A 72,089-nucleotide genomic window follows, 5' to 3' on the forward strand; every position below is an offset into this window, starting at 1 on the left:
CACACCAGTGTGAAAGACCCTCTGGATTTCCTCACACCCCAGTAAGTGTTCCCTGGCGTGGAGTGTGGCTGCTTTTGCCCCGAGAGCGTGCTTTGTGGGGGCAGACAGAGTACTCTCGGACCCCCGGCTGTCCTCCGTGAGTCGGAGAGGCTGTGTGTCCCAGGTGGGGCTTGGCTGTGTGTGTTCCCTCGGGCAGAGGTGATGCTAGAGCTGCTCCTTGGAGGAGCACGTGGCGAGAAGCAGGGAGGCAGGCTGGATTCCCGTCCCCGCAAGGGGCACCTTTGAGGAGCACTTCGGCCTGGGTGCGTGCTCGTTGAGCGTCCCGCACTGGGCTTGCTCTTCACGGTATCCCCCTACACGGCAGCGATATCTTGTGCACGTTCGATGTAGACCACGCCTACCCGATTTCACCTCTGTACACGTGGATTTGCCAGTGACCCTTTGGGGAACTAGAGAGTCAGGATCCGAGAGTCTGCTGTCTAGTGACCCCAGTCGGACCCATCTCACCCATTTTCAAACATTGAAGAGAAGGGAATAGCAGTTGCACTCTAGGCGAGAGCAGTGGAATTTGAGCAGCAATTTCATTCGCCCGTACGTGTTCACGACAAGGTGTGACATGTCCGTGGTAACCTGACTCTCCTGTGGATCGCCCGCCTCACCAAGCACCATGGGTGAGATGGGAAGGCTCCTCAGATGGTTCCTCGATCGCGGAGTCCACGGGGCATTGAGACAGACTGAGGACGCAGGCAGGTTACTTCTCCGTGAGGTGGCTTTCTGAGAATCTGGGGAAGTCAAGGTTTGGCTCATGCCCTCTGCTCCAGATGGTGGGCCGATGTTCTCGAGCCAGATAAACTGGTTTCCCGCACGTCATCCCCAACCGTTCAGAAACCCCCTTGGGCACCCCCTGTCATATTGCCTTGTATGACTCGGTTCTCCTGGAGTTAAATGGTGTGTTCCCGTGCTATTTCGAACATGTCCCAAGGTTTCCTGTTTCCTGATAGTATTATACACGAGGCGTGAGGGCAGTACTTTCCTGAAACCTTGGTGCTCAGGGTAAGCCGTGGTGTGCAAGTGGAAGTGCAGCATCGGTGCCCCAGGATCCTGTGAGAGTTTCTGAGGAGGTATCCTGCGCATGTTGGGTGAGATTGCGCTCGACTCCGAGGTGGCTACCTCTTGCTGATCCGAGACCACGTGCGTTGAGAACACCTCCTGTGCTCCAGAGTGAAGGTCTACATTTGCCAGAGGATAAAGTTGCTGTTTCTCTGATCAGAGGGTAATGAGAAAGTGTATTGAAAGAAACAAAATGGTCAGATTTTCCTGTGGCTTTACAGATGTGTGTGTGTGGGTGTGTGTGTGTACCCTCTGGGAATATGCGTCGGGAAGGGTTTCTGTTAATGTGACTCCTCTTTGGAGGGAGGATATTTTCGAGAGTACCCACAGTGTTTTCCTCACCCTCCGTTGAATATCGGACCTTGAATCAGAGCTTTGTATAAACAAGTCGGGAAGACAACTACCTGTTACATTCCTGGAGTTCTAGTACGGTTGTTGTTTTGTTTTTTTGTTGTATAATTTCAGTTGCGATGCCTGAGGAAGGTGTGAAGATCACAGCCATCGAGCAATCGAGAAGAAGCCGGCAAGACTGGCGTGCTGCAGTCCGGGGAGGGTCTGACAGACTGAGACACGGCTGGGCGACTGTCCTTCCGAAGAAGTATAGAAGCTGCTGAGCAGAGAGAAGTGACTGTCTCCAGAGCCCAGATAAAGACTTTGAAGGCTTCGCACTGCACTCGGGCATGCCGGAGCCCAAGGGTGGCTGGGAGTCGCGATGTGGAGAGAGTGTGCACCTGTTGGGCATCCTGGCCAATGCGCGTCTGGGCAGCTCTGCCTCTTCTCTGGGGCCAGCCTGAGCCACGGCAGTATGCAGCCACTACTGTTCCGTGTCAGGTGGAGGTATGTCTCTTTTGCTGTCGGGAAGACGGTGACCTCACCGAGCGTGCCAGCCATGAAGAGTGTGGCGAGAGCAGCTGCGGAAAGGGACGACACGCCGCGCAATGTTGGCAGGGTGTTGAAGTCGGCAAGCGGGAGCTCCGCTGCCTCATGGCAGAGGTTGACCCCAGACTCCCTCCTGCTCTAAAGCCAGGTGCTCCTTTCTGTTGCCTAGGACCAGCCTGTGAAGTGTTCTTAGGTTTTGGAGATGGCTTGTTGCGGGCAGCCGTTTTCTGCCGTGTTCTGCAGCGCCTGGGAGGTGAAGACAGCCTGCCTCTTCCGGGCTGCAAGTGCAGGACAAGAGGCTTCGGAAAGCTTGTGCGAAAGAGGCCGGCTCGGCCGTCCCCTCTCTGCAGGCAGACTTGAGTGGCCTTGGGAACTTCGGAGGCCGCGAGTCTCCGCCAGGTCTCTCACTGGTGCCAGGACCCCTGGTCACCTGTGGACTCCATTCGCCCTGGGGATGGTCCTTCCTTCAGAGTTTCTCTCTGAGAAAATGTGACTTGCAGAGCTCAGGGACAGAGGATCCTGGTGCGCCAGAGCCCTAGGTTATTGCAAGGCGTCAGAGACGACTTGGCAGCTAAGCAACCGGCGCCAAGCCTTGTTTTCTTTGGCAACCTGGCTCAATGATTAGAGCCCCTGAATCCCACAGGCAGTGCGGGAAACGTCTTCCAAGAGGACCCGGGGAGTGTCCTTTCAGCCTGTGCGGACACGTCGCTCTTGGAGAAGGATGACTAGTCCGAAGGCTTCTTTGCAATGCTGGCCTCGTGCGTGGCACTTGCGAGCCAGCTGTTTTTCAGTTTCTCGGTCGTGTCCGACTCTCTGCATCCCGGCTCCTGTGTCCGTGGGACTTTGCTGGCAGCAGTCGTGGAGTGGGTTGCCATTTCTTTCTCCAGGGGATCTTTCCCAACCCAGGGATGCAACCTGTGTCTCCCGCATTGCTGGAGGATTCTTTCCCGTCTAGTCGCAAGGGTCCTTCAGGAAGCTTTTCTCTGAGAAAGCAGAAAGCAGAGGCGGCCACCCCAGAGGCAGCTGAAGGAGGCCCCGGGCTCGGCCGTGTCTGGCCGCCCAGGCGAGGCTCACCGAGTGCTTTGAGAGAGTGCTGTTGGCCTCTCGAGGGTCTGAGAAGACACACCAGTGTGAAAGACCCTCTGGATTTCCTCACACCCCAGTAAGTGTTCCCTGGCGTGGAGTGTGGCTGCTTTTGCCCCGAGAGCGTGCTTTGTGGGGGCAGACAGAGGACTCTGGGACCCCCGGCTGTCCTCCCTCAGTCGGAGAGGCTGTGTGTCCCAGGTGGGGCTTGGCTGTGTGTGTTCCCTCGGGCAGAGGTGATGCTAGAGCTGCTCCTTGGAGGAGCACGTGGCGAGAAGCAGGGAGGCAGGCTGGATTCCCGTCCCCGCAAGGGTCACCTTTGAGGAGCACTTCGGCCTGGGTGCGTGCTCGTTGAGCGTCCCGCACTGGGCTTGCTCTTCACGGTATCCCCCTACACGGCAGCGATATCTTGTGCACGTTCGATGTAGACCACGCCTACCCGATTTCACCTCTGTACACGTGGATTTGCCAGTGACCCTTTGGGGAACTAGAGAGTCAGGATCCGAGAGTCTGCTGTCTAGTGACCCCAGTCGGACCCATCTCACCCATTGTCAAACATTGAAGAGAAGGGAATAGCAGTTGCACTCTAGGCGAGAGCAGTGGAATTTGGGGAGCAATTTCATTCGCCCGTACGTGTTGACGACAAGGTGTGACATGTCCGTGGTAACCTGACTCTCCTGTGGATCGCCCGCCTCACCAAGCACCATGGGTGAGATGGGAAGGCTCCTCAGATGGTTCCTCGATCGTCCAGTCCACGGGGCATTGAGACAGACTGAGGACGCAGGCAGGTTACTTCTCCGTGAGGTGGCTTTCTCAGAATCTGGGGAAGTCAAGGTTTGGCTCATGCCCTCTGCTCCAGATGGTGGGACGATGTTCTCGAGCCAGATCCGCTGGTTTCCCGCACGTCATCCCCAACCGTTCAGAAACCCCCTTGGGCTCCCCCTGTCATATTGCCTTGTATGACTCGGTTCTCCTGGAGTTAAATGGTGTGTTCCCGTGCTATTTCGAACATGTCCCAACGTTTCCTGTTTCCTGATAGTATTATACACGAGGCGTGAGGGCAGTACTTTCCTGAAACCTTGGTGCTCAGGGTAAGCCATGGAGTGCAAGTGGAAGTGCAGCATGGGTGCCCCAGGATCCTGTGAGAGTTTCTGAGGAGGTAGCCTGCGCATGTTGGGTGAGATTGCGCTCGACTCCGAGGTGGCTGCCTCTTGCTGATCGGAGACCACGTGCGTTGAGAACACCTCCTCTGCTCCAGAGTGAAGGTCTACATTTGCCAGAGGATAAAGTTGCTGTTTCTCTTATCAGAGGGTAATGAGAAAGTGTATTGAAAGAAACAAAATGGTCAGCTTTTCCTGTGGCTTTACAGATGTTTATGTGTGTGTGTGTGTGTGTGTGTACCCTCTGGGAATATGCGTTGGGAAGGGTTTCTGTTAATGTGACTCCTCTTTGGAGGGAGGATATTTTCGAGAGTACCCACAGTGTTTTCCTCACCCTCCGTTGAATATCGGACCTTGAATCCGAGCTTTGTATAAACTAGTCGTGAAGACAACTACCTGTTACATTCCAGGAGTTCTAGTACGTTTGTTGTTTTGTTTTTTTGTTGTATAATTTCAGTTGCGATGCCTGAGGAAGGTGTGAAAATAACAGCCATCGAGCAATCGAGAAGAAGCCAGCAAGACTGGCGTGCTGCAGTCCGGGGAGGGTCTCACAGAGTGGGCCACGGCTGGGCGACTGTCCGTCCGAAGAAGTATAGAAGCTGCTGAGCAGAGAGAAGTGACTGTCTCCAGAGCCCAGATAAAGACTTTGAAGGCTTCGCACTGCACTCGGGCATGCCGGAGCCCAAGGGTGGCTGGGAGTCGCGATGTGGAGAGAGTGTGCACCTGTTGGGCATCCTGGCCAATGCGCGTCTGGGCAGCTCTGCCTCTTCTCTGGGGCCAGCCTGAGCCACGGCAGTATGCAGCCACTACTGCTCCGTGTCAGGTGGAGGTATGTCTCTTTTGCTGTCGGGAAGACGGTGACCTCACCGAGCGTGCCAGCCATGAAGAGTGTGGCGAGAGCAGCTGCCGAAAGGGACGACACGCTGCGCAATGTTGGCAGGGTGTTGAAGACGGCAAGCGGGAGCTCCGCTGCCTCATGGCAGAGGTGGACCCCAGACTCCCTCCTGCTCTAAAGCCAGGTGCTCCTTTCTGTTGCCTAGGACCAGCCTGTGAAGGGTTCTTAGGTTTTGGAGATGGCTTGTTGCGGGCAGCCGTGTTCTGCCGTGTTCTGCAGCGCCTGGGAGGTGGAGACAGCCTGCCTCTTCCGGGCTGCAAGTGCAGGACAAGAGGCTTCGGAAAGCTTGTGCGAAAGAGGCCGGCTCGGCCGTCCCCTCTCTGCAGACAGACTTGAGTGGCCTTGGGAACTTCGGAGGCCGCGAGACTCCGCCAGGTCTCTCACTGGTGCCAGGACCCCTGGTCACCTGTGGGCTCCATTCGCCCTGGGGATGGTCCTTCCTTCAGAGTTTCTCTCTGAGAAAATGTGACTTGCAGAGCTCAGGGACAGAGGATCCTGGTGCGCCAGAGCCCTAGGTTATTGCAAGGCGTCAGAGACGACTTGGCAGCTAAGCAACCGGCGCCAAGCCTTGTTTTCTTTGGCAACCTGGCTCAATGATTAGAGCCCCTGAAACCCCCGGGCAGTGCGGGAAACGTCTTCCAAGAGGACCCGGGGAGTGTCCTTTCAGCCTGTGCGGACACGTCGCTCTTGGAGAAGGATGACTAGTCCGAAGGCTTCTTTGCAATGCTGGCCTCGTGCGTGGCACTTGCGAGCCAGCTGTTTTTCAGTTTCTCGGTCGTGTCCGACTCTCTGCATCCCGGCTCCTGTGTCTGTGGGACTTTGCTGGCAGCAGTCGTGGAGTGGGTTGCCATTTCTTTCTCCAGGGGATCTTTCCCAACCCAGGGATGCAACCTGTGTCTCCCGCATTGCTGGAGGATTCTTTCCCGTCTAGTCGCAAGGGTCCTTCAGGAAGCTTTTCTCTGAGAAAGCAGAAAGCAGAGGCGGCCACCCCGGAGGCAGCTGAAGGAGGCCCCGGGCTCGGCTGTGTCTGGCCGCCCAGGCGAGGCTCACCGAGTGCTTTGAGAGAGTGCTGTCGGCTGCTCGAGGGTCTGAGAAGACACACCAGTGTGAAAGACCCTCTGGATTTCCTCACACCCCAGTAAGTGTTCCCTGGCGTGGAGTGTGGCTGCTTTTGCCCCGAGAGCGTGCTTTGTGGGGGCAGACAGAGGACTCTGGGACCCCGGGCTGTCCTCCCTGAGTCGGAGAGGCTGTGTGTCCCAGGTGGGGCTTGGCTGTGTGTGTTCCCTCGGGCAGAGGTGATGCTAGAGCTGCTCCTTGGAGGAGCACGTGGCGAGAAGCAGGGAGGCAGGCTGGATTCCCGTCCCTGCAAGGGGCACCTTTGAGGAGCACTTTGGCCTGGGTGCGTGCTCGTTGAGCGTCCCGCACTGGGCTTGCTCTTCACGGTATCCCCCTACACGGCAGCGATATCTTGTGCACGTTCGATGTAGACCACGCCTATCCGATTTCACCTCTGTACACGTGGATTTGCCAGTGACCCTTTGGGGAACTAGAGAGTCAGGATCCGAGAGTCTGCTGTCTAGTGACCCCAGTTGGACCCATCTCACCCATTTTCAAACATTGAAGAGAAGGGAATAGCAGTTGCACTCTAGGCGAGAGCAGTGGAATTTGGAGAGCAATTTCATTCGCCCGTACGTGTTGACGACAAGGTGTGACATGTCCGTGGTAACCTGACTCTCCTGTGGATCGCCCGCCTCACCAAGCACCATGGGTGAGATGGGAAGGCTCCTCAGATGGTTCCTCGATCGTCCAGTCCACGGGGCATTGAGACAGACTGAGGACGCAGGCAGGTTACTTCTCCGTGAGATGGCTTTCTGAGAATCTGGGGAAGTCAAGGTTTGGCTCATGCCCTCTGCTCAAGATGGTTGGACGATGTTCTCGAGCCAGATCCGCTGGTTTCCCGCACGTCATCCCCAACCGTTCAGAAACCCCCTTGGGCTCCCCCTGTCATATTTCCTTGTATGACTCGGTTCTCCTGCAGTTAAATGGTGTGTTCCCGTGCTATTTCGAACATGTCCCAAGGTTTCCTGTTTCCTGATAGTATTATACACGAGGCGTGAGGGCAGTATTTTCCTGAAACCTTGGTGCTCAGGGTAAGCCGTGGTGTGCAAGTGGAAGTGCAGCATGGGTGCCCCAGGATCCTGTGAGAGTTTCTGAGGAGGTAGCCTGCGCATGTTGGGTGAGATTGCGCTCGACTCCGAGGTGGCTGCCTCTTGCTAATCGGAGACCACGTGCGTTGAGAACACCTCCTCTGCTCCAGAGTGAAGGTCTACATTTGCCAGAGGATAAAGTTGCTGTTTCTCTGATCAGAGGGTAATGAGAAAGTGTATTGAAAGAAACAAAATGGTCAGCTTTTCCTGTGGCTTTACAGATGTTTATGTGTGTGTGTGTGTGTGTGTGTGTACCCTCTGGGAATATGCGTTGGGAAGGGTTTCTGTTAATGTGACTCCTCTTTGAAGGGAGGATATTTTCGAGAGTACCCACAGTGTTTTCCTCACGCTCCGTTGAATATCGGACCTTGAATCCGAGCTTTGTATAAACTAGTCGTAAAGACAACTACCTGTTACATTCCAGGAGTTCCAGTACGGTTGTTGTTTTGTTTTTTTGTTGTATAATTTCAGTTGCGATGCCTGAGGAAGGTGTGAAAATCACAGCCATCGAGCAATCGAGAAGAAGCCAGCAAGACTAGCGTGCTGCAGTCCGGGGAGGGTCTCACAGAGTGGGCCACGGCTGGGCGACTGTCCGTCCGAAGAAGTATAGAAGCTGCTGAGCAGAGAGAAGTGACTGTCTCCAGAGCCCAGATAAAGACTTTGAAGGCTTCGCACTGCACTCGGGCATGCCGGAGCCCAAGGGTGGCTGGGAGTCGCGATGTGGAGAGAGTGTGCACCTGTTGGGCATCCTGGCCAATGCGCGTCTGGGCAGCTCTGCCTCTTCTCTGGGGCCAGCCTGAGCCACGGCAGTATGCAGCCACTACTGTTCCGTGTCAGGTGGAGGTATGTCTCTTTTGCTGTCGGGAAGACGGTGACCTCACCGAGCGTGCCAGCCATGAAGAGTGTGGCGAGAGCAGCTGCGGAAAAGGACGACACGCCGCGCAATGTTGGCAGGGTGTTGAAGACGGCAAGCGGGAGCTCCGCTGCCTCATGGCAGAGGTGGACCCCAGACTCCCTCCTGCTCTAAAGCCAGGTGCTCCTTTCTGTTGCCTAGGACCAGCCTGTGAAGGATTCTTAGGTTTTGGAGATGGCTTGTTGCGGGCAGCTGTGTTCTGCCGTGTTCTGCAGCGCCTGGGAGGTGGAGACAGCCTGCCTCTTCCGGGCTGCAAGTGCAGGACAAGAGGCTTCGGAAAGCTTGTGCGAAAGAGGCCGGCTCGGCCGTCCCCTCTCTGCAGACAGACTTGAGTGGCCTTGGGAACTTCGGAGGCCGCGAGACTCCGCCAGGTCTCTCACTGGTGCCAGGACCCCTGGTCACCTGTGGGCTCCATTCGCCCTGGGGATGGTCCTTCCTTCAGAGTTTCTCTCTGAGAAAATGTGACTTGCAGAGCTCAGGGACAGAGGATCCTGGTGCGCCAGAGCCCTAGGTTATTGCAAGGCGTCAGAGACGACTTGGCAGCTAAGCAACTGGCGCCAAGCCTTGTTTTCTTTGGCAACCTGGCTCAATGATTAGAGCCCCTGAAACCCCCGGGCAGTGCGGGAAACGTCTTCCAAGAGGACCCGGGGAGTGTCCTTTCAGCCTGTGCGGACACGTCGCTCTTGGAGAAGGATGACTAGTCCGAAGGCTTCTTTGCAATGCTGGCCTCATGCGTGGCACTTGCGAGCCAGCTGTTTTTCAGTTTCTCGGTCGTGTCCGACTCTCTGCATCCCGGCTCCTGTGTCTCTGGGACTTTGCTGGCAGGAGTCGTGGAGTGGGTTGCCATTTCTTTCTCCAGGGGATCTTTCCCAACCCAGGGATGCAACCTGTGTCTCCCGCATTGCTGGAGGATTCTTTCCCGTCTAGTCGCAAGGGTCCTTCAGGAAGCTTTTCTCTGAGAAAGCAGAAAGCAGAGGCGGCCACCCCAGAGGCAGCTGAAGGAGGCCCCGGGCTCGGCTGTGTCTGGCCACCCAGGCGAGGCTCACCGAGTGCTTTGAGAGAGTGCTGTCGGCTGCTCGAGGGTCTGAGAAGACACACCAGTGTGAAAGACCTCTGGATTTCCTCACACCCCAGTAAGTGTTCCCTGGCGTGGAGTGTGGCTGCTTTTGCCCCGAGAGCATGCTTTGTGGGGGCAGACAGAGGACTCTGGGACCCGGCTGTCCTCCCTGAGTCGGAGAGGCCGTGTGTCCCAGGTGGGGCTTGGCTGTGTGTGTTCCCTCGGGCAGTGGTGATGCTAGAGCTGCTCCTTGGAGGAGCACGTGGCGAGAAGCAGGGAGGCAGGCTGGATTCCCGTCCCCGCAAGGGGCACCTTTGAGGAGCACTTCGGCCTGGGTGCGTGCTCGTTGAGCGTCCCGCACTGGGCTTGCTCTTCACGGTATCCCCCTACACGGCAGCGATATCTTGTGCACGTTCGATGTAGACCACGCCTACCCGATTTCACCTCTGTACACGTGGATTTGCCAGTGACCCTTTGGGGAACTAGAGAGTCAGGATCCGAGAGTCTGCTGTCTAGTGACCCCAGTCGGACCCATCTCACCCATTTTCAAACATTGAAGAGAAGGGAATAGCAGTTGCACTCTAGGCGAGAGCAGTGGAATTTGGGCAGCAATTTCATTCGCCCGTACGTGTTGACGACAAGGTGTGACATGTCCGTCGTAACCTGACTCTCCTGTGGATCGCCCGCCTCACCAAGCACCATGGGTGAGATGGGAAGGCTCCTCAGATGGTTCCTCGATCGTCCAGTCCACGGGGCATTGAGACAGACTGAGGACGCAGGCAGGTTACTTCTCCGTGAGGTGGCTTTCTGAGAATCTGGGGAAGTCAAGGTTTGGCTCATGCCCTCTGCTCAAGATGGTGGGACGATGTTCTCGAGCCAGATCCGCTTGTTTCCCGCACGTCATCCCCAACCGTTCAGAAACCCCCTTGGGCTCCCCCTGTCATATTGCCTTGTATGACTCGGTTCTCCTGGAGTTAAATGGTGTGTTCCCGTGCTATTTCGAACATGTCCCAAGGTTTCCTGTTTCCTGATAGTATTATACACGAGGCGTGAGGGTAGTACTTTCCTGAAACCTTGGTGCTCAGGGTAAGCCGTGGTGTGCAAGTGGAAGTGCAGCATGGGTGCCCCAGGATCCTGTGAGAGTTTCTGAGGAGGTAGCCTGCGCATGTTGGGTGAGATTGCGCTCGACTCCGAGGTGGCTGCCTCTTGTTGATCGGAGACCACGTGCGTTGAGAACACCTCCTCTGCTCCAGAGTGAAGGTCTACATTTGCCAGAGGATAAAGTTGCTGTTTCTCTGATCAGAGGGTAATGAGAAAGTGTATTGAAAGAAACAAAATGGTCAGCTTTTCCTGTGGCTTTACAGATGTGTGTGTGTGTGTGTGTTTGTGTGTGTGTGTGTACCCTTGGGAATATGCGTTGGGAAGGGTTTCTGTTAATGTGACTCCTCTTTGGAGGGAGGATATTTTCGAGAGTACCCACAGTGTTTTCCTCACCCTCTGTTGAATATCGGACCTAGAATCGGAGCTTTGTATAAACAAGTCGTGAAGACAACTACCTGTTACATTCCAGGAGTTCTAGTACGTTTGTTGTTTTGTTTTTTTGTTGTATAATTTCAGTTGCGATGCCTGAGGAAGGTGTGAAAATCACAGCCATCGAGCAATCGAGAAGAAACCGGCAAGACTGGCGTGCTGCAGTCCGGGGAGGGTCTCACAGAGTGGGCCACGGCTGGGCGACTGTCCGTCCGAAGAAGTATAGAAGCTGCTGAGCAGAGAGAAGTGACTGTCTCCAGAGCCCAGATAAAGACTTTGAAGGCTTCGCACTGCACTCGGGCATGCCGGAGCCCAAGGGTGGCTGGGAGTCGCGATGTGGAGAGAGTGTCCACCTGTTGGGCATCCTGGCCAGTGCGCGTCTGGGCAGCTCTGCCTCTTCTCTGGGGCCAGCCTGAGCCACGGCAGTATGCAGCCACTACTGCTCCATGTCAGGTGGAGGTATGTCTCTTTTGCTGTCGGGAAGACGGAGACCTCACCGAGCGTGCCAGCCATGAAGAGTGTGGCGAGAGCAGCTGCGGAAAGGGACGACACGCCGCGCAATGTTGGCAGGGTGTTGAAGACGGCAAGCGGGAGCTCCGCTGCCTCATGGCAGAGGTGGACCCCAGACTCCCTCCTGCTCTAAAGCCAGGTGCTCCTTTCTGTTGCCTAGGACCAGCCTGTGAAGGATTCTTAGGTTTTGGAGATGGCTTGTTGCGGGCAGCCGTGTTCTGCCGTGTTCTGCAGCGCCTGGGAGGTGGAGACAGCCTGCCTCTTCCGGGCTGCAAGTGCAGGACAAGAGGCTTCGGAAAGCTTGTGCGAAAGAGGCCGGCTCGGCCGTCCCCTCTCTGCAGACAGACTTGAGTGGCCTTGGGAACTTCGGAGGCCGCGAGACTCCGCCAGGTCTCTCAGTGGTGCCAGGACCCCTGGTCACTTGTGGGCTCCATTCGCCCTGGGGATGGTCCTTCCTTCAGAGTTTCTCTCTGAGAAAATGTGACTTGCAGAGCTCAGGGACAGAGGATCCTGGTGCGCCAGAGCCCTAGGTTATTGCAAGGCGTCAGAGACGACTTGGCAGCTAAGCAACCGGCACCAAGCCTTGTTTTCTTTGGCAACCTGGCTCAATGATTAGAGCCCCTGAAACCCCCGGGCAGTGCGGGAAACGTCTTCCAAGAGGACCTGGGGAGTGTCCTTTCAGCCTGTGCGGACACGTCGCTCTTGGAGAAGGATGACTAGTCCGAAGGCTTCTTTGCAATGCTGGCCTCGTGCGTGGCACTTGCGAGCCAGCTCTTTTTCAGTTTCTCAGTTGTGTCTGACTCTCTGCATCCCGGCTCCTGTGTCCGTGGGACTTTGCTGGCAGCAGTCGTGGAGTGGGTTGCCATTTCTTTCTCCAGGGGATCTTTCCCAACCCAGGGATGCAACCTGTGTCTCCCGCATTGCTGGAGGATTCTTTCCCGTCTAGTCGCAAGGGTCCTTCAGGAAGCTTTTCTCTGAGAAAGCAGAAAGCAGAGGCGGCCACCCCGGAGGCAGCTGAAGGAGGCCCCGGGCTCGGCCGTGTCTGGCCGCCCAGGCGAGGCTCACCGAGTGCTTTGAGAGAGTGCTGTCGGCTGCTCGAGGGTCTGAGAAGACACACCAGTGTGAAAGACCCTCTGGATTTCCTCACACCCCAGTAAGTGTTCCCTGGCGTGGAGTGTGGCTGCTTTTGCCCCGAGAGCGTGCTTTGTGGGGGCAGACAGAGGACTCTGGGACCCCGGGCTGTCCTCCCTGAGTCGGAGAGGCTGTGTGTCCCAGGTGGGGCTTGGCTGTGTGTGTTCCCTCGGGCAGAGGTGATGCTAGAGCTGCTCCTTGGAGGAGCACGTGGCGAGAAGCAGGGAGGCAGGCTGGATTTCCGCCCCCGAAAGGGTCACATTTGAGGAGCACTTCGGCCTGGATGCGCGCTCGTTCAGCGTCCCGCCCTGGGCTTGCTCTTCTCGGTATCCCCCTACATGGCAGCGATATCTTGTGCACGTTCGATGTAGACCACGCCTACCCGATTTCACCTCTGTACACGTGGATTTGCCAGTGACCCTTTGGGGAACTAGAGAGTCAGGATCCGAGAGTCTGCTGTCTAGTGACCCCAGTCGGACCCATCTCACCCATTTTCAAACATTGAAGAGAAGGGAATAGCAGTTGCACTCCAGGCGAGAGCAGTGGAATTTGGGGAGCAATTTCATTCGCCCGTACGTGTTGACGACAAGGTGTGACATGTCCGTGGTAACCTGACTCTCCTGTGGATCGCCCGCCTCACCAAGCACCATGGGTGAGATGGGAAGGCTCCTCAGATGGTTCCTCGATCGTCCAGTCCACGGGGCATTGAGACAGACTGAGGACGCAGGCAGGTTACTTCTCCGTGAGGTGGCTTTCTGAGAATCTGGGGAAGTCAAGGTTTGGCTCATGCCCTCTGCTCAAGATGGTGGGACGATGTTCTCGAGCCAGATCCGCTGGTTTCCCGCACGTCATCCCCAACCGTTCAGAAACCCCCTTGGGCTCCCCCTGTCATATTGCCTTGTATGACTCGGTTCTCCTGGAGTTAAATGGTGTGTTCCCGTGCTATTTCGAACATGTCCCAAGGTTTCCTGTTTCCTGATAATATTATACACGAGGCGTGACGGTAGTACTTTCCTGAAACCTTGGTGCTCAGGGTAAGCCGTGGTGTGCAAGTGGAAGTGCAGCATGGGTGCCCCAGGATCCTGTGAGAGTTTCTGAGGAGGTAGCCTGCGCATGTTGGGTGAGATTGCGCTCGACTCCGAGGTGGCTGCCTCTTGTTGATCGGAGACCACGTGCGTTGAGAACACCTCCTCTGCTCCAGAGTGAAGGTCTACATTTGCCAGAGGATAAAGTTGCTGTTTCTCTGATCAGAGGGTAATGAGAAAGTGTATTGAAAGAAACAAAATGGTCAGCTTTTCCTGTGGCTTTACAGATGTGTGTGTGTGTGTGTGTTTGTGTGTGTGTGTGTACCCTTGGGAATATGTGTTGGGAAGGGTTTCTGTTAATGTGACTCCTCTTTGGAGGGAGGATATTTTCGAGAGTACCCACAGTGTTTTCCTCACCCTCCGTTGAATATCGGACCTAGAATCGGAGCTTTGTATAAACAAGTCGTGAAGACAACTACCTGTTACATTCCAGGAGTTCTAGTACGTTTGTTGTTTTGTTTTTTTTGTTGTATAATTTCAGTTGCGATGCCTGAGGAAGGTGTGAAAATCACAGCCATCGAGCAATCGAGAAGAAACCGGCAAGACTGGCGTGCTGCAGTCCGGCAGGGTCTCACAGAGTGGGCCACGGCTGGGCGACTGTCCGTCCGAAGAAGTATAGAAGCTGCTGAGCAGAGAGAAGTGACTGTCTCCAGAGCCCAGATAAAGACTTTGAAGGCTTCGCACTGCACTCGGGCATGCCGGAGCCCAAGGGTGGCTGGGAGTCGCGATGTGGAGAGAGTGTGCACCTGTTGGGCATCCTGGCCACTGCGCGTCTGGGCAGCTCTGCCTCTTCTCTGGGGCCAGGCTGAGCCACGGCAGTATGCAGCCACTACTGCTCCGTGTCAGGTGGAGGTATGTCTCTTTTGCTGTCGGGAAGACGGTGACCTCACCGAGCATGCCAGCAATGAAGAGTGTGGCGAGAGCAGCTGCGGAAAGGGACGACACGCCGCGCAATGTTGGCAGGGTGTTGAAGACAGCAAGCGGGAGCTCCGCTGCCTCATGGCAGAGGTGGACCCCAGACTCCCTCCTGCTCTAAAGCCAGGTGCTCCTTTCTGTTGCCTAGGACCAGCATGTGAAGGGTTCTTAGGTTGTGGAGATGGCTTGTTGCGGGCAGCCGTGTTCTGCCGTGTTCTGCAGCGCCTGGGAGGTGGAGACAGCCTGCCTCTTCCGGGCTGCAAGTGCAGGACAAGAGGCTTCGGAAAGCTTGTGCGAAAGAGGCCGGCTCGGCCGTCCCCTCGCTGCAGACCGACTTGAGTGGCCTTGGGAACTTCGGAGGCCGCGAGACTCCGCCAGGTCTCTCACTGGTGCCAGGACCCCTGGTCTCCTGTGGCCTCCATTCGCCCTGGGGATGGTCCTTCCTTCAGAGTTTCTCTCTGAGAAAATGTGACTTGCAGAGCTCAGGGACAGAGGATCCTGGTGTGCCAGAGCCCTAGGTTATTGCAAGGCGTCAGAGACGACTTGACAGCTAAGCAACCGGCGCCAAGCCTTGTTTTCTTTGGCAACCTGGCTCAATGATTAGAGCCCCTGAAACCCCCGGGCAGTGCGGGAAACGTCTTCCAAGAGGACCCGGGGAGTGTCCTTTCAGCCTGTGCGGACACGTCGCTCTTGGAGAAGGATGACTAGTCCGAAGGCTTCTTTGCAATGCTGGCCTCGTGCGTGGCACTTGCGAGCCAGCTGTTTTTCAGTTTCTCGGTCGTGTCCGACTCTCTGCATCCCGGCTCCTGTGTCCGTGGGACTTTGCTGGCAGGAGTCGTGGAGTGGGTTGCCATTTCTTTCTCCAGGGGATCTTTCCCAACCCAGGGATGCAACCTGTGTCTCCCGCATTGCTGGAGGATTCTTTCCCGTCTAGTCGCAAGGGTCCTTCAGGAAGCTTTTCTCTGAGAAAGCAGAAAGCAGAGGCGGCCACCCCGGAGGCAGCTGAAGGAGGCCCCGGGCTCGGCCGTGTCTGGCCGCCCAGGCGAGGCTCACCGAGTGCTTTGAGAGAGTGCTGTCGGCTGCTCGAGGGTCTGAGAAGACACACCAGTGTGAAAGACCCTCTGGATTTCCTCACACCCCAGTAAGTGTTCCCTGGCGTGGAGTGTGGCTGCTTTTGCCCCGAGAGCGTGCTTTGTGGGGGCAGACAGAGGACTCTGGGACCCCCGGCTGTCCTCCGTGAGTCGGAGAGGCTGTGTGTCCCAGGTGGGGCTTGGCTGTGTGTGTTCCCTCGGGCAGAGGTGATGCTAGAGCTGCTCCTTGGAGGAGCACGTGGCGAGAAGCAGGGAGGCAGGCTGGATTCCCGTCCCCGCAAGGGGCACCTTTGAGGAGCACTTCGGCCTGGGAGCGCGCTCGTTCAGCGTCCCGCACTGGGCTTGCTCTTCACGGTATCCCCCTACACGGCAGCGATATCTTATGCACGTTCGATGTAGACCACGCCTACCCGATTTCACCTCTGTACACGTGGATTTGCCAGTGACCCTTTGGGGAACTAGAGAGTCAGGATCCGAGAGTCTGCTGTCTAGTGACCCCAGTCGGACCCATCTCACCCATTTTCAAATATTGAAGAGAAGGGAATAGCAGTTGCACTCTAGGCGAGAGCAGTGGAATTTGGACAGCAATTTCATTCGCCCGTACGTGTTGATGACAAGGTGTGACATGTCCGTGGTAACCTGACTCTCCTGTGGATCGCCCGCCTCACCAAGCACCATGGGTGAGATGGGAAGGCTCCTCAGATGGTTCCTCGATCGTCCAGTCCACGGGGCATTGAGACAGACTGAGGACGCAGGCAGGTTACTTCTCCGTGAGGTGGCTTTCTGAGAATCTGGGGAAGTCAAGGTTTGGCTCATGCCCTCTGCTCAAGATGGTGGGCCGATGTTCTCGAGCCAGATCCACTGGTTTCCCGCACGTCATCCCCAACCGTTCAGAAACCCCCTTGGGCTCCCCCTGTCATATTGCCTTGTATGACTCGGTTCTCCTGGAGTTAAATGGTGTGTTCCCGTGCTATTTCGAACATGTCCCAAGGTTTCCTGTTTCCTGATAATATTACACACGAGGCGTGAGGGCAGTACTTTCCTGAAACCTTGGTGCTCAGGGTAAGCCGTGGTGTGCAAGTGGAAGTGCAGCATGGGTACCCCAGGATCCTCTGAGAGTTTCTGAGGAGGTAGCCGGCGCATGTTGGGTGAGATTGCGCTCGACTCCGAGGTGGCTACCTCTTCCTGATCGGAGACCACGTGCGTTGAGAAGACCTCCTGTGCTCCAGAGTGAAGGTCTACATTTGCCAGAGGATAAAGTTGCTGTTTCTCTGATCAGAGGGTAATGAGAAAGTGTATTGAAAGAAACAAAATGGTCAGCTTTTCCTGTGGCTTTAAAGATGTGTGTGTGTGTTTGTGTTTGTGTGTGTGTGTACTCTCTGGTAATATGCGTCGGGAAGGGTTTCTGTTAATGTGACTCCTCTTTGGAGGGAGGATATTTTCGAGAGTACCCATAGTGTTTTCCTCACCCTCCGTTGAATATCGGACCTTGAATCAGAGCTTTGTATAAACAAGTCGTGAAGACAACTACCTGTTACATTCCAGGAGTTCTAGTACGGTTGTTGTTTTGGTTTTTTGTTGTACAATTTCAGTTGTGATGCCTGAGGAAGGTGTGAAAATCACAGCCATCGAGCAATCGAGAAGAAGCCGGCAAGACTGGCGTGCTACAGTCCGGGGAGGGTCTCACAGAGTGGGACACGGCTGGGCGACTGTCCGTCCAAAGAGGTATAGAAGCTGCTGAGCAGAGAGAAGTGACTGTCTCCGGAGCCCAGATAAAGACTTTGAAGGCTTTGCACTGCACTCGGGCAGCCGGAGCCCAAGGGTGGCTGGGAGTCACAATGTGGAGAGAGTGTGCACCTGTCGGGCATCCTGGCCAATGCGCGTCTGGGCAGCTCTGCCTCTTCTCTGGGGCCAGCCTGAGCCACGGCAGTATGCAGCCACTACTGCTCCGTGTCACGTGGAGGTATGTCTCCTTTGCTCTCGGGAAGACGGTGACCTCACCGAGCGTGCCATCCATGAAGAGTGTGGCGAGAGCAGCTGCCGAAAGGGACAACACGCCACGCAATGTTGGCAGGGTGTTGAAGACGGCAAGCGGGAGCTCCGCTGCCTCATGGCAGAGGTGGACCCCAGACTCCCTCCTGCTCTAAAGCCAGGTGCTCCTTTCTGTTGCCTAGGACCAGCCTGTGAAGGGTTCTTAGGTTTTGGAGATGGCTTGTTGCGGGCAGCCGTGTTCTGCCGTGTTCTGCAGCGCCTGGGAGGTGGAGACAGCCTGCCTCTTCCGGGCTGCAAGTGCAGGACAAGAGGCTTCGGAAAGCTTGTGCGAAAGAGGCCGGCTCGGCCGTCCCCTCTCTGCAGACAGACGTGAGTGGCCTTGGGAACTTCGGAGGCCGCGAGACTCCGCCAGGTCTCTCACTGGTGCCAGGACCCCTGGTCACCTGTGGGCTCCATTCGCCCTGGGGATGGTCCTTCCTTCAGAGTTTCTCTCTGAGAAAATGTGACTTGCAGAGCTCAGGGACAGAGGATCCTGGTGCGCCAGAGCCCTAGGTTATTGCAAGGCGTCAGACGACTTGGCAGCTAAGCAACCGGCGCCAAGCCTTGTTTTCTTTGGCAACCTGGCTCAATGATTAGAGCCCCTGAAACCCCCGGGCAGTGCGGGAAACGTCTTCCAAGAGGACCCGGGGAGTGTCCTTTCAGCCTGTGCGGACACGTCGCTCTTGGAGAAGGATGACTAGTCCGAAGGCTTCTTTGCAATGCTGGCCTCGTGCGTGGCACTTGCGAGCCAGCTGTTTTTCAGTTTCTCGGTCGTGTCCGACTCTCTGCATCCTGGCTCCTGTGTCCGTGGGACTTTGCTGGCAGCAGTCGTGGAGTGGGTTGCCATTTCTTTCTCCAGGGGATCTTTCCCAACCCAGGGATGCAACCTGTGTCTCCCGCATTGCTGGAGGATTCTTTCCCGTCTAGTCGCAAGGGTCCTTCAGGAAGCTTTTCTCTGAGAAAGCAGAAAGCAGAGGCGGCCACCCCGGAGGCAGCTGAAGGAGGCCCCGGGCTCGGCCGTGTCTGGCCGCCCAGGCGAGGCTCACCGAGTGCTTTGAGAGAGTGCTGTCGGCTGCTCGAGGGTCTGAGAAGACACACCAGTGTGAAAGACCCTCTGGATTTCCTCACACCCCAGTAAGTGTTCCCTGGCGTGGAGTGTGGCTGCTTTTGCCCCGAGAGCGTGCTTTGTGGGGGCAGACAGAGTACTCTCGGACCCCCGGCTGTCCTCCCTGAGTCGGAGAGGCTGTGTGTCCCAGGTGGGGCTTGGCTGTGTGTGTTCCCTCGGGCAGAGGTGATGCTAGAGCTGCTCCTTGGAGGAGCACGTGGCGAGAAGCAGGGAGGCAGGCTGGATTCCCGTCCCCGCAAGGGGCACCTTTGAGGAGCACTTCGGCCTGGGTGCGCGCTCGTTCAGCGTCCCGCACTGGGCTTGCTTTTCACGGTATCCGCCTACATAGCAGCGATATCTTGTGCACGTTCGATGTAGACCACGCCTACCCGATTTCACCTATGTACACGTGGATTTGCCAGTGACCCTTTGGGGAACTAGAGAGTCAGGATCCGAGTGTCTGCTGTCTAGTGACCCCAGTCGGACCCATCTCACCCATTTTCAAACATTGAAGAGAAGGGAATAGCAGTTGCACTCTAGGCGAGAGCAGTGGAATTTGGGCAGCAATTTCATTCGCCCGTACGTGTTGACGACAAGGTGTGACATGTCCGTGGTAACCTGACTCTCCTGTGGATCGCCCGCCTCACCAAGCACCATGGGTGAGATGGGAAGGCTCCTCAGATGGTTCCTCGATCGTCCAGTCCACGGGACATTGAGACAGACTGAGGACGCAGGCAGGTTACTTCTCCGTGAGGTGGCTTTCTGAGAATCGGGAAGTCAAGGTTTGGCTCATGCCCTCTGCTCAAGATGGTGGGACGATGTTCTCGAGCCAGATCCGCTGGTTTCCCGCACGTCATCCCCAACCGTTCAGAAACCCCCTTGGGCTCCCCCTGTCATATTGCCTTGTATGACTTGGTTCTCCTGGAGTTAATTGGTGTGTTCCCGTGCTATTTCGAACATGTCCCAAGGTTTCCTGTTTCCTGATAGTATTATACACGAGGCTTGAGGGCAGTACTTTCCTGAAACCTTGGTGCTCAGGGTAAGCCGTGGTGTGCCGGTTGAAGTGCAGCATGGATGCCCCAGGATCCTCTGAGAGTTTCTGAGGTGGTAGCCTGCGCATCTTGGGTGAGATTGCGCTCGACTCGGAGGTGGCTGCCTCTTGCTGATCGGAGACCACGTGCGTTGAGAACACCTCCTCTGCTCCAGAGTGAAGGTCTACATTTGCCAGAGGATAAAGTTGCTGTTTCTCTGATCAGATGGTAATGAGAAAGTGTATTGAAAGAAACAAAATGGTCAGCTTTTCCTGTGGCTTTACAGATGTGTGTGTGTGTGTGTGTGTGTGTACCCTCTGGGAATATGCGTCGGGAAGGGTTTCTGTTAATGTGACTCCTGTTTGGGGGGAGGATATTTTCGAGAGTACTCACAGTGTTTTCCTCACCCTCCGTTGAATATCGGACCTTGAATCTGAGCTTTGTATAAACAAGTCGTGAAGACAACTACCTGTTACATTCCAGGAGTTCTAGTACGTTTGTTGTTTTGTTTTTTTGTTGTATAATTTCAGTTGTGATGCCTGAGGAAGGTGTGAAAATCACAGCCATCGAGCAATCGAGAAGAAGCCGGCAAGACTGGCGTGCTACAGTCCGGGGAGGGTCTCACAGAGTGGGACACGGCTGGGCGACTGTCCGTCCGAAGAAGTATAGAAGCTGCTGAGCAGAGAGAAGTGACTGTCTCCAGAGCCCAGATAAAGACTTTGAAGGCTTCGCACTGCACTCGGGCATGCCAGAGCCCAAGGGTGGCTGGGAGTCGCGATGTGGAGAGAGTGTGCACCTGTTGGGCATCCTGGCCAATGCGTGTCTGGGCAGCTCTGCCTCTTTTCTGGGGCCAGCCTGAGCCACGGCAGTATGCAGCCACTACTGCTCCGTGTCACGTGGAGGTATGTCTCTTTTGCTCTCGGGAAGACGGTGACCTCACCGAGCATGCCAGCAATGAAGAGTGTGGTGAGAGCAGCTGCCGAAAGGGACGACACGCCGCGCATTGTTGGCAGGGTGTTGAAGACGGCAAGCGGGAGCTCCGCTGCCTCATGGCAGAGGTGGACCCCAGACTCCCTCCTGCTCTAAAGCCAGGTGCTCCTTTCTGTTGCCTAGGACCAGCCTGTGAAGGGTTCTTAGGTTGTGGAGATGGCTTGTTGCGGGCAGCCGTGTTCTGCCGTGTTCTGCAGCGCCTGGGAGGTGGAGACAGCCTGCCTCTTCCGGGCTGCAAGTGCAGGACAAGAGGCTTCAGAAAGCTTGTGCGAAAGAGGCCGGCTCGGCCGTCCCCTCACTGCAGACAGAGTTGAGTGGCCTTGGGAACTTCGGAGGCCGCGAGACTCTGCCAGGTCTCTCACTGGTGCCAGGACCCCTGGTCACCTGTGGGCTCCATTCGCCCTGGGGATGGTCCTTCCTTCAGAGTTTCTCTCTGAGAAAATGTGACTTGCAGAGCTCAGGGACAGAGGATCCTGGTGCGCCAGAGCCCTAGGTTATTGCAAGGCGTCAGAGACGACTTGGCAGCTAAGCAACCGGCGCCAAGCCTTGTTTTCTTTGGCAACCTGGCTCAATGATTAGAGCCCCTGAAACCCCCGGGCAGTGCGGGAAACGTCTTCCAAGAGGACCCGGGGAGTGTCCTTTCAGCCTGTGCGGACACGTCGCTCTTGGAGAAGGATGACTAGTCCGAAGGCTTCTTTGCAATGCTGGCCTCGTGCGTGGCACTTGCGAGCCAGCTGTTTTTCAGTTTCTCGGTCGTGTCCGACTCTCTGCATCCTGGCTCCTGTGTCCGTGGGACTTTGCTGGCAGCAGTCGTGGAGTGGGTTGCCCTTTCTTTCTCCAGGGGATCTTTCCCTACCCAGGGATGCAACCTGTGTCTCCCGCATTGCTGGAGATTTCTTTCCTGTCTAGTCGCAAGGGTCCTTCAGGAAGCTTTTCTCTGAGAAAGCAGAAAGCAGAGGCGGCCACCCCGGAGGCAGGTGAAGGAGGCCCCGGGCTCGGCCGTGTCTGGCCGCCCAGGCGAGGCTCACCGAGTGCTTTGAGAGAGTGCTGTCGGCTGCTCGAGGGTCTGAGAAGACACACCAGTGTGAAAGACCCTCTGGATTTCCTCACACCCCAGTAAGTGTTCCCTGGCGTGGAGTGTGGCTGCTTTTGCCCCGAGAGCGTGCTTTGTGGGGGCAGACAGAGGACTCTGGGACCCCCGGCTGTCCTCCCTGTTTCGGATATGCCGTGTTTCCTAAGTCAGGCTTGGTTTTGTGTGTTCCCTCCGGCACAGGTGATTGTAGACCTGCTCCTTGGAGGAGCACTTGGTGAGAAGCATGGAGGCAGAGTGAATTTTTTCCCCTAAAGGGCCATCTTTGAGTTGCTCTTCTGCCTGCTGGTTTGTTCTTTGAGCTAAGTCGCCTGCCCTTGAGTTTTCAACGTATTATTGTGCACCTCACCCTTATCTTTTGCTTGGTCAATGTCGACAATTCTTAAGGAAAGCTTCTTTGTGATACTAGAGCGTCAAAAACTGTGTTTTTGCTGTCTAGTTACCCCAGGATTCCTCATCTCACCCATTTTCAAACAGTGCCTGAATTAGCCTGAATTCTTAAAGTGAAGAATAGTTTTTTAACATCAATGTAGTTCATAGGTCCATAGTGACTACTGTATGTGTCATGTCTGTAGCTGTCTGCTTACTTTTGTTGACAGCCTACCTTACCATACAGTTTTCATGAGATGAAATGGCTCACATATTTGTTCCCACATCATACAGGCCAGTGTCCAGTGAAAAAGACCGAGGGTGCATTGCAGGATATTTTTCTGTGAATTTTGTTTCTGAAAATCTTGAAAGTTATGTTTCACTCCTGCCTTCTGCTCAAGATAGATGGATAATATTCTTGAGTCACGATCCCCTGGTTTACCACAGATCACCCCCCAAAATTTAAAATCCCCTTTGTTCTGGCTATTTCACCTTGAAATGAGTCTGTTCACCTGCAGTAACCGACATGTTAGCATTTTGTTCATAAATTGTCCCAAGATTTCTTATTTTCTGATAGTATTACAGACAGAGTGTCAATGAATTACTTTCCTCAAACCTTGGCACTCATGGGAAGCCCTGATGTGCTTGTGGCAGTGTAGCATATGTGCCCCATGTCCCCCTTAGTGTTTCTGAGGAGGTAGCCTGTGTCATATGGGTGAGAATGTGCATGACTACATGGTGCCCAGCTCTTGCTCAGGAGTATAGCATGCACTTTGAAACCAGCTGCTCTGCTGTAGTAGTCAAGATCTCCATTTCTAGTGAAAGCATTGCTTTTCTTGTAAATGGAGAGGAGAAAGCAGTTTTTTTACATAAAAATAAAAAATATGATAGGATGTTTAGCTTACTGTGTCCTTGCAGATTAGCCTGTGTCTTATGCTGTGGTCCACAAGTTATCCTCAGACTTTTGTTTCTCATTGTATTTCAGTTTGGCTGCATGAGGAATGTGTTAAAGCATGCCCTGTCGTATAGGACAGAAGTTGAAGACTGGACAGAAATCAGTTGGCTCAGGCTTCTGGAGAAAAGATGGGAGAGTTCCTCTGGGTACATGAAAAATGCAGGAGCCAAATTTTGGGCTTAATTTCACAGTAGGGAGTAGTCTTCCACCTGTTGGAAGTCCTGGCCTGTGGCCATCGGGGCAGTCATTGTGTTCGTGGCCAACATGGGCTGCAGTAGTATGCAGGCAGAGTCGCTCCCTGGCATTTCCGGTGTGTCTCCTTGCCTCTGGTGGAAGATGGTGAATACACCGAGTGTGCCCACAGGAAAAAATGTATGGCAAGTGAAGGCGCCATGTGTGAGACACACCACAAATACCTGCGTGGCTTTGAGCACTGATAGCAACACCTCTGCTGGCTCACATCAGGCCAGACCCCAGACTCCATCCTGTTCTAAAGCCAAGTGCTCCTTTCTCTTTCTGAGGCCTGCCTGCAAAGGGTTCTTAGAATTTGACAATGGCTTGTTCAAGGCTGCCATGTTTTCTGGCCACATGGGCTGGGGAGATAGTCTGCTTTTTCCTTGTTTCAAGCCCAGTTCTCGAAGCTTCAGATAGTTTGCCCCAAAAAGGCCAGTTGAGGAATCGTCTCACTGCAGACATGGTGAATGACCTTGGGCACTTGGAGACCAAGAACCTCCCCCAGGACGTTCACTCATCCAGGATCCCTGCTCCCTTGTGAACTCTACCTTCCCCCGGGGCAATAATCCTTTTTTCAAAGTTTCTCTCAGAGAATAATAATTAAGAGTTGGCAAAGTCAGAGAGCCTGCAATGATGTTGCTTCTTGGCCGTTTCTGCCTGCGCCACTGGAGCTTCGTAGTGTTCTGGGAAGAAGCGGTGTTGCCTATTCTAAAGAACATAGCCTGCTACAGCCAGAGGAGAGCCCATGGATTCCAGAGAAAACAGTGAGTCTGTCTCATGTGGAGTCTTGTTGCTCGTCCTCTGGTGACATGCTTCATGCTGTGAAAGAGCATTGCTCTGCCCTCTTGTTCTCACACATTAAATGTGTTAGTAGTTGCATCCTTTGTGCTGGTAATTTTAAAGGGGTGGCTTGAGTGACAGATTTCAATAATCCGTGATGCCACATTTTAGTCTACCATTTTTATGGATTATACATGTGCATAAAGGAAGAGAGATAAATCAAAACACTGATGTATTAAGACATGGGCCATTGCTTAATTTCAGAAATGTCAGATTAGTGGAAATGTTGCTATATATATATCATCTTTACATTTTTTAACCTTTTTTATATAATTTTTATTCCAACTCTGAAAAATGGAATTTTAGTTTAATTTTTAAAGCTGTAAATTTTTATTTAAATGTATATCCACCTAAAGTTAAATTTGTAGTTTGATAAAGAAAATCTCATAGTATCACAAACCTTACAATATTCTGTCATAGAGAAAATATTAAAGTTTTAGGATTTTTTTAAGAAGAGGTGATTTACCTGCTTTCATTAAATAGCCCATGAAAGGTATATTCCAAAATTTTCGTAAGATAAATATATTTGTCTTTTTCAGATGTCTGCCTCAGTTGTAGGTTTAGTGCCTATATAGTGTATTTGTTTAAATTGCAAATGAAATTATGATAGTATAACAGGATATCAGTTGAATAAAAATTACTACATTTGGTTAACCATAGGCTTACAAAACTGTCAGAAATAGTTTTTTTTATTGTTAAAATTGACTCATCCATATGTAAAATGTTCAAATATTTGTCATGGTGAATTGCATTTTTAAAAAATGTTTAATATTTATAAAATGGTTTTCTTTCCCAGACTGTCATATTGGATATTAACAAAGTATTATGCCCGTTTAGGTATGTCTTTTATTTGGGGAATTACTATGTAAAAAATTGATAGTTTGTCATAGTGGCCATTTAGTGAATTACTCACTTGAAAAATTAAATTGAAGAACCTTTCCTTCAAGTAAGTTGAGCTAAAGATGGACTCTAGTGGACATCATTAGCTTTACTTGCACAGAAAATTACCAGTGGGTTGAAAGATCATGTTTCAGGTTTACTTTGGGCAAGTGTACTTCATAAAATCCCCATTTAGGAGATTTAAGAAGAACCAGTGTCATCAGTGGTGCTGTGGAAACCAAAGTGATCCAAACTGGGCCCTGTTCCACTGTCCGCTGGATTGACGTTAGATACCCTGATACTTGACTTAGCACACATGCACATTCTCTGATACTACATAAACATATGTTTGTCAGAATTTGGCATCACAGCTTAATGTATATTGTAGAATTATGTCATCTGAATCTGCTACTCTCCTTCTTTCTGGAGTGTTGACTCCTAAGTCCTGTCAGATCTGTGGAAATTCCAGTGCTCTCCTTCAAGATGAAGGCCTGTTGAATCAGGAGCATGGAATCCAGCCTCCTTCAGCAAACCTTTCTTCAGGATTTAGGCAATAGCCAGAGGGATTTCAGTGAGGGTAACTTCACTTCAAACTGGTTATTCTTATATAATTAGAGTTGGGGATCATTTAACACTGTTCAGTGGTAAAAAAAAAAAAAAAAAAGCCACCTGCGATGCAGGAGACACGGGTTCAGTCCCTGGGCTGGGAAGATCCCCTGGAGAAGGAAATGGCAACCCACTCCAGTATTCTTGCTTGGAGAATTCCCATGGACAGAGGAGCCTGGTGGGCTAGAGTCCGTGGGATCCCAAAGAGTCAGACATGACTTGGTGACTAAACGACAACTAGACCTTGTTTTCTTTGGAATCCTAAGTCTATAATTACAGCCACTTAAATCCCCTCTGCAATTCAGTAGTCTCAGGTCCAATCCCTGGGTGGAGAACATCTCCTGGACAAGGAAATGGAGACCCACTTTCATATTCTTGCCTGGGAAATGCCATGGACAGAGGAGCCTGGTGAAATACAGTCCATGAGGTCGCAAGGAGTCCGAGATGACTTAGCAACTAATCAACAAAAACATATCATTTCCTCATCATACTGTCTGGGATCCACTAGACTACCCTCAGGTTCCATGTTTCTTTAGAAGGACCCAAAACTCAGAAAAAGCTGTTAAAGCCTTGCTTCTGGTTTATGGCAGCGCATGAAGACTCTTTAAAAGGAGCAGTGTGAAATGGGGTGGAAGGAGGAATCCAGGAGCAACTGGGTGCAACCCTGCCATCGTCCTGTTCACTGGCATCCCATTCACCGAACTCAACTCTCCCAACACTGACCTTTGACCATGTGTGGCCAACCAGGTAAGATCTCCCTAATTTTGTTCCATTAATCTGGAGAATCCCTATGACGGATTTGATTAGCTCCTCTTTCTCCAGCACCAGTGTGATGAAGGTCAAACTGATTCAGGTCAAAGTCTCAGGTCTAAACCAACAGACACGCCCCCTAGTTACAATGATAGTATCAACTATGTGGTGTGACCCAAACCTTCAAGTTTACAAAGATTCCTATCCTTTTGGACTTCTAAGGGCTCAGTGGAGCAGATCCATCCTCATTACTGGAGACCTCTGCCAGATACAGGTTTTCAGCCACTCAGGCTCACCAATATATAATTTTTACAGCAGAGTTTATAAATTCATATTCTTATATATGGTACTTTTTATCATATGTAGTTTATATTTTTGAAATAAATGGTTGTATAACTATTGATAGTTTCTTTTTTTATTCTGCTGCTGCTGCTAAGTCGCTTCAGTCGTGTCCGACTCTGTGCGACCCCATAGACGGCAGCCCACCAGGGTCCCCCATCCCTGGGATTCTCCAGGCAAGAACACTGGAGTGGGTTGCCATTTCCTTCTCCAATGCATGAAAGTGAAAAATGAAAGTGAAGTCGCTGAGTTGTGCTCTTAGCGACCCCATGGACTGCAGCCTACCAGGCTCCTCTGTCCATGGGATTTTCCAGGCGAGAGTACTGGAGTGGGGTGCCATTGCCTTCTTTTTTTTTTTTAATTCTAAGAATATTTATTATTATAATGATACTAAAACCTAGCAACAGAATACAAATAGAATTTAATATCTTATAATAATTTCCTTTGTCCTGGAGTGACATTCATTCTAACAATGTACTTTTCATATTCATTTCTTTTTTCTTGCTTTTTTTTAATATTTCAATTAAAATATTTATTTTATTTTTCATTTATTTTAATTGGAGGCTAATTACTTTTCAATATTGTAGTGGTTTTGCCATACATTGACATGAATCAGCCATGGGTGTACATGTGTTCCCCATCCTTAGCACCCCTCCCACCTATCTCATGCATCGAACCTGGACTGGTGATCTGTTTCACATATGATAATATATATGTTTCAATGCTATTCTCTCAAATCATCCCACCCTCTCCTTCTCCCCCAGAGTCCAAAAGACTGTTCTATACATCTGTCTCTTTTGCTGTCTCACATATAGGGTTATCATTACCATCTTTCTAAATTCCATATATATGCATTAGTATACTGTATTGGTGTTTTTCTTTCTGAATTACTTCACTCTGTATAATAGGCTCCAGTTTCATCTACCTCATTAGAACTGATTCAAATGTATTCTTTTTAATGGCTGAGTAATATTCCATTGTGTATATGTACCACAGCTTTCTTATCCATTCATCTGCTGATGGACATCTAGGTTGCATCCATGTCTTGGCTGTTATAAGTGCTGCAGTGAACATTGGGGTACACATGTCTCTTTCAGTTCTGGTTTCCTCAGTGTGTATGCCCAGCAGTGGAATTGCTGGGTCATATGGCAGTTCTCTGTCCAGGTTTTTAAGGAATATCCACACTGTTCTCCACAGTGGCTGTACTAGTTTGCATTCCCACCAACAATTTTAGAGGGTTCCCTTTTCTCCACACCCTCTCCAGCATTTATTGTTTGTAGACTTTAGGATAGCAGCCATTCTGACCATTGTGAGATGGTACGTCATTGTGGTTTTGATTTGCATTTCTCTGATAATGAGTGATGTTGAGCATCTTTTCATGTGTTTGTTAGCCATCTGTATGTCTTCTTTTACCATTGTATCAACTCTTTGTGTTCTAATGTTTCAGTCAGTTTGCAATGCCTACTGATACATAGTCATGATTATCAACATACCCACAAAATAATCTTGAGTATTTTCTAGTGTTTATATGCCTCAATACCTATTTTTGTCTACTCCAGTTTATTTCAACTTCTAAGAATACTGTTAAATATTTAGTGATAATTTTTATATTTGTAACATATATGAGAATATACTCAAGACTTCAGCAGGTATAACAAATTTAACCTGACAGAAAATGGAATAAGTGTTTGTATAAATTAAAAAATTATTGTGATCATAATATGTGAGAAGTGGAAAAAAACTATGACAAGTCCTTATGCATTTCTATATTAATAATTCAGAAAACAAATATTTTTCTAGAAAAACTTTGGATTTTACTTTGCAAACAAGAAGAAAAGATGAATTCAACCAGGATAATCATTGAAAGAACAAACTGAACAAAGTAGGAAATACTCACAAGACCTTTGTCAATAAAAATTCCTCCCAAATATTTATTTAGTTTCATATTTGTTGTTTGCTATTAGCACTACCCTGTCCCCAAATTTGCGATTCTACTTTTAGGAACCACTCACCATTAATTTCATTCTAAGTTATTTTAGTGGAGTTCACCCTTTCCCACACACTAAGGGTAAGAATGCAAAGGCTCCATTGATCAATCCTTTATCCCCCTTCCCAAAATATTTGAAGTTGAGGTGAGCACATAGCCCCTCTGGAGTCAGTGTGAGGAGGTTTTTTCTTGAGATTTCTGAAGAGATGAGGTCTTCTTCTGCTCCCTTTGCTAAAGTCAGGCCACATAGGCTAGAGCAGAGTTTCTCATACTTCCTTTGTATTAGAATTGTCAAGGTAGCTTTGAAAATTTTTGTTTCCCAGGTCCTCCCTCATTTCAAAGTGATCACAGTCTCTGGTTGTAAAACCAGTGCTTCAGGTGTTTTCAAAGAATCACCTGGGGATTCCTAAATGGAATAGAAAATTTAGAAAACCAGGGATCCAGGGAAGAGTGTTCTCAAACTTGGGCAGACATTCAGTCCCTGGCAGGTTTGTTAAATTGGCTTGGTTGGCCGAATCTCACCCTGTGAATTTGTTTAGGTAGGTTTTCTCTAGGTTAGATTGAGAATTTGCATCTCCACCCACCGTTTAGCTGAGGCTGATCAAGGATCACAGTTTGAGAATAACTGCTCTATGGCAAGATTTAGGTATGCCATTGAGAAGGGTGCTCTACTTTTGAAAGGAGAGGAGTATGAAAAAAATATGTTTTTAGGCTAGAATTTTCAGGTTACAGATCCCTACTGGTTTGTCTGATTGGGTGGAACCCCTGAGAATCTGCTTTCTAAGAAGATTCCAGGCCATGGCACTGATGGTTTCAGGATCACCTCTTGAGAACTACTGCTCTTGCCCAACATCTTGAGCTGCAATTTGTTTAATATAACTAATAAGAACTATGTTATATGCCAAGAGTTATACTAAGGCTTTGTGTCTGGTATCTCATTTCAGTTCACTTACATGGAGAACGTTGAAGTATCTCATCACCAAAAATATAGTGGCGATCAGAATTAAACTACCTTTTGAAGCCTCCAGGCCAAGAGGTGGCAGAACTCAGATTGGAACCTAGAAAAGCAGGACCCCAAATCTGTGCTCTTAAGCACAAGGAGGAGGAGGTTTCACACCAGATGAAGGTGCCTACCCCGTGTCCTTCTTGGCAGGTAGACTCTTTCTTGATGGTAAGTCGCAGGTCACAGCAGTGTGTAGTCTACTGCTTTGTGGTTTCCCTAGGCCCACTTCCTCACCTCTTAGAGAGAACGTATCTACCCATATTGCCTATAGGTAAAGGTGGTATGAGTGAAGATGTTGGGGGCCAAACATATCCCTGAAAACCTGCATTGAACTGGATGATGAAAGCAGCAGTTTTTCTTCCATGAGAATTTTTTGGAGATGCCAAGGTCTGAATCCATACCTCCCAAGTACCCCTATATTTAAAGTGAGTGGCAGGTGATCTTGCAAAAGAACTGGACCAAAACTGGTTCTGCAGGCATTAACCTGTCACTTGACTAAGCAGTATAAAAGAGTTGAGATGAAAGATGGTGCAAAGACTTGGCACCCTGACAAGGCATTTTCTCCACACACATCAGAGGAGAAAGATTGCTTTCCCAATGTTTCAGGCCAAGTGCAGGGGACCTCAGAAATTTTGCCCCCATCCAGGCCAGCTCAGCAGTAAACTCATTACAGACATGGTGAGTGGTCTTCAAACCTCTAAAAGAAAAGAGGCTCCCCAAGAAAGTCTGCTCCTCCCAAGATAGCTGTTTGGTTGCTTGGTCTAAGATATGACCAGAGATGATCTATTGTTAAAAGTATTCTCTGAAAATAACAAGGCAAAAGAAAGGTGAAGTAACTAACAGTTGTGGCTCTTTCTGCATGCACACTTTAGGCTCCCAGAATGATGGGACAAAGTGATACTGGCTGCTCTGGAGGCTCTGAAACTTCAGTGGTCAACAGAGGATCCTTTTGTGTCAAAAAGCACAGTAAGTGTTATCCCACATGCAGTCATGGAGGCTCTCAAGTGTTAGCATCCAATATACTCACCAGGGAGGTTGTTCAAACTTAGCTGCTGGACACCTCCTCTGTCCCCAGAGTTTCTGACTTAGTCCATGTGGAGTGGTGTCTGGGATTTTGTATTTCTAACAAGTAGCATAGGTGATGGTGCTGTGGTTTGGGGAACCACTGATTTAACATCTAGGGCTACTATTTGCAAGAAGGTATTCTGAGAATTAAGCCAACAAGGATAAATTGGGACCCTAGATATTCTTGATGGTGTGGTCTGAGTGCTCACTGTCAAGAATGTCAGAATAGCAGGAATCTCTCATTTTTCTTTTAATTTAAATGAAATAAAATAATTCAATTTCAATGAAAGCATCCAAAGCAAAGTAGAATTTTAAATGATAACTAGTTTAAATGTGTATATTCATTTAGCTAAATTAAATTTGTCATTTAGTTAATAAATTGATCTTATAACCAAAAGAATACCCCCCAAATCTGTAATGAGTTGCAATTACATAGTCCCTTAGGAACTGCTGTAATTTTGTTTCATAAAAAAAAAAATGTTGGAAATACTGCAGACTACTGCAAAATTAAGTTTCAAAATTTTGCAGAAGAGAAATGACTTTGCCTATTCAAAATGATTCTTACTGAATCATATAATTAATTCCTCAAGGCCAGTATTTATCAGTGATACATTAATTTGCAAGGAAGAGTTAAAGTAAATTGATTTAATAAAAGTACTATATTTGAAGGCTAAAATATTTTAAGATCTTTAAAATATGAACTAGCATTTGAATACTAAGTTAAAATAGACTCATATTTACATAATATGTTGAACATTTTATCATGGTGAAATTCTTTCTGAATGTATGTAGTGTTCAAAATAATGTTTTTCATCTTCATATTCTGAAATAATGGACACAGCATTATTCTTAAAACCATTTTTGGTATACCTTTATATTTGGTCAATGGTTTTAGGAAACTATAACTTTGCAATGTAGGCCTTTGCAAATTGACCATTTGTTTAATGATTCATTTGGAAAATTCACTTTAGGTAGGTTGGTTTTTAGTAAATTGAGCTAAAGATGGACTCTTGGACATCATTAGCTTTAGCTGCTCAGAATTATTCCTGCTGTTTTGGAGAACTGCATTGCAGCTTTCCTTCGGAGAATTGCCCTTCCTACAACTGGAATTGATGAAGTTCATGTGAAATTAGTTCTTTCCTCAGCTACACTGAGTTTGTATAAACTAAGGTAATAAAAGTGTATGATATTCAAGTAAGCAATGAATGGATTGACATTGACTTCATTGATTAAAATGCTCTTTAAAAAAAAAGTTGGAATTCTGACTCTAGTAATATAGTAGAAAAATCTCTTCCACATCTATTGCTTTACTCTTTCAGAACATGGATTCTTCTTTGCTACTGACCTGTTCTATAGTCGTTCCAGTGCTTTCAGGGAAGTCATAGTGACGTCACTTCATTTTCCCACCAGTGATGTGTGCAAACATGCATAATTTTAGTGAAGATAATCCCATCCCCAGCTCCACTGTGGTTACATAAACCAAACTGGTCAAAACAAGCGCATGCTCTTGTTGGCTTTGTTGATATATAACCTTGTTTTCTTTGGAATCCTAACTCTATAATTACAGTCCCTAAAATCTTCCTGCAGTACAGGAGCCTTGGGTTCAATCCTTGGATCAGGAAGATCCCCTGGAGAAGGAAATGGCAACCAACTCCAGTATTCTTGCCTGGAGAATTCCATGGATGCAGGAGCCTGGTGGGCTATAGTCCATGGAGTTGTTGGGCCAGGCAGAATTTAGTGACTAAATGACAACAAAACCTTGTTTTCTTTGGAATCCTAACTATAATTACAGTCACTAAAATCCCCCTGTAATGCAGGAGATGCAGGTTGGATCCCTAGTTTGGGAAGATCCCCTGGACAAAGAAATGGAAACCCACCTCAGTATTCTTGCATGGGAAATTCCATGGATGCAGGAGCCTGGTGGGCTACAGTCCATGGGGCTGCAAAGAGTCAGACATAACTTAGCAACTAAACAGTAGTAAAACCTTGTTTTCTTTGGAATCCTAACTGTAATTTACAGTCACTATATGAAAACTAAACCAGCGGTCTTACTTTCTGCTCTCATCAGTGATACTTCTGCTGCTGTTTTTCTTATGTGGCATAATGAAACAAATATAGGGTCAAGGTACCCTGGCATAATGTCTTTGGACAAAGATTTGGCCAGATCTTTGTTCCGTGCTCTAGGTGAATAGGGGATGTAGGCAAGATCCCTTCCAACAACCAATTAGCAATTCATTTGTGTGTGTTGGTTAAAAAATATTTTAGCGGGACTTCCCTGGTGGTCAAGTGGCTTAGACTCCATATTCTCAATGCAGTGGGCCCAGATGTGATTCCTGGTCAGGGAACTAGATCCTGCATGCCACAACTAAGAGTTCACATGGGGCAACTAAAACATGGCACAGCCAAGTAAATAAATGTAAAAAATATATATATATATATATATATTTATTTGGACATATTCTGAACCCAGCAGAAATGTGGAACTAATAAAATGCTATATTTGATACACTGTTATTTGTGTTTTCTATTTTATATACATAACATAATTTTGACTGATAAAATCTTTAATATCAATAAAACTAATTTGAATCACTTATGTGGTTTTGTGACTATATAATCACAAACTACTATTTACATTAGCAAATTCTATTTTATGTAAAACTGAATGTTGCAAGTGATAAAAAAAAGTTAATATATTGGATTTAATAAAATTAAAATATTTCAAAGATACCATCAAGAAAGTGGAAAGAAAATTCACAGACTGGAAGACAATACTGGCCATAATCCACACTTTTAATTTGTTTTTTCCATTCATTAAAGGTATGTTAACCTGGGTTGTTATGGACTGAATTGTATCCCCACAAAATTCACATGTTGAAGACCTCACCTTCAAGGTGACTGTATCTGGAGACAGGGCTTTTAAGGAGATCATTAAGATTAAATGAGATCATAAGGGTGGGGCCATGATCTGATAGGATCATTGTCCTTAAAAGATGATGAGATGCCAAAGATCTTTCTCTCTCCACATGTGCACAGAGGAAATTTCATGTGAAAACATAGTGAGAAGGAAGAAGTCTGCAAGCCAGGAAGAGATGCTTGACAAGAGACCAACCCTGCTGGCTCCTGGATTTTGGACTTTCAGCCTCCAGAACTGTGAGAAAATACATTTCTCTAATTTACCCTGTCTGTCCTATTTTGTTATGGCAGCGTGAGCAAACTATGCATGGGACAGTGCTTGATATCAGATGATAAAAATCAAAAGTCATCAATAGCCCACCCCAACACTAGACAATCTGTAAATGAATGTTATAAATTCTTGTGAATTTTTCCTGCTAATCATAGACTTTTTGCTCCATCATGCTAGTACTTTCATAGTAAAGGCCATTTTTACTCCTCTGCCTTACTAAGATATTGACATCTGCTCTCCTCCACTGATCTTACCATTAATCCACCCAAGTAAACCAAACACATTTCTCACACTGTAGTTTTAGTCATCCATTTTAAATGAAAATCTGATTGCATCAATACACTGTTTCCAAGTTATAGACCAGTTTAGATTTATTATCTGCCTTTTCTCAACTCTCTAAATATATCTGCACCATTGCCTTATGGAGCTTATCTTTATTAAATGAAACAAGTACAGAATTCAAATGAACAATTGTTAATGCTATAAGGAGTGGTGCTAAGATATGCAGAATAAATCAGAATAGCTATGTAACTTCAGAGCTAAGCAGTTTCAATAGAAGAAAGCTCAAGATGTTCATACACAGTATGTGAAAAGAAGGGTGTCTAGATTTTTTTTTCCCCCTGTAACCTTCTTCAGGCAGGATATATTTCTTAGTCGTATCCACATCGCTGGCTTCTCAGATGTCTATCTCAATAAAGGCTCTTATTAATAAAGATTAAGGAGCTGACATTTCCACTAGGAAAACACCCAGAAAAGTCATGACTATAGCTAAGAGAGGAGTAAAAAGGCTGACTCCATCCCTCACAAAAGAATGAAGACTTGTTCTCCTTAGACTCATAACTTCAACAAGTTGATCTTCATGAATACATATTTTTTCAATTCCTATATTCCCATTTTAGTGTTTTGACATTTCTTTAACTTATTTTTGCCTTTAATTACAGTTATGGTTCTCTCTCCTCAGATTATAACCCCTGGGTGAATGGGACTGTTGGTGTTCAGTTGCTCGATCATGTCTGACTCTGTGACCCCATGGACTGCAGCACGCCAGGCTTCCGTGTCCTTCACTATCTCCCAGAGTTTGCTCAAAAACATCTCCATCGAGTCAGTGATGTCATCAAACCATCTCATCCTCCGTTGTCTCCTCCTCCTGCCCTCAATCTTTCCCAGAATCAGAGTCCTTTCCAATGAGCCGGCTCTTCACATCAGGTGGCCAGAGTATTGGAGCTTCAGCTTCAGCATCAGTCCTTCCAGTGAATATTCAGGGTTGATTTCCTTGAGGATTGACTGGTTTGATGTCCTTGCTATCCAAGGGACTCTCAAAAGTCATTTTCCTGCACCACAGTTTGAAAGTATCAGTTCTTTGGCTCAGCTTTTTTTATGGTCCAACTCTCACATCTGCACATGACTACTGGAAAAACCATAGCTTTGACTATATGGACCTTTGTCAGCAAAGTGATGTCTCTGCTTTTTAGTACACTGTCTAGGTTTGTCATAGCTTTTCTTCCAAGGAGCAAGCATCTTTTAATTTCATGGCTGCAGTCACCATCTGCAGTGATTTTGGAGTCTAGGAAAGGGTTGGTGGGACTAATTGGACTTAATCTCTTCCTTTAGAGTTCAACACTTAATGGATGGTTATTGCATGTTTATTGAATGAAAGTCACAGTGACGTTTTTGACCATTTGTATTACATCACAAGTAAAGATTTATGTTTCAGTCACCATGGACATGGTTTTTGAGAAATGGCCTAACATGATTTTTACCACATCTAAAACAGACAAGTGATTAGTATCTAAATTATTTAAGAAACAGCTACAAATATAAACACATAATCTCTAATAGAGAAGTGAACAATTTACAAAACAAGAAATCCAAAATATGAAAATAGCATTGGTAGAGTTGCTCAAAGTACACAATTCATCCCCAAAATGTTAATTGAAACAACAGTGAGTTAATTGGAATTTGTAATAATAACAAATTGGCAGCATTTAAACAGCTAGAAAATGCCAGGTTTGAGTGAGGATGAGGATGTGTTGTCCTGGTGGTACACATTCTGTGGGGCAATCAGACAGTACATTATCAAGCTAAATGTATGTGCCCTATGATCTAGCCGTTCTACTACGCTTATTTCCCAGGGAAGTCCTTCTGTAGGTCCATGAGGAAAGAGGCAGGATGATGTACATTGCTTCATTAGACCTTGCCTGTACTGCTCTTCTGAAGATATCCCCATGGTTTATCCTCTCTTCTTTTAGGTTTTAAGTCAAATGAGATGTTCTCAGAGAGAGTTTGTTTGACCAATTTATTAATTTGGAGACCTTTATCTCATTCCTCAAAAATCTTTATCCATCTCCCTTGCCTTGTTTTACTCCATATATTTTCCAACACATGGAATATGCTTTGCTTATTTACTCTTTTCATAGCCTCATTATAATCTAAGAAACATTTGTTGTTGCTAGATCTCCAGTGGTGCAAGGAGTGCCTGACACATAATAGGTGCTCAATAAATTTTTGTTGACCAAATGAATTCAGTCCTAAGAGTCTTAAGAATTCAAATACAGATGTGATGTTGCACCTTTCCCAAAAGATGCAGTATCTCTGAGTCTTGAGGTAAACAGATCAAAGCATGAGCTTATCCTGACTTTATTTTCCCCTGTGCCCTATAACAGAGATAAAGGGAAATGGAAAGCTACTCCAGATTGGTTGCAAAGATTCAGAAGAAAAGTTTTTATTCACATTCAGGTCTCATAGTCTATTAAATCTCTTTGAATTATTACCATTTAAGAGAGCACCTAAACTGAAGTGTTTTTAAAAAAGCAAATTTAAGTTTTTACTGGTTGCTTTTTTTGCCAGAGAAAGCCAACATCTGCCAAACAGGGGTCTGTAATTAACTACCATAGTGATTGTTCTATCCCCCGCAGTCCATACTCATGAGCTGCTCTCTGAGGCACACTCACGAAGAGAAGTGGACAAGAAAAATTCCCTCAATGGGCATAAGAGGGTGTGTACTAAAAATTCTCTCCACTTACAACCATTACCATTCTTATTCATAAAGAAATGATACATGCTTGGAGCCAGTAACCACTATATGCTAATTCCTCTTTACTGTTTTTCTAAATAAAATATACTTTAAAAAATTACCGTTACCCCATTTTTTTCCCCTGCAATCATATTTCAGTTGTGTTGAGGTGGTTAAATTGGTTATTTTTCACATAGTCTTCATCTCATTGCTAAACTGTGTTTATAGAATGATCCAATTATTAGAGTCTAATACAGCAACAACTCTTTTAAGAACTTTCTGTTTCAATAGATCTCTAGACTTTTCTTGTAAAGAAAGGAGCAGTTTTGGTCACCTCTTATCACATGGGCATTAGGCAGGGTTACCTCAAAATATGTTAAAGCTAACCTATTTAAAGGTATTAAAAGGTCTGATTGAATTTACTGAAGGGTTTATATAAGAGGTAAGGACAGGGTTAAGGGAACTAAACAGAAGTGCTGGAACCCTGAGAAAACCACAAGCCACAGTGGGAATCCTTTTACTTCCCCTAATACTGGGAAGCAGGGGGCGGAAAAGGTGATTCAGGAGCCTTTCATAGGGTCAGCAAGGAATATATGCAGGAAGATAGGGTCTTAGAGGAACAAAAGTAGCTAAAACCCAAACTGCAATATCATGTACTACCAAAACTGCCTGTAACTCACTGCAGACACATAAGCTCTCTTTCTAAACAAATAGAGGACAGAGTGAACTGCAGGTTCTGCCCCGAGAAGAGAATTCCCTTCCCCATGGTTTAGCAAGGCTCTCCCTCAGTGAGGCTGTAATGTAGGAACCTTATTCTTCCAGCTGCCTCCAGCATGCAGGCAAACTCATTCACGAGTCAGGTCCATGCTTTATCTGACTCGTGTCTGGGGGAATGCCCCGCTAGAAGCCAGAGGCATGGGTTGGAGGGAGAAGTTGCTAAGCCAGAGTAGTGGGGACAGTAAGAGCCCCGTGCTCCTCTTAGTTACTTCTGCTATTCAAGATGCTTGGATCCGGTATCCTGTTTCATTTTCCTTTAAAGAAATGGAATACTCACATATAAATTCAAATGTATGAGAAATATGGGTCAGATAGCACATAATCTACGATGGGAAGCTGAGCCCACCTGGGTACTTGATTGTCCATACTCAGATGTTCATTCTCTAGAGCCAATTAAGGCTTGATGGTCAACTGCTGCTGGAGGAGGTCATCAAGAGGATGTGACCGCTGATTGACCCTCCACGTGTAGCCTGGTAGTCGGAGGCTCCTCCCCTTCTGGTGGTGGTGGGAGATGTGCTCTGCATGCTGTTCCCAACAGTGGAGCCATTACAAGGCACAGCTCTGAGAGAGTCGGCTATGTTGAGACCATCTGGATTTGTGGCTGAACCCCTTTAATGCAGCCACAGAAACTTCTAGGATGCTGGAGGGCAGGCGTGGAGACCTCATTATGCGGCACCCAAGACAAGCCTCGGGGGTAAGTTCCTTTGCTACTTAGACCTGCCACCTGCCAATCTGAAGTGGCTGTCTCTTCAGTCTCCTTGGCCTACCAGTATGGGGCTGTTTTGCAAACCAACAAACGGACAAGTTTTTGGCAGAATATAGCATAGCCCTCCTCCAACAGATGGGGTGTCTGACTTTTGTTGTGGTTTTGATTACATGCCACAGACACTTGGAAGTATCCTGAGGTCACGTGCCAAGGCATTCTGAATGCCAGCCTGAGCTGACTGTAGAACTCTCTCTTATTTTTAGCCTTACTCAAAACCAGATAGCTTTTGAGTTACCTAAATTCATCAGAAAAGCAATCATGAATGTGGAATGTATGGCTGCAGAGTTCTAAGAACTACACTGCTTGCTTCATTGTGGGAAGTTTGAGTTGCTGGAACTTGTTGCTCCCTTTAGAGGGACTATCCCCATGTGCCATAGATTAATGGATGCCTAGTAAGTTCGATGACGTGGCCGATAGGTCTGTATTTTGGCATCTAGGGTGCTGGCTACCTCTTTGTGAAAAGATTCAGTTAGCAAGATCAGTGTAATGGGCCAGAGGGATGTGAGTAAAACCACAGTGGCGGAGCATTGTATTTTAAACAAGGCGGTGATGCCGTCCTTAGAGAAGACAAGGAACTCAAACTGCAGCCCTTGGCATGGGAAAGCAAACTTCTGATTTGCTGTACTGTTACGTATTGAGAGTGTTTGCTAGGTTAGCTCTGTATTAGGTGTCAGTGTCGAGATGCCCTAGCACTGTGAAACAGGCCAGTTAAATGAGATTCCTGACGCTGCACCTTTTAAGTTTTTGCAGGGGGCACCAATCTCTAAGGGGCTTCCCAGATGGCTCAGTGGTAAAGAATCCACCTGCAGTGCAGCAGACACAGGAGACGCAGCTTCCATCCCTAGCTCGGGATGATCCCCTGGAGGAGGAAATGGCAACCCACTTCAGTATACTTGCCTGGAGAATCCCATGGACAAAGGAGCCCGGTGGGCTACCGTCCGTGGGGGTCACAAAAAGTTGGACACGCCTGAGCACATGACACACACACGTGGCACTAATCTTTGAAATCCTCTGATGTGGTAATGTGTTGGCTGACTATTTTGGAAGAGCCTCCTTATCTATTTGATAGATTTTTTTTTTTTTTCAGATGCAAGTCTGTCACTTGTCTCTCTACAGCCTAAATTCTAGGAGGAACAGTTTTAATTTTCTAAATGCTGTAGTTAACCTTCTGCCATATTTATCATAAGTTCTTATTTTCAAAGAGATAAATCATTTTGGACCCCTCACTAAGAATATTTAAGTTTCTCCATAGAAGTACTACTATCCAGAAGGTGGTGTTCATCTTTCCTAAATTTTATATTTCATGACATCTGAATGGTCCCACAAATAACACATGATGAGATTTTCTTGGGTTTTTAAGTTGTATATAAGTGATGCAATATAAATTGTGTCTTTCTGTAATTTGATTTCCACTCAGCTTTATGTTTTAAAATTTTAGAATTAATAGCATATTCACGACCCAGGGTTTGTATAATATTACATCACTGATTCATGATACAAGAATTGTTCATTTTAACCTCTACTGAGTAGTCCATTAAAAAATAGGTAACTAATGTATCTATATTTTCTACGTATAGGTTATATATTGGTTCTAATTTTTCATGATTACAAGCAATGCTATAATAAATAATCATGCAAATGTTTCCCATGTTTTGTTTTCTGGTTTTTCTAAGGTATATTCCTAGGAGATGAATAATCTTAAGGTAGAAACATCCTTCCCTGTGGTAAAGGATTGTCAAATTGCTCTTTTAAGTGATTGGACCATTTTCCACTGCCATTGGCAGCATGTGAAGGCCTTGGTTTTCTCAGATTCTTATTGAAATGTATCTAGCAGACTTCTGAGAATTTTGAAATCTGCTAAGTTTTTTTGTTGGTGTTTTTCATCATTCCTAAACCATTAGTAAATTTTTATGTGTGTGTATTTAAAAGTATGTTTGGAGTCTCTCTCCCTGTAGTTTACAAGTGTCTCATATATTCTGAATACTAATCCTTTGTCACTTTTACACATTGAGAGAAATGGTTCCTGTTATTAGGTGTGTGAGCTGTGAGAGTCAATCCCCTACCCTAGGTTTGAAAATGCTCTGAAATAAGAAAAATACCCGCCCAGCCCTGATCCTGGCCAGGACACAAACTGCACGGACTACTAGTGTTGCTTTGTAACTGTAGTTCTGAGGAGATCTAGGGTGATATATCTGCTGCTGCTGCTGCTAAGTCGCTTCAGTCGTGTCCGACTCTGTGTGACCCCATAGACTGCAGCCCACTAGGCTCCTTCGTCCCTGGGATTCTCCAGGCAAGAATACTGGAGTGGGTTGCCATTTCCTTCTCCAATGCATGAAAGTGAAAAGTAAAAGTGAAGTCGCTCAGTCGTGCCCAACTCTTAGCGACCCCATGGACTGCAGCCTACCAGGCTCCTCCGTCCATGGGATTTTCCAGGCAAGAGTACTGGAGTGGGTTGCCGTTGCCTTCAGATATATCAGCATGTCAGCAATATTCACTGACAAGCAAGACTGATGATTTGCAACTGGTCTTGGTGAGGGACCTGGAAAGTGCCATAGGGGCAGATTATGCAGCAGGAAGATGCCTATGGGACCACTGGGACGTAAGAAATTCTGGTTGAGACTCCATTTTGGGTTCCTGAGTTCTGTGGTTTTATGTGCCCATGTAGGTGGTTTTCAATTTAAGAGAAAACTGTGTTCTTGGTCTAAAAGAAAATGTGTGCCCTAGTAATGGCCTTTGCAAAGGGAGGCCAATAGCTTGGTTTCCTCACACCCTTACTTCTGAGCAAGCCTCTGGCTGTGATCTGTATCTGGACGTTAATGCTGGTGCCTTGTTGGGGCCTTTCCATGCAAGGAACTGACACATTTTTAAGTCTTAACACGTTGGTGCTGTGAGTCTTCTTTAGCAACTGAACCCTGTCTAGTGCCTAATGTCTAATCCTTAGTACAGCCTGTCATTTAATACTGTTTACAACAGATTTTGGGTTTGTTTTGTTTTATTGGCAGACTCATAGAGAATGCGGGATCTTAGTTTCCTGACCAGGGATCGAACCTGCACCCTCTGCAGCAAAAATGCAGAATCTTAAAGAATCTTAACCATGGGACCATCAGGAAAGTCCCAAGAATCATTCATTTCTGTAGTCAGACAAATATAAAGTTTACCACTGAAATAACTGTATTACAGACTGTTTGGTTTGTGTTTACAATATGAATATACCTATTTACTATTTGAGACTGTTTCTTAGGGAATAAGTGAACGTCTCAGGATATTCCAGAGAAAGTTCACAAAACATTAAACAGTGAGTCATATCGTCATAGCTTTACTATATTGGTAACTGCTATAGTTTAATAGTTCCAAGGAGTTAGAGGGTCCACTATCCAAGTTTCCTTAATAGTAATGAGCAACTTGCTTGGACTGAATACAGATGGCAAACAAATGTTCATGGTGGGAAAATTCTCTCAACATAATATTCTGGCTCCAAATAAATATTTTCACATGATGTTTTGCTTTGTAGCATATAATTGCAATGTTTGAGACTGCTCTACATGTGAGAAATAAAATGGAGAACAGAGCCAATCATCCAGAAGACTGAAAAATTAAAATTGCTTTTTTCAGGACATATCAGAGAAAAATATGTGCTACATATGCACATAAAAAGAAAACAATTTGTGTAAAATAATGCAAACCCTTCAGCTATAAGAGACTGTTTCCATATTTTATAGACTATATATAAATAAAAATAAAACAAATTTCCACATGTGCAATACATTTATAAATTCTTATGTATCTAATGAGGTAATTACTTGCATTTGAAATGCTCTGATGATAGTAAGAGTAGCAAATTCAAAATTCCACATTAATTCAGTCATTGTTAACCAATCATTTGATTATCCATTATTTTGCTTGTTTCTATATACTAGACAGTAGACCAGAGACTGAAGATTATGGAACAAATCAGATATAGAACATGACCTGAAAGAGCTCATAAACTTGAATAAGGATAAAATAGATATATGTCAGGAGGAAATAAAGACGAATAACTAGACTGATTCAGTGGAGGGAGAGCTTGCTTAACAGGGGAAATTGGGAAAAGCTTCATAAAATAAGTGGCAACTTCAGCTGAAACTGAACAGTTAATTCCATTAAAACATGAGGAAAAGATCAAAATAGACAGTTTTCCAAAGAAGACATACAAATGGCCAATGGGTACATGAAAAGACACTCAATATCACTAATCAGAGAAATGCAAATCAAAACCACATAATGAGATATCACCTCACACCTGTCAGAATGGCAGTTATTCAAAAAGAAAAAAAGGATTTAACAAGTGTTGGAAAGAAATTGGAGAAAAGGATACTCTTGTACACTGTTGGTAAGAATGTAAATTGATGCAACACTACAGGAAACAGTATGAAGTTTCCTCAAAAAAATAAAAATAGAACTATAATACAATCCAGCAATTCCACTCCTGGGTCTTTATCTGAAGAAAATGAAAACACTAACTCAAAAAGATATGCACCCCTATGTTCACTGCAGTATTATTTATAACAGCCAAGATATGGAAAAAAATGAAGTGTCCATCAATGAATGAATGAAGAAATTGTGGTATTGGTACATGGTGGAATATCACTCGGCCATAAAAAGGAATGAAATCTTGCCATTTGCAACAACATGCATAGACCTTGAGGGCATTATGCTAAGTGAAATAAGTCAGACAGAGAAAGACAAATACCATATGATCTCTCTTATATGCAGCACCTAAAAATAAAACAAACAAAAAACCAAGCTCATAGACAGAACAGAGCCTCTGGTTGCTAGAGGTGAGGGTTGGGAGTAGAGAGGTAGCGGGTGTGGTCAGAGAAATGAGTGAACTTATTTTTTCTTTTAGTTTAAATAAATTGAATAATAATTAAAAAAAAAAAAAAACTAACCAGGAGAAGAAACGTACATTTATTAAGGACAGTTCCCTGAAGGGGAAAATAACATGGATGATGAGACAAATAGTCTTAAGGCACCCTGGGGCTTCTGAAATAAACTGGCTGTGGTCCACTGATGTAACTGATGGAGAAATGGTTTCATTATACACAATTTTACAAAATGTATTCTGCTGTTATATTCCAAATACATTTGAAATTTTCTTAAAAAACAAGATGATTTGGAAACACAGTTCGGGTGAAGAATTTCTAGAGGAGAATACAATATGAGTCAAATTATGACTGTGGAGAAGGTATAAGCCATGGACTCAGAACAAAGATATTTCAGTTTGGATGGATTAGAGCATAGAAGGACAAGTTTAATGTAAACTTGAATGGAAAACTGTTATGGAATGAGATCAACATGGACCTTATATGTGGGCCTTTGGAATCCAACTATGTAGTAACATAGGAGGAGACATGGAAAGTCTTTAAGCAGCAGAGTGATATGTACACTTTCTCAGATTTAAGATAAATCTACAAGTCCTTATCTTGGAACTTCTGACACCAGTCTATACCTGTGCTGTTCAATACAGTAGCTTCTAGCTTTATGTGCACAGATTTAATGTCAATTGAAATTAAATAAAGTTTCACTTCCTCAATTGCATAAGCCACATTTTAAGTGTTCAATAGCTCCAGTAACGGCTACCATATCTGACAACAAAGATACTGCAGAAAGTTCTATTGGCTATCACTGGGGAGAGCTATAGCTCTTAACCAATCTTGTTTATGGCTACAGCAACGGATACTGAAGAGGAGAGAAGAAACTGATGAGATACTTCAGATGATATTTTGAAACATAATAGTAAAGTAAGTGGAAAGGGAAAGAAAGAGAGGGGACTTAGAAATTGGCCACTGGAAAGTCTAGAATAAAAGTCTAATATTTGGTTATTATCTATATATAGCTGGTAAATAAAATAAGTAGATGAAGATATTCAAGGGAGAGACTTTGGGAATATAGAGAGATTGCTTTTAAAACCACCATTAATGTGTTAGGAAAGCAAGAGGAATTAAAAATGAGGTAAGAAAAGACACATTAGACCAAACAATGGAGGAATATGAGAAACATAGTAAATATCAAATAAAAGAAAGAAAATTATTTCAACAATAGAATGATAACTCTGTTCAACATCAAATTTTGTTCTGATAAATATTATTCTTGCCATAACATTCAAATGGATCAGGGCAACATTATTTAAAATATGGCATTATTTAACATAGCTTAATCTGCTTTAATACATACTTGATAACATAAAATAAAGTTCTTCTAATTTAATATCATTTTCATAAGTTAGTTAATAGATGGAGACCTGATTTACCCTCATAACATCATCTAATAATATTGATGCATGAACAATTGTTAACAAATTAATGACAGCCAAGTGCTTCGAGCTGCTCTATCTTGCCTTCCTTACTGTCCATCTGAATTTTGGTACAGGCTTTTAGCCTACTGATGTAATTGCTGAAAGAAATAAATTTACACTCACCATTCATCTGCAGTTTTGTCTAACTGGAAAGAAGTCAGCAAAATTCTTTTTTCTATTTCTTCAGAAAGGATGGCCAAAGATACTGCTTAGCATTAAAAAGGAGCCCCTGCATTTCCAAAGTTCTCTGAAATTACATAATACATATTCTAAATGTGCTGGTCGTCAAATTGTTTAGTCTACTGTACAATAGCATTGACTCGCCTGAAAATTCCATTAAGAAATATCTCCAGAGTGCCTTTGACCTTGGAACATTAGATTGAAAACATGCTGACAGACTTGCATGAGCTAGGAATATGCACTTTAAAACAATGGGAAGGATTACAGTTTCTCTTGGTTAGCGTGTCATTTTTATGTTTACATTTTAAAATTTTTTAGAAGAAAATGAAAGAAATTAGATTAAAACTCTAACAAAACACATTTAATTAAACTTTATCTTGAAATATTATTTGTCTGGTGTTATACAAGAGCATCTTTTGAAGAACTGATCATATTATAAAATTTGATTTCAATTTTATTGGCACCTAAATCTAAGTATCTATTATTTAATGTTTTAAATGCTTCTTTTAGTTAAAAAAAATAACATGAATATTTGGCTTCAGTTATGAGAAACTAAGACATTTCAAAAGTGTTATTTTGCATTAATCAAATTACATAATTTAAACATCTTTCAGATTAAGAAAAAAACTTTAAAATACATACTGTAAAATATTGGACAGAAACATATACATATTACAGTGGTTATCTTCGACATATTTTTCCTCAGATGTCCTACCTGTTCCAAAGAGTCTATAAAAATCATGTAGCACTCCTAAAATGAGAAAAACAATCTATTTTTTGTAAATATAATAAACATCTTTTCTTATCTATACACTTATCAACCAGAAGGTGGATTTTGTTTGAACTGTTAAAGAAACTGGTCAAAGAGAACAAACTTTCAGCTACCTGTAAGATGTGTAAGTCCTGGGGATTGAATGTCCACCATGGTGACTATAGTTAATCATACTGTATCAAGAAAGCTGTGGTACATATACACCATGGAATATTACTCAGCCATTAAAAATAATTCATTTGAATCAGTTCTAATGAGATGAATGAAACTGGAGCCCATTATGCAGAGTGAAGTAAACCAGAAAGAAAAACACCAATACAGTATACTAACGCAAGTATATGGAACTTAGAAAGATGGTAACGATAACCCTATATGCAAGACAGGAAAAGAGACACGGATGTATAGAACAGACCTTCTGACTCTGTGGGAGAAGGCAAGGGTGGGATGATCTGAGAGAATAGCATTGAAACATGTATATTATCAAGTGTGAAACAGATCGCCAGTCCAGGTTTGATGCATGAGACAAGTGCTCAGGGCTGGTGCACTGGGAAGACCCAGAGGGATGGGATGGGGAGGGAGGTGGGAGGGGGGATCGGGATGGGGAACACATGTAAATCCATGGCTGATTCATGTCAATGTATGGCAAAACCACTACAATATTGTAAAGTAATTAGCCTCCAACTAATATAAATAAATGAAAAAAATTTGCAAAGAAAGTATTAATAGATCCTCAGTGTTCTCACCAGAAATGCAAAAAAAAAAAAGGTAACAACAAAAAAAAGTGATATCCATGAAGGGAGTTTTGAGTAGAAATTATTCTGAGATCTCCGTTTTAAGTTGAGTGACGAGAGGTATCATTTAACATGTCTGAGTTATTGTTTGAGTTAAGCCAATAACTTTAAAAAGTATCTGATTTCAAGAGCCATACTTTTGATTGATAATGATGTTACCATTGAGTATTTGTGACAATCAGGCGCTATATGAACACCTTTCTTTTTTTTTTTATGAACACATTTAAAAACAGTACGACATTTAGTATCTAAAACAATCCTATAAAGTCGTTATCCTTATCTCCATTTTACGGATATGAACAGTTAGCCAAGGTAACAGTAAATCAAGTAGCTCCAGCATTTCAACTCAGGTCTAATTCAAATCCTTATCTCTTAACTGTTATAGAGGCAATCCTGGAAATACTGTGGTTCCAAACCACTACAGTAAATCGAGTGTTGCAATAAAGTTACATGAATGTTTTGGTTTCCCAACACATATAAAACTTATGCTTACACTATACTATATTTTACTAAATGTGCAATAGCAATATGTCTTTTAAAATGTACACACCTTAAGAAATGCTTTATTGCTAAAAAGTGTGGGCCATCATCTGAATCGTCACCAAATCACAGTAACATCAAATCACTGATCACAGATCACAATAACAAACATAATACTAAAGAAAAAATTTTAAATATCATATGAATTACTAAAATGTAACACAAAGACATGAAGGGAACAAATGTTGTTAGAAAAATGGTGCCAAAAGACACTCCATGCAGAGATGCCTCAAATCTTAAACTTGTTTTTTTTTTTAAGGCAGTATCTGTGAAGCAAAACAAAGCAAAGCACAATTAAATGAGGTAGGCCTGTATTCTAGTTCCTTTAGAGAAAGCAAAGCAAAACTGTAGACACTAGACAATACAGAAAAGGAAAAGGAGGAAAATCTTTCTAACTCAAGACCCACAACTCAGAGAAAACCTTCTGGTGACTTTCCTTGCTGCTTTACATTTTATTTGGAAATGATATAGTGTTATAGGGCTTCCCAGGTGGCATTAGTGGTAAAGATGCTGCCTGCCAATGCAGGAGATGTGGTTTCAATCCCTGGGTTGGAAAGATCCCCTGGAGTAGGAAATGGCAACCCACCCCAGTATTCTTGCCTGGAAAATGCCATGGACAGAGGAGCCTGGCAGCATAGAGTCCATGAGGTTGCAAAGGGTCAGACATGACTGAGCACACACACAGTCATATTGTGTTACAGATCAGGGATCACAAAATACAGTTATGGTTGGCCTACTTTGTAAGCATTCCTTTGTATCATTCAACATTCCCTTGTTGCTTTCAAACAGTTATGAGAAACTTGTCTGATTTTGATTTCATCTTGCCTAACGATGAAAAAGTACAAATGGTTTTGAATTCTACTAGTGTTCATTTTAACCATTACTAATACTTAAATAGATATTTCTTCAATTATTTACGCATCACTTACTAGTCTTCCCTGTTTCTCAAATATGCCTGGCATGTTCCCTCCTTGAGGTGTAGACACACTTGCTCTTTTCTCTGTCCCTACTATTCTGACCCCAGATACCTACAGAGTTCACTCTCTTACCTCCTTCAGGTCTTCAATGAAATGTCACCTTCACAGGAAGGACGTATCTGGCCAACCTGTTCAAAATTGCAAGTGTACAAACTCTCCTCTCTCACCACTTCTATTTCCCTTCTGTATTTTGTTTTACTTTGTATTGTTATCATCTAACATACAATATGACTTCCCTGGTAGCTCAGACGGTAAAGCGTCTGCCTACAATGTGAGAGACCTGGGTTCAATCCCTGGGTTGGGAAGATCTCCTGGAGAAGGAAATGGCAACCCACTCCAGTACTCTTGCATGGAAAATCCCATGGATGGAGGAGCCTGTTAGGCTACAGTCCATGGGCTCGCTAAGAGTTGGACATGACTGAGAATACATATTTTCACCTGTTTATCTTGGTTACTGTTGGTCTTCACCCACCAGTAAGCAAGCTCTATATGAAGGCAGGGATATTTTTCCTGATTTACTCACTGCTTCATTTCCAGTACCTAGAACAATGTCTGGCAGGTAGTAGATATTCAATAAATATTTGTTGGCAAATGAATAAATAGTCATCAATAATATTATTACATGGTGGTCCTTCTCCCTCCTTCCCATTGAAATGATGAAACTGAACCACAAAAGTAAAGCAGTAATTCATACAACTGAAAGATATCTAGTAATTCAGTAGATTTAAGAAGCAAGGACACTTTCAGGTTTCCTAAATAAAGATAAAACACTACCGTATCATAAATTCCAGTGGAATGGTTAGTGGAATGTTGTTTTAGGCTAACCTTCTGGTAATATTTCAAATTCTTGATAGAGCAAGTGGAAGCCTGATGCATCATCATAGTGGGTAAATTTACCCACATCCTACATTCAAGTCAAGTTCAAAGACCCAGAGTGCCTTGACTGATTGGGAGCCCAAGTCATATTGAATGGTGATTGTGCAATGCAGCCAGGATTGACTGCAGTGACTCCTCCAATCCTCTTCCTAGAGGGAATGACAGCCATTTCCTAGGATGTATGGGCACTGGGGAAAATAAAACACTCAAAACTTTGGTAAACTATTAGATGTTAGGTACAAACTGTTGCTAACTCCTGGGGAGTTGTAATACCACCTTGACCCACTGATCAAAGTGTAGACTCAGGGAAATTACATACAGAATGACTCTTGGGCTATGTTCGCCTAACAGTGGGTTCAGACCACAAACTTAGTCTGTGCTTATTTCCTTAGTTACTGAAGAGATATTAGCAAAGATTTATGAAGTATCTAGGAGAAACCTCACATTGCTTCCTGGATGCCTGGAGTGAGAACTATTAAGAAAAGAAGGGCCAATTTGAAGACTGTGGATAAGAGTCTCTTGATGAAAGAGGAGAGTGAAAAAGTTGGCTTAAAACTCAACACTCAGAAAACTAAGATCATGGCATCCAGTCCCATCACTTCATGGCAAATAGATGGGGAAACAGTGGAAACAGTGAGAGACTATTTTGGGGGGCTCCTTGGAAGAAAAATTATGACCAACCTAGATAGCATATTAAAAAGCAGAGACATAACTTTGCCAACAAAGGTCCGTCTGGTCAAAGGTATGATTTTTCCAGTAATCATGTATGAATATGGAGTTGGACTATAAAGAAAGCTGAGCACCAAAGAATTGACGCTTTTCAACTGTGGTGTTGGAGAAGACACTTGAGAGTCCCTTGGACTGCAAGGAGATCCAACCAGTCAATCCTAAAGGAAATCAGTCCTGAATGTTCATTGGAAGGACTGATGCTGAAGCTGAAACTCCAATGCTTTGGCCACCTGATGCAAATAACTGATTCACTGGAAAAACCGTGATACTGGGAAAGATTGAAGGCAGGTGGAGAAGGGGACGACAGAGGATGAGATGGTTGGATGGCATCACCAAGTCAATGGACATGAGTTTGAGTTAACTTTAGGAGTTGGTGATGGACAGGGATGCCTGACATGCCGCAGTCCATGGGGTCACAGAGTTGGACATGACTGAGCGACTGAGCTGAACTGAACTGAACTGACTCAGGAAAATAATCTCACCCCTCAGATAACCATTAAATGTTTGTATCAAGTTAGATTGCATTTATAGAAAAGTATTATGAAATGAAAGGTAGTAGATTTAATGAGAGGAATATTTTATTGATTTACTTGTACATATCTGTCACAGCCTTGCATCACAGAGGTTCAATGCTACCTTGTGGCTATTCAGGCTATTCATTGACCCAGAGTAGTTCATTTGTCCCTCAGTGGATCATTAGCTAGGAATGGTTCTTAGAGTACAGAACGACTATAGTGGTAGAAAAAGAGATATCTAGAGTAAGTATTGTAAGACCCTCAGAGAGGATGTACTTCATTATAAGCATGTTAATATAAATTATCCTATTATATTCCATTCTCTGTTGTCCCAATGAAAATTGTGCTATTTAAGTCCAGTGAGCAGTGCTTAGCTGTGATTTTAGATATTCCACTTTATCTGAATATCCTTTTTCTTCTCTTCTCCCATTTTTTTAATGAAGCCTTAGCAAAAAAAAAAAAAATTACATTATTGACTTACTGTGCCTTGGGAGCAGTTACTGTAAATTCAAATGCACATTTAATTTAAAATAAAAATTTTAAATATACAAAATGATTATATTTCTTTATGCAAATGTATTTTCCTTCTTGCTAAAAAGATTTAGTTATTGCTTTTGCTTTAGATGGAACACAAATGAGGCATGAGAGCTCCTGTTTCTTTTTCATGGTTGAAAACAACATTGAGTATTAGCACAGTCATTAATATTATATAAAATCTCTAGTTCAGTAGGTTATTGATTTGTGTGATACCACACAAAAAAGGAAGTGACTATTTGAAAGAACCTACAGCTGAACTGTAATAAAAATCATTATAGACTCTTGGCTTCAGCCAAGAGGTATTAGTTATGTTTTTAGGACTTTGAACTGCTTTTTATGTTGCTACATGGATGATTAGTGGAACAAGGAGTTTGAGCTTTATTCAACACACACAGTTTCATTATTCTCTTTATCTGGTAAAACACTGATTATTAAGTCAAATATAAACTTTAATTTTATATTGGAAAAATTTTAAAGCCATCACTCTTCAGATGTGATCCAAAGCCATGACCAGGGAATTCACAGGAAGAGTGTATTCACATTAATAATCTATTATTTATGTAAAGTTGAACTGATGCTGTCATTTAGAGCAAATATTTGTTATAATGAAAAATGACACCATGTCTTGAAATGATCTTTTTAAAAAACAGTTACATATTGAAATTTTAATTTTATTTTTTGTGAACAGTCTAAGGAAATACATATTGAATTCATAGTTTTATGAACATATTCTCAGTCACAGTGATATAATGGTTCCAGTAGAAAACAGTATTTTGGAAAGTAATTCTCATGCTAAGAATATTAAATCAGCAAATGCAGTGCATTTCAATGTCTGGTATCTGTGTTTTTCCTTTCTCAGATTTGGTATTGCCAACTTGTCTTGGTATAGTAATATGAGACCCATTTGGATACTGCAGACCAAAGGGAAGCAACCTTGCCCCCAGAGGATATTTGACTATGTCTGGAGACTTTTGGGTAGTCACAATTTATAAAATACTTCTAGAAAGCCAGTGTGTATTATACACTTAGTACGTCTGAAATCAGACTAGCCACATTTCAGATGTTCGATAGCCACTTGTAATTGGTGACTACTTGTACTGAGCAAAGTAGCTTGCCTATAACCTTTGCCACTATTCACCCATATCTTATGTACAGAAAAAAAATAATAAGGATCTGTTCTGAATTGTGCCACCAAGTATGATGAGTATGTTATTCTATTTAGCAAAGGAGTTTGTTCATCTAAGGATTTTATTAAGATTAAAACTTTCATATTAATGCTATATCCCATCTTGAAAATTACCACTTTTTATGATCTTTAGTCACAAAATCAGAAGGATTATCAGGAGGACGTGGTACAACCTCCATTTGAGCCCATCAGTTCTTGTACTTACAGTGGCAAGCCTGTTGAGCTGTGTCACCTGTATCTCTATCATCGCCTAAAGTCAGTTTAGTAATGTTAAAAGGGGAAGTACTTTTCTGAGAGGAATCCTAAATAGTATTTTTCATTTACCCGAAGAGATTCTTGTATACAAAGACAGACAAAATATTTAAGTAGACTTCTCTCATTTAAAATTAAAGAGAATATTCCTGACATTTACTCCCATTTAATGTGACACTGGAGTGCTCATTTGTATTTTCACGAGGATGATGAATCTGTGGTTAATGACTTGTAAACGATATTACGTCAAAACTACCCCTCCTTTTAAAGTACAAGTATTATGGAATTAACTTTACTCTGGGCAAATAAGCAATAAATTAGGGTTGTTGTCTGAGGAGCCAGACAGTGCTAACCAGAATCTTGGTATTTCTTGAAGAAAGTTGAAAACGCATCTTTCCTTAGCTTTTATTCTCCTGCAAAATACAGGGCTGTCATAAATATAACATAAACATAACAAGTATCATTTTAATTGCTACTTTGAAAGAGTAAAGCAACCTCAAAATATTGATAAAATAGTATATTTTCCCACAGAAAGCATAAACAAATTGCTTAGATGATTTGATCTACTGTTGAAAACTCCCATACTACTATATATGGCACCTGCGATGAATTTGAAGAACATATTTTGGTCCAAGTAACTTATCTTAATTTTGGTGCCTTTCCTCCCATGGAATCTCTCTCAAATGGCCAGGAACTTGGGGAAATTTCTGTTTCTGGTTCGAAGAGGTGGCTCCACATTTGGCAATTTGAGGTGTGGTTGATATAACAGCAAAGTCTTTGAATTTCTCTAAAACACATTAAGAAAGTTCTCCACTCACAAATGATGGGAATCTTAGAATTGAAGAGAACAGATTGTCAAAAGAAACATGATGGTAGGTGATAGAATTTGTTGAAATAGAGATATCTATTCTTCATTAATTGTTGCTGAAATGCACCATCTGCTTTAAAAGAATAATCATTTGTGGCATATCATCTTGATATGCCATTGATATGGCATATGTGTCATGAATATGACACATTCATGAGAAGAAATGAGTTTATTTTTGAACATCCACTTACTAGAGTCATTAATTTTGTATATTTGACCAGTATGCTAGGGCAACAATACAATGGGTGATCTACCGTTCAACCAGGTAATCTGTTAGATCTGGTAGGGAATGACTCCCTCAGTTCTTTCAGAATTCTTGGGTGAAGAGAATGAAGATATGTCTTGCCAATGAAGTTATATCAGAGGTATAGTACTGGTCAAATTGATATCTAAATGCTTGAAATATTTGGGGGCAGCTAAGTTTCATGAATGTCCATTGTAAGGGTTTGACAGTTATCCTCCAAGTGGCTGCTATGTGCATCAATAGTACTCTTGCCCAGAAAATATAAAACGGTTTGTGTTTTACAAGCAAGTAATCAGGAACAGTGTGATAGGTAATATTAATGTCTCAGTATTTTACCTTAAATGTAATACATTCATTTCTTCATAGCATGTGAAACAAAATATGTTCTAGGCAGATGATAATAGTAGACAATATACTGAATATTTCAGTCTGTTCCTTTAAGGGTCACCTAAATCATCTTTGCATCTTTTTCAGTTCCTTCTCAATAATCTAATGATTGATTCTCATTCTGTAATGTGGAAGTTATTCATTTTAGCTTGAATATCTTTGGCAGGTGTTTCTATCTAATTCTCCTTTAACTATTCCCTTCCTTTTAGAAGACAAGCACCCTTAAGGGAAATGACTACCTTTGATTCTTCTAAATAATTTTTCTCAAATCTAGCACTCTTAATCAGTATTGGTTTTAATTAAATTGAATACTATATACTATTCCCCATTTTGAGATTAATTGGCTGTCACGTATTAAGGAAAGAGCTTAACACACAATGCATTTTTCAAAGAGAAATCAGCCAGATGGGTTTTTTTCCATTTCAGTGGTTGACATGCTTTTATATTTATTCCACATGGCATGTGCTCTTTCTGTCACATCTCTCACTTTAATGAGTTGATAATGTCACCAAATGGTTTTTGGCTATATCAGAACTGGTATGTGTAGGAAGTAACTAGAATTCCCTTATGAATACCTGCAAATGTCAACTGAGTTTCTATGGATGCATTAAGGGAAAAGAGAACATCTGAGTTAGTGAAAAAAGGGAAGACACACACTCTGGTAGATCTGTGATGGAAACTACTTCGGATGGTGCAGGCTCTTCTTCAGAAACACAGGAAGCAGAGCTGACTCACTCTGTGTGTGTGTGTGTGTGTGTGTGTGTGTGTGTGTGTGTGTGTGTGTAACTGTGACTCACCTTGATTCTTTCTTCACCTAAAAATGTGTCTAGTATACTAGATACTAGTGTATTTACTAGGATATTTATTTACATCCGTGAAGTTGGTTTAGGTTTACTACTGAACATTGAAGAGTTTGACAAATACATATGTATTATTTAAGCTACCTATAGCAAATACAGAGAAGGGAATGGCAAACCACTTCAGTATTCCTGTCTTGAGAACCCCATGAACAATATGAAAAGGCAAAAAGATAGGACACTGAACGATGAACTCCCTAGGTCGGTAGGTGCCCAATATGCTACTGGGAGATCAGGGGAGAAATAACTCCAGAAAGAATGAAGAGATGGAGCCAAAGCAAAAACAACACCCAGTTGTGGATGTGACTGGTGATGGAAGCAAGTTCCGATGCTGTAGAGAGCAACATTGCCTAGGAACCTGGAATCAAGGCAAATTGGAAGTGATCAAACAGGAGATGGCAAGAGTGAACATCAACATTTTAGGAATCCGCGAACTAAAATGGACTGGAATGGGTGAATTTAACTCAGATGAGCATTATATCTACTACTGTGGGCAGGAATCCCTTAGACGAAATGGAGTAGCCCTCATAGTCAACAAAAGAGTCCGAAATGCAGTACTTGGATGCAATCTCAAAAACAACAGAATGATCTCTGTTCTTTTCCAAGGCAAACCATTCAATATCATGGTGATCCAAGTCTATGCCCCGACCAGTAATGCTGAAGAAACTGAAGTTGAACGGTTCTATGAAGACCTATAAGACCTTCTAGACCTAACACCCAAAAAAGATGTCTTTTTCATTATAGGGGACTGGAATGCAAAAGTAGGAAGTCAAGAAACACATGAAATAACAGGCAAATTTGGCCTTGGAGTACAGAATGAAGCAGGGCAAAGGGTAAAAGAGTTCTGCCAAGAGAACGCACTGGTCATAGCAAACACCCTCTTTGAACAACACAAGAGAAGACTACACATGGACATCACCAGATGGTCAACACCAAAATCAGATTGATTATATTCTTTGCAGCCAAAGATGGAGAAGCTCTATACAATCAGCAAAAAAAAGACCAGGAGCTGACTGTGGCTCACATCATGAACTCATTATTGGCAAATTCAGACTTAAATTGAAGAAAGTAGGGAAAACCACTACACCATTCAGGTATGACCTAAATCAAATCCCTTATGACTATACAGTGGAAGTGAGAAATAGATTTAAGGGACTAGCTCTGATAGACAGAGAGCCTGATGAACTATGGACGGAGGTTCATGACATTGTACAGGAGACAGGGATCAAGACCATCCCCAAGGAAAAGAAATGCAAAAAAGCAAAATGGCTGTCTGAGGAGGCCTTACAAATAGCTGTGAAAGGAAGAAAAGCCAAAAGCAAAGGAGAAAAGGAAAGATATTCCCATTTGAATGTATATTTCCAAAGAATAGCCAGGAGAGATAAGAAAGCCTTTCTCAGTGGTCAGTGCAAAGAAATACAGGAAAACAACAGAATGGGAAAGACTAGAGATTTCTTCAAGAAAATTAGAGATACCAAGGGAACATTTCATGCAAAGATGGGCACAATAAAGGACAGAAATGGTATGGACCTAAAGCAGGAGGAGATATTAACAAGAGATGGCAAGAATACACAGCAGAGCTGTACAATAAAGATCTTTGCAACCCAGATAATCACGATGGTGTGATCACTCACCTAGAGCCAGACATCCTGGAATGTGAAGTCAAGTGGGCCTCAGAAAGCATCACTACAAACAAAGCTAGTGGAGGTGATGGAATTCCAGTTGACCTATTTCAAATCCTAAAAGATGATGCTGTGAAAGTGCTGCACTCAATATGCCAGCAAATCTGAAAAACTCAGCAGTGGCCCCAGGACTGGAAAAGGTCAGTTTTCATTCCAACCCCTAAGAAAGGCAATGCTAAAGAATGCTCAAACTACTGCACAATTGCACTCATCTCAAACGCTAGTAAACTACCACACAATTGCACTCATCTCACACACTAGTAATGTTTAAAATTCTCCAAGCCAGGCTTCAGCAATATGTGAACCGTGAACTTCCAGATATTCAAGCTAGATTTAGAAAAGGCAGAGGAATCAGAGATCAAATTGCCAACATTCGTTGGATCATTGAAAAAGCAAGAGTTCCAGAAAAGCATCTATTTCTGCTTTATTGACTATGCCAAAGCATTTGACTGTGTGGATCACAATAAACTGTGGAAACTTCTAAAAGAGATGGGAATACCAGACCACCTGACCCGCCTCCTGAGAAACCTGTATGCAGGTCAGGAAGCAACAGTTAGAACTGGACATGGAACAACAGACTGGTTCCAAATAGGAAAAGGAGTACGTCAAGGCTGTATATTGTCACCCTGCTTATTTAGCTTATATGCAGAGTACATCATGAGAAACAGTGGGCTGGAGGAAGCACAAGCTGGAATCAAGATTGCTTGGAGAAATATCAACAACCTCAGATATGCAGATTACACCACCCTTATGGCAGAAAGTGAAGAAGAACTGAGGAGCCTCTTGATGAAAGTGAAAGAGGAGAGTGAAAAAGTTGGCTTAAAACTCAACACTCAGAAAACTAAGATCATGGCATCCAGTCCCATCACTTTGTGGCAAATAGATGGAGAAACAGAGGAAAAAGTGGCAGACTTTGTTTTTTTGTGCTCCAAAATCACTGCAGATGGTGACTGCAGCCATGAAACTAAAAGACGCTTACTCCTTGGAAGAAAATTTATGACCAATCTAGATAGCATATTAAAAAGCAGAGACATTGCCAACAAAGATCCGTCTAGTCAAAGCTATGGTTTTTCCAGTAGTTATGTATGAATGTGAGAGTTGGACTATAAAGAAACCTGAGTGCTGAAGAATTGATGCTTTTTAACTGTGGTGTTGTCAAAGACTCTTGAGTGTCCCTTGGACTGCAAGGAGATCCAACCAGTCCATCCTAAAGGAAATCGGTCCTGAATATTCATTGGAAGGACTGATGCTGAAGCTCAAACTTTGGCCACCTGATGTGAAGAGCTGACTCATTTGAAAAGACCCTGATACTGGGAAAGATTGAAGGCAAGAGGAGAAGGGGACAACAGAGGATGAGATGGTTGGATGGCATCACCAACTCGATGGAAATGAGTTTGAGCAAGCTCTGGGAGTCGGTGATGGACAGGGAGGCCTGGCGTGTTGCAGTCCATGGGGTCGCAAAGAGTCGGACATGACTGAGCAACTGAATTGAGCTGAATTGATTGCAAATAAAACTAGCCTCCAGACTGATATCTGCCTAATGAAATGAAGCATGCAGGAAGCCACGAGCTTCCTAGTCTCATCTTTGTTGTGCACTTAGTATTTGTATGACCATGGCAAGACTTTTAACCTCTGAGTCAGTTTATAAATCTGTAAAATCAGAGATTTGGATGTCACATACTTTAGTGACATCACTTTAGTGAATCTTCACTCTGAAGGTTTGCATGTGGTTGTGTGTGAATAAGACAGCCTTGATTTAATTCTCTCCTGTATCACTTAGCTAGTGCCTAAGGTTGTCTCATCATTTCCAAAAGGGATATAAATAAGCATGTGTTAGGAAGATTAAACACAAATAGGGATGTAAAATGCTTATGATATATAAAATCTCTCATTTTAACTGTTATTATGAGATTTTAAGCCATCAAAATGCCTTAAATATTTTTGTTTAATTTTAGTATAAAGCCTTCTACTTGCAATATGAATGTAAACTCTTCTGGTTCAGCTGTTTTAATCATGTTCCAAGTTTGATCATAAGTAGAAAAGAAAGCATAGTATATTTTATTCCGTATGCTTTATTGTATGGAAAAGTATTTCTGAAGATATGGAGTGTCAAGAGCTAAACTAATTAGTCAATGAAAAATGTAATGTAAACCTCTTTAATGAGCATGGCAGTGCTGTTCTGTGCTTAGTCACTCAGTCCTGTCCAACTCTTTGCAACCCCATGGACTGTAGCCCACCAGGCTCCTATGTCCATGGGATTCTCCAGGCAAGGATACTGGAGTGTGTTGCCATGCCCATCTCCAGGGGATCTTTCCAACCCAGGGATCAAACCCAGGTCTCCCCCATTGCAGGTGGATTCTTTACACTCTGAGCCACAAGGGAAGCAGTGTAAGTCAATAAAAAATGCTTATTACTATACAGATTTTGGAGTATTTCAAATCTTTGCTCTTGAAAAGAATTTATAATCTAGATATCAATGTAAAGTAAACAGTAAAAGTAGTATAATTCATAATTGTTAAGAACAAATATTAATTACTGGACTTTGAACAAGTCAGATTAGCATATGATTTGGTGATGAGAAAAATCCTGTTAAGAGACAGTCATTCAACTGAACGTTGACAAAGGGCTAGACTGCAATGAACAGAGAGTGATGCACATGAAGTGGAAGAACGGCATGAGTATTAGGGCAGGAGTGGGAAAGACCATGATGTGTTTTGGAGACAGTGGATAGATAGGGCTGGGGATGTTAAGGAGATAAGGCTAAAATGATGAAACTGAGATCCTTAAATGCCTGTTTAAGGACTAGGATTTTTCCTTCCAAGACAGAAAGAGGAAAGTGTTGTAATTTTAACACAGGACAAGTAATTTGCAAGGGGGTACCTAGCCTTTCCTGGTAGCTCAGCTGGTAAAGAATCTGCCTGCAATGCAGGAGACCCTGGTTCGATTCCTGTGTCAGGAAGATCCCCTGGAGAAGGGATAGGCTATCCACTCCAGTATTCTTGGGCTTCCCTGGTGGCCCAGATGGTAAAGAATTGCCTGCAATGCAGGAGACCTGGGGTGGGAAGATTCCCTGGAGGAGGGCATGGCAAGCTTGCATGCTGATGTTATTGGCTAAGTTTAGCCTTTACACTGGAGAAAGCAATGGCACCCCACACCAGTACTCTTGCCTGGAAAATCCCATGGATGGAGGAGCCTGGTGGGCTGCGGTCCATGGGGTCACTAAGAGTCGGACACGACTGAGCGACTTCACTTCCACTTTTCATTTTCACACATTGGAGAAGGGAATGGCAACCCACTCCAGTGTTCTTGCCTGGAGAATCCCAGGGACGGGGGAGCCTGGTGGGCTGCCGTCTATGGGATCACAAAGAGTCGGACACGACTGAAGTGACTTAGCAGCAGCAGCAGCAGCAGCCTTTACATTGATCTGATTTGTTGTCTAATAGCAGGTACTTTGCTCTGACTGGCTGACTTCTACCCCAGTTTGCTCTGATTGGCTGACTCCTAATCTGTACATTGCTCTGATTGGCTGACTTCTAGCCTGACCTATTTTGCTTACCTCAAGCCTGTACATTGCTCTGACACCTAATGGCTCACCTCTAGCCTGGACATTGCTCTGATTGGCTGACTCCTAGCCTGAACCTTGCTCTGATTGCCCGACCTCAGGCCTGTACTTTGTCCTGATTGGTGGAATCCTAGCCCACACTTTGCTCTGATTGGCTGAGTCCTGGCCTGTACTTTGCTTTGACTGACTACTTCTTAGACTGTCCAAATGTATGATTGGCTGAATACTAGCTCATACTTTGCTGTAATTGCCTGAACCCTGGCCAGTACTTTGCTCTGATTGGCTGACTCTTAGGCTGCTCCTCTTGTTGACTGGCTGACACATAGACTATACATTACTATGATTGGCTGATTGTAGCTTGTACTTTGCCCTGATTGGCTGAATCAAAGACTGTACATTACTCTGATTGGTGGGCCTTTAGCCTATACTCTGAGCTTATTGGCTGACTACTAGCCAGTACCTTACTCTGATTGGCTGACAGTAGCCTGTAATTTGCCATTATCAACTGACTCCTAACGTGTATATTGTTCTGATTGGCTGACTCCTAACCTATGCATCACTCTGAGTGGCTAACTCCTATCATGTATATTGCTCTATTAAAGACTCTTAGCATTTCCCTGCACTGATTGGCTGACTTGAAATTGCACAATGCTCTGATTGTCTGACTCTGGATGGTGCTTTGTTCTGATTTGCTTACTCCTAGACTGTGCCTTACTCTGATTGGCTGACTCAAGCCTGTACATTGCCCTGATTGGCTGCCTCTTATCCCTTACTTTCTCTGATTGGCTGACACCTGGCCTGTATTGCACTGATTCTCAGAGTCCTGGCCTATACTATGTTCTGATTGGTTACTGCTTAGTCTGTTCACTGCTATAATTGGCTGAATCCGAGCCCATAGTGTACTGAGATTGCCTGACTCCTGGCCTGTACGTTGTTCTGATTGGCTAACTTCAAATGTGTTCTCCGCTCTGATTGGCTGACTCCTAGCCTGCACTGTGTTCTGATTGGTGAAAATTAGCCTGCTCTGATTGGCTGACTCCTGGCCAGTACTTTGCTCTGATTGGCTGACTCCTAACCAGGTCTTGGCCCTGATTGGCTGACTCTGAGCCTGATCTTTACCCTGATTGGCTGAATCCGAGCATGGATATTTACCTGTTTGGCTGACCTCAAGCCTGTAATTTTTCCTAATTGGCTGACTCCTAGCCTGTATTTTGCTCTGATTGGCTAACTCCTATCCAATAGTTTGCTCTCATTGGATGACTCCTGGCCTGTACTTTGCACTGATTGGCTGACTCAAAGCTTGCTTGCTGATGTTATTGGCTAAGCCTAGTCTTTACATGGCTTTTATTTGCTATCTTATTGTATTATGCTCTGACTAGATGACTACTAACCCACAGTTTATTCTGATTGGCTGAACTCTAGCCTATTCTTTGCTCTGATTGGCTGACTCCTAGCCTGTTCATTGTTCTGATTGGCTGCCTCTGAGCCTGTTCTTTGCTATGATTGACTGAGTCCAAACTTTTACTTTGTGCTGATGGGCTGAGTCCTAGCCTGTACTTTTCTCTGATTGGCTGAACTCTAGCATATATTTTGCCCTGATTGGCTGACTCCTAGCCTGTATTTTTCTGATTGGCTAGGTAGTTTGATCTGATTGTCTGACTACTGGCCTGTACATTGCTCTGATTGGCTGACTTCTAGCCAATACCTTGTTCCGATTGGCCAAACGCTAGGCTATACTTTGCTCTGATTGGCTGACTCCTAACCAGTTCTTTTCTCTTATTGGCTGAGTCCAAGCCTGTACTTTGAGTCCTAGCCTGTATTTTTCTCTGATTGGCTAAACTCTCACCCATACTTTGCTGTGATTCGCTGACTCCTAACCTGTTCTTTGCTCTGATTAGCTGAGTTCAAACCTTTACTTTGCCCTTATTGGCTGAGTCCTGCTTGTCTTTTTCTCTGATTGGCTAACTCCCATCAAGTGCCTTATATTGATTGGCTGAATTCTAGCCTATACGTTTCTCTGATTGGGTGACTCCTAACCTGTCCTTAGCTCTGATTAGCTGAGTTCAAGCCTGTACTTTGCCATGACTGGCTGAGTCCTAACCTGAACATTTGTCTGATTGGCTGAACTTTAGCCAGTCTTTTGCCCTGATTTGCTGACTCCTAGCTTGTATTTTGCTCTGATTGGCTGACTACTGGCCTGTACATTGCTCTGGTTGGCTGACTCCTAGCCTGCACATATTGGCTGAAGTCTAACCTGTAGTTTGCTCTCATTGGCTGACTCCTAGCCAGTCCATTGTTCTGATTGGCTGAACTCTAGTCTATACTTTTCTCTGATTGGCTGACTCCCAACCTGTCCTTTGCTCTGATTGACCTAGTCCGAGTCTGTATTTTGCCATGATTGGCTGAGTCCTAACCTGAACATTTCTCTGATTGGCTGAACTCTAGCCTGACTGTTGCCCTGATTGGCTGACAACTGGCATGTACATTGCTCTGATTGGCTGGCTCCTAGCCAGGACCTTGTTCTGATCGGCTGACTGTAGCCTCTAGTTTTTCCTTATTACCTGACTCCTAACTTGTATATTGCTTTGATTGGCTGATTCTTAGCCTGTGCATTGCTCCGATTTTCTTACTATTGTACTTTGCTCTGAGTGGCTAAGTCCTATCTGGTAGTTTTCTCTGATTGCCTGAGTCGTGGCCTTTCCTTGCACTGATTGGCTGACTTGAAATTGCTCTCTGCTCTGATTGCCTGACTTGAGCCTCCACATTGGTCTGATTTGCTGACTCCTAGACTAAACCTTGCTCTGATTGGCTGGCTCAAGCCTGTACGTTGCTCTGATTGGCTGACTCCTAGCCTGCACTTTCACTGATTGGCTGACTCAAAGCTTGCATGCTGTTCTGATTGGTTAAGTCAGGCTTTATATTGGTCTTGTTTGGGGGATTATAACCAGTACTTTCTCTGACTGGCTGACTCCTACTCGGTTGTTTGTTCTTATTGGCTGACTCCTGGCCTGTTTTTTTCCATGATTGGCTGACTCCTTACCTGTGTTTTGCCCTGATTGGCTGATTTTAGCCTGTGTATTGCTCTGATTGGCTGATTCCTAGCATGTACTTTGCTCTGATTGGCTAACGCCTATCTGTTAGTTTTCTCTGATCATCTGACTCCTGAAATGTATATGCTCTGATTGGCTAACTCCTAGCATATATATTGCGCAATTGGCATACTCCAAGTCTGTACTTTGCACCGATTGGCTGACTTGAAACTGGTATTCTGCTCCGATTGTCTGACTCCATCCTGTGCATTGGTCTATTGCTGACTCTAGACTGTACCTACTGTGATTGGCTGCCTTGAGCTTGTACTTTATGTTGGTTGGCTGACTCCTATCCCCTCTACTTACTCTTATTGGTTGACACCTGGCCTGTAGTTTGCTCTGATTGGCTATCTCCTAGCATGTATATTGCTCTGATTGGCATATTCCATGTCTCTATCTTTCACTGATTGGCTGACTTGAAGCCAGTGCTTTGATTCTCTGACTCTAGCCTGTGCATTTTTCTGATGTGCTAACTCCTAGACTGTACCTTACTGTGATTGGCTGATTTGAGCTTGTACTTTACCCTGATTGGCTGAATCTATCCCCCACTTGCTCTGATTGGCTGACTCCTGGCCTGTACTTGGTCTGATTGGCTGACTGATACCCATAGTTTTCTCTGATTGGCTGACTCCTATTCTGTACTTTGCTCTGACTGGCTGACTCCTAGCACCTCCTTTGCAGTGTTTGGCTGCTTTTTAGCCTGTTCTTTGCTCCGATTGGTTGATTCCTAGCCTGTGCTTTAGTTACTGAAATATATGTGGCTTCCTGCTGCTTGCTGCTCAAAAGCCAAAAAACCAGCAAGGTTGGTGGCTAGGAAAGCTTGCTTAATTTCAGATGCTGGCAGCTGTGGTGGCAAGATGAATGTCTAGCCTAAGGCCAACTCCCCACCACTGGCAACTATTGTGGTAAAAGCTTTCATGGACAGGAATGGGCTACGAGCAGAAACAGCATATTCAGCTCTGATATTCATCTTCCATTTGCTCATCAGTGATCTTATCAGAGTCATATTGGTTGTTTTAGGTACCCTTAATCTTCAGCTGAGTGCCGAAAAATTGATGCTTTTGAACTATGGTGTTGGAGAAGACTCTTGAGAGTCCCTTGGACTGCAAAGAGATCCAACCAGTCCATCCTAAAGGAGATCAGTCCTGGGTGTTCATTGGAAGGACTGATGCTGAAGCTGAAACTCCAGTACTTTGGCCACCTCATGCGAAGAGTTGACTCATTGGAAAAGACCCTGATGCTGGGAGGGATTAGGGGCAGGAGGAGAAGGGGACAACAGAGGATGAGATGGCTGGATGGCATCACCAACTCGATGGACATGAGTTTGAGTCATCTCCGGGAGTTGGTGATGGACAGGGAGGCCAGGCGTGCTTCCATTCATGGGGTCGCAAAGAGTTGGACACGACTGAGCAACTGAACTGAACTGAACTGAATCTTCAGTTCTCAGGTCCGTTTGTTCCCATTTATTTGAGGCAAGTTCTTGGAATTGTGGCAGCATATGTCGTGGGTACAGCCTGGTCATCATGAAGCTAACTTTGTCACCCTAGTTTTTGATATCTGTACTCGTCACAGGATGTACCTCAGAATAGTATCTGTAGAACTAAAGGTCCTTGACTATGCTTAATGAGTACATTATTATTATTTGGTTTCTTTACTGTTTTCCTTTGTTTTCACATTTTCTGATGTTTTTGATTAAACTTATTCTTTGACTAAAGTTTTCCACACACAAAAGGCTGAATGAGGACATGGTGGATGCAGGAAGGCAAGGATCATAGCGTTCTCTGTTTTAAACCTCCCTTTTCTTGACTACTCTGCAATCATGACTAGGGACAGGTACAGAAGAAGAAAGGGAATATTACTTTGTCATAGTACCTGGACAAGCATTTGAAAATTATTAGACATTACAATGAAAATAATAATCAAAATGCATCTTTGTATTTTTTTCTGAATGTATTTTTCTTTAATGGTTAAAGCAGATGTATAGTGTATGTTTAATAGGCCACAAACAGGCTGTGCTTGTTAGCCTAAAGTTCAAGATAAATCACCTATAGGCCAGCATTATTTCCCCATACCTCAGCATGTGAAAATTTCTTCCATCATTTGCCCCTTTTAATTGTAACTCCTTTCAAAGAAAGCATTGATCATCAATTATTTCTCTGACGTTGGCAGAGTGACTTTTTTCCCTGCTCTGGGTACATCCATTTCTCTGGGTGGTTGGCCTTGTTTTTGTTTATATATTTGCCTAGTTGTTCATGTTGGGGGAAAACTAATCAGATACCATGAACAGGCTCAGAGGTATGTTCACAGGGAAATGCTTTCTAGGCCATACATTTTATCATTTATATCCAATTGTCATACAGATATTGTACATGTGCTTTAAGTCATAAACATAAAGCCAGCAGTGCTACATATCACAAGTAGTTATACTCTGTGACCACATTATTGGACAATATTTCCATCCTGAACATTGGGGTCAACATATGATTAGAAACAAGACAATTACTTTCCTTCAGAAGTCTGTTACCAAATTCAGATCAATATTCCACTAGAACATTGCTCTCTTCATAGATAGAAGGAAAAAAATTAGAGAATCAGTTTACTATTAATAAAAATCATTTACCTAATTAAATTTAGTGTAATCTTAATCCTGCCAAGGTACAAAATTCGTTTTTTGAAGTTCCTTTTTCAGAAACCTTTTTTATCATCTCCTAAATCCCCATAAACTTGTCCTGCATTTCCCTATACAGAAATAAACACCTGTAGGACAGAAGGGTTATCATCATTCTTTCTCGACAAAAATATTTCCATTCTTTATACCTACTTTTTGCTGACAACACATATCCTACTTGCTTTACACACTGCAATGGTTTCCTTATCACTTTGCACATCACAAGTTTTAATCCTGGAAAGCATAACAAATCCAAGACACAAGTGACTGAAATGTTATAGCAACACTTTCGGATTGGCAAATAAAAGAACATATCCCATAAACTTTAAAAACATTCATTTTATCACACCATAATTTTTCTTTAATGATACAACATGCGTGTTTAAAAAACCCAAACATCTTTAGTTTCCTTCTTGTTCTTACAAGAAGACAAAAGAAGATATATTTAGATTTGTTTTATTTGTAAGTGCTTATATTTTTTAAGGCCAATTCAGTAGAACTCCTTTAAAAGTTAACCTCAGCAATATTATCCAAAGTCATAAGCCCATATTGAGACACCAGACAAATGGATATCTCATGGTTTCATCATTTTACATTTCATGAATTAGACATTGCAGTTAAATGTATCTGTTTATGAATAACAGATTAGCCAATTTTACACACGCAATTTTAAGCCTTCTCTTTCATCCCTTTGGCTTGAAGTTTTACTTATTAATCCAAAGATGAAGTCTCAGGCAAAGTGGACATGTTTGTAATTCAAGGACATGATGAGAGTCAACTTCCAACTTTCTTCTAGGCATATTTTCGTTTTAGCGTGATCTGAAAAAATTGTTTTATCAAGCTAGCCTTCTCTAACTGCACATGCAAAAAGAAACGGTTTTTAGAATTGCAAGAGTTTCATCTTAACCAATTTTCTTAGGAATCTAAAGAATACTTTGCTATATATTGTTCAAAAAAGTTTCTTTTTTGTTAGTCATGATTCCATGACTAAAATTTTTCTTAATGAATTGAACCTGAATTTCCCATTTTGCATAAGGCAACAAAATACCACTGACACAAACGGAATACACACACACACGCACCAAACAACAGGTTGGTCACAAACCCTCTCCGAGAGAGACTGGTACAGATTCACAAACACCTCCCCAACTGAAGCATCTCCAGTAGTAGCTGACGTCAGAACCAATTGGCAAAATGCCCAAATGACACTCACCAACGTGAGTATCATGGTGCTCACCAATGGTCCTCAATGGTAGATAGAGGTCAGAACCAATTGGCAAGAATGCACCAATAGCACTGTTCACAAATAATCATCAACATCAGACACACATAAGAACCAATTTGCAAAATGTTCAAATAGCACCTCAAGCCCCAAACAGTTCTCAACATCAAAACCAATTGGCAAGAATGCCCAAATAGCACTAGCACACACAAATGAGAAGATTGCCCATGTGCACACTGGTGTACTAACCAGGATTTGGAGCTCATCAGCTCATCTCAAGTGTAAGTTTCCATTCCACCAAGGAAAAGCATAAGTTGGCAGCCAGTGCTGAGCAAGGGAGAAACAGGGAGGATTCTCAAAACAAATGGTTTTGGCAGCTGCTAGAAACGTCCCCTAAATTCCCTACTCTGGGCTAGCTAGCCACAAGCAGCAGGCTCATACATTGTCACGGCCACCTGTCTCCCCTGGACAACCCAGGAAAACCAGGTACCATGAAAGCTCAAGAGCCAGCAGTAGGCAGCCCCACAATGGGCACCAATATCTGTTACTGAAAGGTGTGTGGGGTCCAGCTGCTCTCCTCTCAAAAGCCAGTAAACCGGCCAGGTTGTTGTAAAGAAAACTTTATTTTATTTCAGAGGCCTGCAAGGAGTGGTAGGAGGGCAGATGTCTGTCTAAAGATGGACCACCACCCCCCACTGGCAACCACTGGGACAAGAACTTGTTGATAGAAGGAGGGGACTATATGCAAAAAAGGCACAGTCAACTTTGAGTCATCTTGGTTGTCTTAAGTACAGTTAATCTTCAGTTCCAGGGTCCGTTTGTTCCCATTTCTTTGAGGCCAGTTCTCAGAATTGTGGCAGCTTATGTCATGCGTACAGTCTGGTCATCATGAAGTTAACTTCTTCACCCTAGTGTTTTAGTATCTATATGACAGCTCACAGGACGTGGCTCAGAATATTATCTATAGCCCTGGAGAAAGATTTAAAGGTCCTTGACTATGCTTAATCAATACATTATTGTTATTCCATCTCCTTTGACTGCTTTTCTTAGTTTTCACATGTTCTCATTTTTCTGTTTAAACTTATTCTTTGTCTAAAGTTTTCCACAGACCAAAGGCAGGCAGAGGACATGGTGTGTGGGGGTAAGGACCTCAGGGTTCCTCTCCATATCACTTTGCTCTGATTGCCTGACTGATTGCCTGTACTATGCCCTGATGGTCTGACTCCTAGCCTATAAATTTCTCTAGTTGGCAGACCTCTAGCCTGTACATTGCTCTGATTGGCTGTCTCATAGCCTATACCTAATGCTGATTGGCTAATTCTAGTCTGTACTTTGCACTGATTGGCTGACTGATAGCCTGCACATAGCTCTTTTTGACTGATGCCTAGCCTGTACTTTGCTCTCATTGGCTAACTGCTAGCCTGTACTTTGCTCTGATTGGCTGATTTCAGGCCTGTACTTTGCTCTCATTGGCTGATTGCTAGCCTGTACATTGCTCTCACTGGCTGACTCTTTGCTTGTAATTTCCCCTGATTGAAAGTGAAAGTGTTAGTCACTCAGTCCTATCTGACTCTTTGCCACCCCAGGGACTGTAGCCTGCCAGGCTCCTCCATCCATGGGATTATCCAGGCAAGAATACTGGAGTGGGCTACCACTTCCATCTCCAGGGGATCTTCCCGACCCAGGGATCGAACTTGGGTCTCGCTCATTGTAAGCAGACTCTTAAGGGTCTGAGCCACCAGGGAAGAGCTTTCCCTGATTGGCTGACTCCTATTCTGTAATTCTCTTATTGGCTGACTTCTAGCCTGCACTTAACCCTGAGAGGCTGACTCCTAACTTGTACCTTGCTTGATTGGCTGAACTCTAGCCAGTACGTTGTTCTGATTAGATGTCTCGTAGCACGTACACTGGGCTTCCCTGATAGTTCACGGTAAAAAATCTACCTGCAATGTGGGAGACCCTGGTTTGATTCCTGGGTTGGGAAGATCCCCTGGAGAAGGGATAGGCTACCCACTCCAGTATTCTTGGGCTTCCCTGATGGCTAAGTTGGTAAATAATTCACCTGTGATGCACAAGACCTGGGTTTGATCCCTGGGTTGGGTAGACTAGACCCCCTAGAGGAGGGCATGGCAACCTACTCTAGTATTCTTGACTGGTGAATCCCCACGGACAGAGGAGTCTGGCGGGTTGCATGCAGTCCATGGGGTCACAAAGAGTCAGACAGGACTGAGCGAGTAAGCACAGCACAACCTGTACCTTACTCTGGTTAGGTGACTCCTAACCTGTACTTTGCTCTGTTTGGCTGACTCTTGGCCTGTATATTGCTCTGATTAGCTACGTCCAAGCTTGCACTCTGCTGTGATTGCCTGACTCTAACCTGTACGTTGGTCTGATTCACTGACTCCTACCTTTACTTTGCCCTGACTGGCTAACTCCTGCATGTCCTTTGCTCTGATTGGTTGACTCCTAGCCTGTACTTTGCTCTGATTGGATGACTCCTAGCCTAAACCCTGTTCTGATTTGCTCACCTCTAGCCTGTATGTTGTTCTGATTGGCTGACTCCTAGACTGTACCTTACTCTGATTGGCTCATTTCTAGCCTTTACTTTGCCTTGATTGGCTGACTCCTAGCCCAGTTTGCTCTGATTGGCTGACTCAAAGCTTGTGGGTACCCAGTTGTGTGCTCTGATTGGCTGCCTCCTGGCCTGTACTTTGTTCTTATTGACTGACTCCTAGCCTGTACCTTGCTCTGATTGGCTGAATATAACCTGTAGTTTGCCCTGATTAGCTGACTTCTAGCCTGTATATTGCCCTGATTAGCTGATTCCTAGCCTATACTTTGCTCTAGTGGTCTAACTCCTTTCCAGTAGTTTTCTCTGATTGGCTGACTCCTGGCCTGTATTTTTCCCTGATTGGCTGACTCCTAGCCCTTACTTTGCTCTGATTGGCTGGCTCTTGGCCTATATGTTGCTGTGATTGGCTGTCTCGAGGCCTATACTTTCTTCTGATTGGCTGATTCCTTGCCTGAATTTTGCACTGATTGGCTGACTTGAAGCTTGCACTCTGCTCTGATTGTCTGACTCTAGCCTGTGCATGGCTCTGATTTGCTGACTCCTAGACTATATCTTACTGTAATTGGCTGATTCAAGCCTGTACTATGCCCTGATTGGCTGACTCCTAGGCCCTACTTTTCCCGGATTGTCTGACTCCTAGATTGTACTTTGCTCTCACTACTGACTCTTAGCATTTCCTTTGCTGTGATTGGTTGCTTCTTAGTCTGTACCTTGCTCTGGTTGGCTGACTCCTAGCCTGTGCTTTAGTTACTGATATGTATGTAGGTTCCAGCTGCTTGTTTCTCAAAAGCCAATAAACAGGCCAGGTTGATGGAAAGGAAATATTGCTTAATTTAGATGCTGGCAAATGGAATGGCAAGAGGAATGTCAGGCCCAAGGCCAACTCCCCACCACTGGCAACCTTTGGGGTAAGAAAGAGCTTTTATAGACAGAAGGAGGGGGCTATATGCAGAAATATCATATTCAGCTCTGATAATCATCTTAGATTGGTCATCAGTGGTCTGAGTCATCTTGGTTGTTTTAGGTACTCTTAATCTTCAGTTTCCGGGTCCATTTGTTCCCATTTCTTTGAGGCCAGTTCTCAGAATTGTGGGACCTTATGTCATGGGTATAGTATGGTCATCATGAAGTTAACTTCTTCACCCTAGTGTTTAGTATCCATATGACAGCTCTTAGGAAGTGGCTCAGAGTATTATCTCAATACTTTGAGAACGATTTAAAGGTCACTGTCTATGCTTGATCAATATATTATTCTTATTTGATCTTTTTTTTACTGTATTCCTTGTTTTTCATATGTTCTCATTTTTCTGATTAAACTTATTCTTTGACTAAAGTTTTCTACACACAAAAGACTGGCTGAGGACATGTTGGGGGGTGCAGGAGGGCATGGATCATAGGGTTCTGCTCCATTCCAACCCTCCCTTTTCTGGATACTCATCAGTCTTGTATAGGGACAGGTACAGAAAAAGAAAGGGAATATTACTTAGTCATAGTACCGGGACAAAGACTTGAAAATTGCTATACATGACAATGAGGATAACAATCAAAATGCATCTTTGTATTATTTTCTAAATGTATTTTTTCTTAATGGTTAAAGCATATGTACAATGTATGCTTAATAGGCCATAAATGGGCTGTATTGTTTAGCCTAAAGTTCAAGATAAATCATATGTAAGTCAGAATTATTTCCCCATAGCTCAGTAGGTGAAAATTTCTTCCAGCATTTCCCCCTTTTAATTATAACTCCTTTCCCAGAATGTGTCAATAATCAACATATTTTTCCCCATGTTGGCAGAGTGAAAATCTTTCCCCTGTTCTGGATCTGTCCATGTCTCTCAGTTCTAGTCCTCACTTTGATCTGATTGGCTGACTCCCAGCCTGTCATTTTCCCTGATTGTCAGAGTCCTAAATATTAGTTTGCTCTGATTGGCTGACTCCTAGCCTCTACCTTGCTCTGTTTGGCTGAGTACTAGCTGGTACCTTACTCTGATTGGCTCTCTCCTAGTCTTTGCTTTGATTTGCTGACTCCTAGCTGGTATCCCTTAATCCTAAGCATCAGGAGAGATAAGAAGTCCTTCTTAAGTGAACAATGAAAAAAAAAAAAAAGAAGAAGAAAACCATAGAATGGAAAATGCTATAGATCTCTGCCAGGAAAGTGGAGATACCAATGGAACATTTCATGCAAAGGTGGGCACAATAAAGGACAGAAATGACAAGGACTTGGCAGAAGCAAAGAGAAAAAAAAGAGGTGGCAAGAGTACACAGAAGAACTATGCAAAAAGGTCTTCATGACCCAGATAACCACGATGGTATAGTCACTCACTTAGAGCCAGACATCCTGGATTGAGAATTCAAGTGGGCCTTAAGAATCTTTATTATGAAGAAAGCTAGTGGAGGTGATGGAATTCCAGCTGAACTGTTTCACCTCCTAAAAGATGATGCTGTTAAAGTGCTACATTCAATATGCCTGCAAATTTGGAAAACTCAGCAGTGGCTGCAGGACTGAAAAGGTCAGTTTTTATTTCAATCCCAAAGAAAGGCAATGCCAAAGAATGTTCAAACTACTATATAATTGCACTCATTTCACATTCTTCAAGGTAATGCTCAAAATCCTTCGAGCTAGCCTTCGACATTACATGAACCAAGAACTTCCAGATGTACAATCT

This window comes from Dama dama, chromosome X, assembly GCF_033118175.1.
Source record: "Dama dama isolate Ldn47 chromosome X, ASM3311817v1, whole genome shotgun sequence".
Taxonomy (NCBI): Eukaryota; Metazoa; Chordata; class Mammalia; order Artiodactyla; family Cervidae; genus Dama; species Dama dama.